We start from the raw sequence: 72,089 nt of genomic DNA on the forward strand, positions 1-72,089 counted from the left end.
ATCCGGAGAGTCGGTTACTCATAGTACTTTTGTCTTTATAATAAAGAGTCACCTCAGAATCATGTGTACGTCCTAGCAGATATTTCAGAAGATTTCCAACTTGTTGCATTGTGGAGCTCAAGTCCATATGGATGTTACTAATGCTTGATATCTCGAGGACGGTAGTGAACAACATAACATGCAATGTATTAATGCGGGACTATCATTTTCAGCAGGAAGTCGCAGCAGGTTCTCTTATCTTGATTCCTCGTTATAGGACTCTAGTTATGGAAAAACAAATAGGGTCCTCTTAAACCAGAAATGCCATATGCGTTTCGGACTGCAATTTACTTAGAATAGGTAAATTCTCTCTGTTTAAACTCGAATATGCCAATTAACTGCAACAATTTAATACAACAAGAATGTCTCAATAAGGAAAAGAACGTATCTCCAACTGCAAAACCAAACCGAAAGATTCAACGGAAGAGAAAAGGACAAAAAACTGAAGGCAGGAAAGGAAGCTTTTACTTCACACTTGTGAAATGCTAAAATGCTTCTTTTACAATAGTATGAGACCTGACCATCTAGGCAAAATTACACTAACTTGAATTTCTTTTGATCAGTACTCTGACTCGAATTCTACAGTGTGTATCTTTAAATAAAGTGAATGGAAGGGCAATTCTACATAGATTCCAGTAAGCTTCCAATAAACACGAACTTATATCTCAGCCTTAAAAATCTTTGAGTGACACTTCAGCATAATGCATGTGCTCTGCAATAGTAAAAGAATTTTCTTTGCATGTAACTCAGGGTAGCCCCAGTACAAAATGATACATTCAGTCATTACGCCTCCGCCTCCGGAAATGCCTGAGAATAAAGCTGTCAGCGTAGAGTGGATAGTTTTTTCTAATTAATCCCTTTATGCATTTCCAGTATGAAAAGTCCACTGATTCACCATCCTTGCGAACAATAAATAAGCATCTGGAGTTTTCAAAATCTGGATGGTACCCTACCTGTCAAACAAAACCAAGTGATATACAATGTTAAGAAATTTGCAAAAGAGAATCGTTCCACGCACCCCCACATGCATATGTAAAGTCGTAGAAACCTAAAAGTACAACACTTGCTGCATATAGCACATAAAACAATCCAAAACTATTTTCTCAAGTAACACGAGTCTATTAGCTACTTATCCTAAGACAGAGATCACAAGTTACTGAAATATGCAGAAATAGGAAACTCCCACTTACTGGATGATAGAAAAACCCTTTGGGAGGAAGTGCGGTGGGCATCCTAGGTAAATGAATAACCACAGGATATCAAAAAAACAAATGAGTTGTTCACATCTTTTTTCTTTTTATGACCAAGAAATCCATCTTGGCCAACTCTTAGGACCAACCACAGCCTTTGAAACTCGGGGATAATGGGTTCACCTCTTTACTAATCTCCACTTAAATAACAGGCTTAGTCATATTCACTTATTTAGATTCCTTTATTCACTTATTTTTTAGAAAGTGTTCACTTGTGTATGCAAAACCTTGAAGATGTACTCCAACTTAAAAAATTTCATCGCACTACCAACTGTTTAATAGATCCCTTATGTACATTGTAAAGCCCTAAAGCTAAAATCTTGTTTTCCATAACTGAAAAACGATCTATTGTCCTGAACCTATGTTTCAATCGTCTCAATTCCCTCGCTGTATTGTACTTGGTCTTTTTCAAGTATGACTTGCTCTTTTGGCCACTTCCCTCTGCCCAATTTTCCTCAACATGCATTTATAATGACTTTGCCCTCTCTTATTGTGTCACCAAGATATTCCCAAGAATTTCCTAAATTCCCTCGTTTATTACACTCTAAATCTGATTCATGAGTTTTCAGCTTCAATTATAGACTTAAATATCTCGTCATTCATCGGCGGAATAATTCACGAACCATTTGTCCAAATAAAATCCCATCAATATCCATTACCCCATATCGTGCTCATTTGACACGTACATTGTAGTTGCTTCACATGTTTCTATCTTCCATGGACTCTACTGAGTTGTGCAATCTCCCTATCTCATTGAACACCCTTCACCATGATCCTATGTTGCTCGGACTCTCTTGAAATGCTATCGCACCTGTGTCGGATCCTTCAAAAATGCACTATTTTTGGAGGATCGGACATGTACCCCTCGACATTTTTGAAGAATCCGAGCAACATAGCCATGATCAATTACATTGGATTTCTCTGGATTATTACACCATTCAGACTCAGCAATTTCCCATTCTGTTTACTTACCTCAGTTTTACTGTCTGTTGTTCCATTTTCCCTCAGAGGCATCTTCCCTTTATGCACCATCAAAGCTTTTCACAAGCACCCCTTCCCATAAGTGGTTGGGGCAACTCGACTATGGATTGGATTTGATTCTGTTTCAACCCCAAAAATTGGATAGATATCCACTCCTAACGGTGGATTTAATTTTCCTGCTATTTTTGCTACCTTCTGATACCCTTGGCAGCATATTCTGCATGATATCTATAGCAACGTGTTTCTCTCCTGGTCCCACTGAACTTCAAAATCATAAAATAGAGTAAGGTAATAGTCTTAAAAGGCATTTTAGTAGAGCTCAATCATCTTTTGATAAAAAAAATCGCAGCGTTGACCTTCCATGAACCTAAAACAAGCTACAATATCCAACAAACGAGAAAGAGCTCAAGAAATAAATGAAGCTCCCGGCTTACAGATTAACAAGTTTCAGTTGGTAATTGTGTTGTGTGTTATACATCACACAGTAGGTGCTGCCCAGAGGGCAAGATATAATGTTTACAATATAACCTGAAATAGTTGGTATTACCTATATTACTCTTCAGAAAGAATACATGTCATACAGCATACTTGAATTTCAACATGAGCCATGTATTGGAGAGTATACGTACACCAAAGATCTTTAGCCGTACTGACATTAGAAAGTAAACCAAAAAAAAGATCCTAAAAGTGAACAAAGAAAGATACGACGTGACATAACAATGCAGACAGATCTGTAAATGAAACAACGAGGAGGGATGGCATACAGTAATGTAATCAACTCCAGGGCCAATCTTCTTTTCGGATTCCGGATGATATGGAAGCAACCTTTGTAGAATAGTTCTCTGATGTTCAGGACTTAACCTATCGCCAACTGCATATCTGCAAATTGTAGATTGAACAAATGAAATGATATCAATGTTTTTCTCCTTTTTTTGAGGGGGGAGGGGGAGGGGGGGAGGGGGGGGAGGGGGAGGATTGTAGGAATAAATAAACATTTATCAAGCAAGCATAGTAAACATATAGAATCTGGGGGTTCAAAATTATGGATACCTTTCAGAGAGAGGTTGATAACTATCTTAGCCTGCCAACAACTCCATTGAAAGAAAAGGATGATGGGATGAAAACAGATTGACGACCAACTTAACCTTAGAAAGGTTAACCATAACCCAATAACCAAAGACTTTTTTAGTTTCTGCAAACAATGTGGTGACTCGATTGAGCAGTTAAAATGCTCACTTCATCCATGACACTAGTCATCAACCAGATGTTAAGGACTACCAAATGCTTTCGCGCTGTGAGGAATTGGAGTTTATAACTCATAAGGGAATAAACTGCCTAAGCTCCTAGTCTCTAGATAAGGTATTCTGCTCCGATTTGCCCACATCTTTTGCTATGAGAAAGTAGTGGCTTTCCACGGAGAACCACATAAATTTCTATAGTTACCAAACAAAGTGGATACCAAATTAACAGCTTGACCTGCAGATATTGTAAACTGATTGAACATAGTTCATTCCATGTATAAGTTTACCTTCAAACCTATAAGAAAAGATTCGACGGACTCGAGAATTGCTGAAGCAGAAGATATATAACGTTGTCAAACTTTAGTCTACGAGGGGTCTAATGCTCCATTTCCTCGGAGCATATGGTTTTAACAACAACAATATACCCAGTATAATCCCACAGGTAGGTTTTGGGGATGTATGCAGACCTAACCCCTACCTTTATGGTACTAGTTATGAGCATCAAAAATTCAAGACAAACTTTTTCTATTATCCTTTCATTTCCCTTTGCTATTGAATAAACAACAACTACGTCAGGCAGGGAGGAGGCACCTATGAACAAAGATTGAGCAGTCAAAGAAGAGGGGGAAAAAAAAAGGGGGGGGTGGGGGTGGGGGTGGGGCATGAAGCGGCAAAAGAAAGTGTCAATCTAATATACATTGAAAATTCACATATATCCAATTTTCGCGATAAATGCAGAGATACAAAGCATATACTTTACAACAACAACAACAACCCAGTATGATCCCACAAGTGGATAGAGTGAACGCAGACGGACCTTACCCCTACAGCAGTAAGCAGTAGCAACAAGCATAAACAACATCAAGATAACAAACTAGGCTAAAGAAACAACAACAAGTAGTAATAGAAATGAATAAAGTAGAGGGAACATACTTTCCAGAATGAAGAATCATTCTAACAAAGCCAACAAGGGGGACAGTATCCTCTAATATCTGATCTTCCCAATCAACCCAACCCTCTCCACTCTTCTTCGCCACCTCATCATCATCCTCCTCCTCACCAACTGATGACGTCACTGGCTTACGCAACAACTCGGCGTTATCGCTGTGAATCCCACCGCTCTCTGAACCGGTCTTCAAAGCCGCGCAATGGCACAGCCGGGAAAAGGATAGAGAAGAAGGGGACACTAATAGCTGATGAGATATACGGTGAGGGTTAGGGTTCGTTCTGTGTAGGAACTGAAAATTTGAAGTGCAAATTGAAGCCATTTTTTTTGCTGTGAACTTTTGGAAATTGGAGTTTATTGTTTTACTTGCGCTTATTCAACATTTTAGATGAGGGATAGAGTACTCGATAATCATCAGGAAAATTGGTCTCGTGGCAAATTAATGTGCAGTGCTTCAAACCTCACTGCTGCTTTACCATTTGGCGGAAGAAGAAGATAAGTGTTAAACCAAGAATAGCTGACCGCTTTATTGGGCGGGTTTGGATTTGGGATATTCGGATACCGGGTCCTGGACAGTGTTTCAAAAGCCGGGGCGTTTTATATACGCCTCGACGAGACGTAAGCCCCATGGGTATTTAATTTTTAGTATTTCTTAAAATAATATAATTACAATAAATATTTTTAAATAGGTAAAATTATATATAAAAAATAAAAGAAAACTGTAAATAAATGAAATATATATATATATATGCTATATATATGTATGTATGTATATGTGTGTGTGTGAGCGCACGCGCGCGCTTGATCCTCACAAAAAAATGATCAAAGTCCATTATACACCGCTTATAACTTATAATTATATATAACATAATTTTACAAGTATAAACAATACAATGAAATAAAAGTTATTATGAAATGCAAAACAATTCTAACATTTTAACTTTCAAACACGAAAAAAAACACAGTTTCTTAAAACACTATTACTATCATACTATTCATTTTATCTCCCTATAAGTAAATAATCAATAAAATTTATCAATATTACAATTAAAACATAACTTCTTCATGAACAAAAAATAAAATTATATGATAATTCTGATACATAGGACTTATGACCAATGACAAGTGAAAATGTACAATTCCGCTATGTGTTTTTTTTTTTTAAAATAAGTGATATTCACCCTCACGACGTTCTCAAATAGTAAATATTCAATACTACGACTTGTTATATGAGTTACACCCAATCTTCTATTTCTATAGATGAAAAACTATTAAGTATCATTATTTTGTTAAACAATTATGAGGGTGAATGATTTTAATTAAGGAATTTAAAATATAATTTGTGTAAGAACTGTTAGGCGAGCCCTGGGCGTTAGGCGTGTTTAAGGCGTACGGTTGGGCGCTTAGGGCGTAAGCCTCATAGGAACTAAGCCCCGCACGTTAGCCCCAGGGCGTTTTGCCACTGCCCTGCCTCGGGACGAGTCCTGACACTGCCTTTTAAAACAATGGTCCTGGATTCGGCTGGGTCTTGTTATATTTACTTTGTTTTAAAAAAAAAAATTGTCTTCTTAGTTATCAATCAAGTACATCAGAAATAAAAACAGTCGCCTTGACAAAGCTTAAGCAGCTTGATTCACTTATATTTTAACTAGACTAATTGAAATTCTTCAGTCTTACAATCATAAACAAGAGACTCAAAATAAGAATTATTTGAAATGTTATCCTTTGAGAACTTGATAAACTAGGTGATTATCGGTCTCAATCATCATAGGACTATTAGCAAAGCCATTCTTCAACCAACTGATAGCTTTCTGAACTCTCATAATCTCTGCAACTAATGAGTTAAGTACTTTATTTAAAACTCTTGCTTGCCCACCAATGAAATCTCGTCTAGCAGTGTGTATCAAGATACCTACTCCCGCCAGATAGCTAGCATACATGTTACATTTAATTCATTCTCATTCGATATTTGCCATTTAATAACCTGATTTTTAGTGGATGAAACACTCATGATAACGTCTTTGCCATTGGAAATTCTTTACAAAGTGTTGTGGATTCAAAGGAATTACATTCGACGTAGCTGTTTATTATTCTAATGTAAAATGTTTCGTGCTTTCAAAAGTGGGTCTTGTTATATTAGTATTACATCCAAATGACTGGTTATTATTAATCAAATTAAGACAAGGCATGATTGAAACCTATCTAAATTTTGTTTGGACTAAAATGGGACATGCCAAAATGAGTTTATGACTTATGAGTGGCTCATAATTTGACTCGTCTACTCAAAGCTACTTTTCAATTTGTTTACTTTTCTTTTTCTTCTAAATTTTAGGTTATACAGTTGAATTAAAGAATATTTATCATACTATAAGGTAAATTTTTTGGAAAAAGATACAACAAGGTAAAATTAGACCTTGTTTTCAAAGTAACTGTACTTTTCTTTTTCCTTTTTGGCAAAAGTCGGTTATTAGTTGATTTGGATTCGTAATATAGCCCAAGTTGACCAAATTAAACAAATGTGTTAATGCATATTAAACCCAAACTAACCTACAAATAAATATATCGATCAGCTAACCATCAAAGTTTGAAGAATTTAATAGATATTTATCAGGATACTCATTAAAAAAAAAAAACTCATTTATTCGGAGAGTCTGAATTAATTTGCAAAATAGTTTTCTTTTCTGTTCCTTTTATTCTTTAGGAATTTTTAAAAGAATGCTTCTGTTTGGGATATTTTGTAAATTGTGTAAGTTGAAACATCCAACAGACTGACAGAGTAGTGCTTCTCATAAAAATAAAAAACGAGTAAGAAAAAACAGTAAGTTTTTTGAGAAATCCTAAAAGGCTTTTGGCCACAAATCATAAGCACGAAAATGGATTCACTGTAACCTGTTACAAGCTAAGACGAAGTTAGTTACTTGAGATATCAAAATGAAGTACTTGAAAGTGGAGACTAAGTAATTGCCAAACATTGTATAGTACTTTATTTCCAAGCCCAATGAGGCCAAAAAATAATAATAATCTAGCAAATGAGTTTAGAAGCCATTTGGCTCACAGGATGAGTTATTGACGAGATGTAGTACTGTTATTTACGTGTAGATTCATGGACCCTTCCCAGAATATGGGTACTGCATGAGATTGAATTTTAATCTTGACTAGAAGTTTTCTTCTTCTAGACTATATGTACCAATCCATAAAAAGATGACTCAAAAATATCGGACACACTCAATAAATTAAACCAATGATGAGGATTATGATTTTATTATTCAACCTAAAACAAGCTACATTATCCAACAAATGAGAAAGAGCTCAAGAAAAAAATGAAGCTCCCGGCTTACAGATTAACAAGTTTCAGTTGGTAATTGTGTTGTGTGTTATACATCACACAGTAGGTGCTGCCCAGAGGGCAAGATATAATGTTTGCAATATAACCTGAAATAGTTGGTATTACCTATATTACTCTTCAGGAAGAATGCATATCAAACAGCATACTTGAATTTCAACACGAGCCAAGTATTGGACAGTATACTGACATTAGAAAGTAAACCAAAAAAAGAGATCCTAAAAGTGAACAGAGAAAGATGCGACGTGACATAACAATGCAGGCAGATCTGTAAATGAAGCAACGAGGAGGGATGGCATACAGTAATGTAATCAACTCCAGGGCCAATCTTCTTTTCGCATTCCGGATGATATGGAAGCAACCTTTGTAGAATAGTTCTCTGATGTTCCATGAACCTAAAACAAGCTACATTATCCAACAAATGAGAAAGAGCTCAAGAAAAATTATGAAGCTCCCGGCTTACAGATTAACAAGTTTCAATTGGTAACTGAGTTGTGTGTTATACATCACACAGTAGGTGTCCTGGATTCGGGTGGGTCTTATTATATTTACTTTTTTTTTTGAAAAAAAAAATTGTCTTCTTAATTACAATCAAATCAAATGCGAGTACATTAGAAATAAAAAGATAGTGGGACACACCCCCATTTCATCGAACCAGACATAGAAACAGCCATCCTAGCTAAAACTTAAGCAGTTTGATTCACTGATTTTCTAACTAGACTAATTGAAATTCTTCATTAGTGTCTTACAATCATAAACAAGAGACTCAAAATAAGAATTATTTGAAATGTTTCCTTTGAGTGCTTGATAAACTAGTTGATTATCTGTCTCAATCACCATAGGACTATTAACAAAGCCATTCTTCAACCAACATAACTAAGGGGTCGTTTGGTACGCAAAATAAATGATCCTGGGATTATAATTCCGGAACTAATTTATCCCATCTGGGAGATGGGATAAAATAATCCCAAGGTTAATGGGATAAGGTGGGATATTCCATCCTTAAGATTGTGGTTCATTTTATACTCTGTTTGGTAGAAGGTATAAATTTATACCTTCTACCAAACATGGTAACAAAACTAATACTAAAATTAGTGTTCGGATATCCCAGCTTATACCGTGTACCAAACGACCCCTAAGAGCTTCCTGAACGCTCACAATCTCTGTAACTAATGGGTTAAGTACTTTATTTAAAACCCTTGCTTGCCCTCCAATGAAATCTCGTCTAGCATTGCCTATCAGCATACCCACTCATTCGAATATTAAAGCTAGCATCTGTGTTATATTTAATTTCATTCTCATTCGATATTTGCCATCTAATAACCTGATTTTGAATGAAACATTTTGTCATCATAACATCTTTGCCATTCGAAATTCTTTACAAAGTGTTGTGAACTCAAAGGAATTAAGTTTAACGTTATCTGTTTATTATTCTAATTTAAAATGCTTCGTGCCTTCAAAAGTGGGTCTTGTTATATTACATTCAAATGACTGGTTATTATTAATCAAATTAAGACAAGGCATGATTGAAACCTATCTAAATTTTGTTTGGACTAAAATGGGACATGCCAAAATGAGTTTATGACTTATGAGTGGCTCATAATTTGACTCGTCTACTCCAAGCTACTTTCAATTTGTTCACTTTTCTTTTTCTTCTAAATTTTAGGTTATACAGTTGAATTAAAGAATATTTATCATAATATAAGGTAAAATTTCTTGGAAAAAGATACAATAAGGTAAAATTAGACCTTGTTTTCAAAGTAACTGTACTTTTCTTTTCTTTGTTTTGACAAAAGTCGCTTATTAGTTGATCTGGACTCGTAATATAGCTCAAGTTGACCAAATTAAACGAATGTGTTAATGCATATTAAACCCAAACTAACCTACAAATAAATATATCGATCGGCTACCCGCTCAAGTTTGAAAATTTTAAACAAGCTAGATATTTATCAGGATACTCATATATTTGGGGAGTTTGAATTAATTTGCAAAATAATTTTCTTCCCTGTCCTATTTATTCTTTGGGAAAATTCTAAGAGAAATGCTTCGGATTAGGATATTATGTAAATTGTGTAAGTTGAAACATCAAACAGAGTACTGCTTCTCATTAAAAAGAAAAACGAGTAAGAAGAAATTGTAAAAGGCTTTTGGCCACAAAATCATAAGCACGAAAATGGATTCACTGTAATTTGTTAGTACAAGCTTAAGATGATAGCACTACGACTATTGTAATCTTTTTTCAAACTCTTGTCATTCTCGCTATACCTTAGACGTTAGAGACCTAAGTTATCAAAATAAAGTACTTGAATGTTGATACTAAGTAATTGCCAAATATTATACTTTATTTCCAGTCCCAGTGAGGCCAAAAAATAATACTAGTAATAATTTAGTAAATGAGTTTTGAAGCCATTTGGGTCATAGGATGAGTTATTGAGTAGAGGTCGTACTGCTATTTACGCGTAGATTCATGGACCCTTCCCAGAATATGGGTACTGAGATTGAATTTTAATCTTGACTAGAAGTTTTCTTCTTCTAGATGATAATACTATAAGTACCAATCAATAAAAAGATGACTCAAAAATATTGAAACACTCAATAAATTAAACCAATGATGAGGATCATGATTTTAATATTCAAGAGCTCACATATGATGATAATTTGAGAGTCGACAAATATTTCTGATAATTAGAACGATAGAGAAGTAGCATATAACATGCACAAATCGATAAATTATTTAAAATGATTCGCCGGTACTGAAGTGTAAGGAAGAGGGGGTACCATTGAAGGGGAGTTAAAGATCCCATAGCAGCGCCCGAAAGCCAGGAGATCTTTCTAAAAGTTAGATGTCAATTATACTAACACATTAATTAACTATGGATTTGTTGAGTTCAACTTGCAATATTGCTACCGACCGTACTGTGTCCAATTTTTCTTTAATCAGTGGTTTGAACTTTGAACAAGTCAAAAAAGTCAATTCTAATTTCCCTTAAAAGTCTTCGTCCTTGTGCAATTGGGCTAGGGACCAATGAAATATGTGAAATTTATAGAAAATCAAATTTCAAATTTCAACAGAGACAAAAATAAAGAACGTTAAGTGATTCTTCTCATTTGTGTAAACCTTAATTAGCGATAGAGTTATCCGATACCCAGTGGCGGAGCCACACTATGCCGAGGGTGTTCATTCGAACCCCCTCGGTGGAAAAAAACACTGTTTTTATAAGGTTAAAATTATTTTTTATGTATATATAGTAGATGTTGACCCCCCTTAGGCTTCTTCGTATGCTTACTTTTTTATATTTTGAACCCCTCGGCAGAAATCCTGGCTCCGCCACTGCCAATACCTATGTTCAGAGGACATATGATATAGCTGATAGAATAGCCTAGAGGTGTAATTTAAAAGAAGAAAAAAAGGTCTTGGTCCTTCACTTAGTCCCTTCATATATGACACTACAACTGCCAATTACTAGAAGTCTAACCATTGCAAAATGAGGACTGCTAGTACTACTACTGTCTTCTCTTTGCTGGTCTATTTCTTAGTGGTTCATCAAATAGCATCATTGGGTAATAACATGAATGGTGTCAATGGTTCAATACATGATGATTGTAACATACTTATCTGGAGAATAGGAGCAATCGTTGATCCAACAGCAAGAGTGGGTAAAGAGCAAAAGATAGCTATGGAAATGGCTGTTGATGACTTTAATGGCCAAAATTCCAAATGTTCACAGTTAATTTTCAACTTTGCTTATTTTCATGAGAGCTCAGGTCCTGCAGCTTCGCTCGGTAAAGCCTTACTCTCTCTCTCTCTCTATATATATATATGTATATATCATCATCTCTTTATTTTCTCTCTCTCTTAATCAGGAGCTAACGTTCTATGAGTTTGGCAGAACATATTAGCTTTGACTCAAACCTTACATCTGTCTCAACAAATTATAAATTTAGAACTCAATAACTTCAAATGGCTAGAATTCATAACTCATAAATTTCAAATTCTGAATCTTGCCTCTGCTCCTACCTATTTTGATGTATAGGCAATGAGGAAGCAATGAGAACACCCTCAAGTCCTCGCAAGCTCATACGGAATCCTTTTGGTTTCACACTTTCACTTATATATGAAAATAATCTTTGTATAAAATTTGCATTATTAAACAAGTATTTTGTTATCAAAATTTACGTATAAATAACATTTGCATAATATATGAAAAGTTTATAAATGAGTATTTTGTTATCATAATTTTACATATAATTATAAATAATATGAAAAGCTTATACGCGAGCATTTTTTTATTATAATTTCATGTAAAATTATACACCTATGTAATTAAACAATTCATTCGTGATTTTTTTTTCCCTAATAACTCGAAAGACCAACGACAAATTTTTACGAAGAGAAGATAAAGTGAATAAAGAAACTCTAAATACTCAGAAGTCATAGTACTTGTTTATACTAATTACTAATTAGCCATCCTTTCACATCAAAGAAAATAAAATTAATGTGTTTGGACTACCTACCATCAGCACTGATTATTAGACCCTTTAACTACTTCTATGATATAGTGTTGTTTATCCCCTAGATCTTCTCGGTCAAATAATTGGCCTTTGGATATAGCTGAACTCACAGCTTTAGCTTTTGTGCCATACCACGTAAATTTGCCAAAGAGATTAATATACACAAACATATATCACTCTCACAATTGCAATTATTCTAAATTCAATAACTCTAAATTCTGAACTTGCTTGTGAACAGAGGTACAACAAATTCGACGTTAAAATGTGTGACCATAACATCAAAAAGTTTAAGCTGCTAGAGAACACGTTATTATTTATTTAATTGTGTTTTCAGAATTCAGAATTGCCTCCTCACGCGAGAAATTCTTTCCAATATTGGGAGCCGGTGAGACTTAAACACAAGACCTTGCCTGTTCGGATATCATAAGTGTGTGACCATTTCTCATAAAAGTTTAAGCTCTTGGGGAGAACGCTTTTATTTATTTAATTATGTCTTCAATAGGCAACGTGAACTGACCTTAAAATTTTGCAGCAACTTATCTTGTCAACAAGAAGCAAGTGCATGCCATACTTGGACCATTGACACACCAAGAAGCTGCTCTATTTTCTGACTTTGATGATGAAGCCAATAAAGGCATCCCCATTATTTCTCTAAGTCTAGCCGCGACATATTCGACACTATTACTGACGGAACCATCTTCACTTATCCAAATGAGTAACAATGTTAAGTCCCAAATGCAATGTTTTGCTGCCTTAATTGGCCATTTCAAATGGAGAAAAGTGATAGCTTTATATGAAATTAGTAACAGCTTCTCCAATATGGATTATGGACTAATCACTCACCTTTCAGACTCACTTAAATTTGTTGACTCTACTGTTGAATATCATTTGGCTTTTCCTCCTCTCTTCTCTGTTTCAAATTCAAGATTATTCTTTCAAGAAAAGCTGGAGAAGTTAAGAACCAAGAATGTAAAAGTTTTTGTGGTGGCACAGTGTTCTTTAGAGTTTGGTTTGGTTCTTTTTGAGATGGCAACAGAAATGGGAATGATGGGGAAAGATTATGTATGGATTATTTCAGATAATATGGCAAGTCTTCTTGACTCTGTTGAAACTTCTGTTTTACTAAATATGCAAGGTGTAATTGGATTTAAAGCAAATGTTAATGAAAAAACGGAGTCTTTTAGAGATTTCAGTGTTAAGTTCAGGAGAAAGTACAGATCAGAATATCCTGAAGAAGAAGGATATCCAAGTCCTAGTTCATATGCTCTTAAGGCTTATGATGCAACTTTGGCAACTGCTAAGGCAATGCAAAAGTTATCAAAAACAAAAAACAGTTCAAGTGAACTAGTGAAAAGCATACTGTTGAGTGATTTTGAAGGTTTAAGTGGTAAAGTTAGCTTCAAGAATGGCATGTTATTTCAAAAGCCAACCTTTAGGATCATTAATGTCATTGGCAAAAGCTATAGAGAAGTGTCATTTTGGTCACCAAAGGTTGGTTTTTCTGAGGACTTTGTTGAATATAATGGGGTGAAATTGAGAATTGGCAATGGTTTAGGAGGGGCTTTAGAGTCAATTTTGTGGCCAGGTGGTAAGCAAACTGTTCCAAAGGGGTGGACTATAGGAGGACTAGAAAAACCACTCAAGATTGGAGTACCTGCAAGGGGTGCATTTAATCAGTTTGTGACAGTTAATTTTAACCAAGAAAGGAATGAGACTCTGATTGGTGGATTTTCAGTTCATGTTTTTGAAGCTGCTGTGAGGCAACTTCCTTATTATCTGCCCTATGTGCTTGTTCCCTTCTATGGCACTTATGATGAAATGGTGGTAGGAGTTTCAAACAAGGTATGTACATGTATGACTCTAACTTAACCGTTGCATCTACTTTTGGTGCTTAGCATTTCTGAGTGAATTCTGGTCCAATCTTTAATCCAAATTTACCCCATACTAAAAGAAATATCTTAATTTTACCCGTCGTTATATTTGGTATCATTCATACCATTGTTATTAGCAAATTGTCTTGTACAAAATTTGAAGGAGCTCCAGGGTGAATTGGGTGGAATCATGGTCTCAAGATATATACTTGGGGAAAGAGTACAAAATTTACCATTTACTTTTGACTATGATTTTAAATTACCCTCCGTGTTACCTCGGTTGGAGCTTCGTTAAGGTCAAGGTTAAGTACAAGATTATTAGCTAAACGGCAAGAGTATGAATGCCTCAAAGTACAACGGGTAAAATTAATATATTTACTATAGCAGAGGGGTATTTTAACCCATTTTCTTTAAAAAAAATTAGCATCATCAATCAGTAGAGTTTGTTGCTTAGAGATCATTGTTGCTAGCGATTTTTTTTTAATAATTGTGGTGTCCGGGCGATCTTGCATGCACTTCAACTAGTTTCATGTACTACATCCCATCAGCACAATTACTGGATAACTCGGTCTACCGAGGCTTGGACAGATGGAGAGAAAGCACCTAATATTTCTTACTTAGAGTTCCTTCTTGCTAGTGATTTTGTGTTTAACATCTGCAAATACTTACCAGTTTATGAATAGAGTCTGGATGCAGCCGTAGGTGATACAGAAATAATGCCTGATCGCTATGAGCATGCAGAATTTTCACAGCCCTACATTGACTCTGGACTAGTCATGGTAGTGACGGAAAGACCAATACTCAAAAAGACCCATTTTATTGTTATAAAGGCCTTCAAGTTGAAGTTGTGGATTCTGCTGGCAGTGATGAGCATGTCCACAGGAGTTGTCATCTGGTTAAATGAATACGTAAATGACAACTCAGATTTCAGTGGTTCATTCCCTCAGCTTATTGGATCCATGCTTTGGTTCTCTGTCACTGTTCTCTCTTTTTCACAAAGTAAGTTTCAAACTTAGAAATATATTATACTACCCTTTCCACTCTGTTTGACATTACTTCCTTATTAGTCTATTCCGAAAAGAATGTCATATTTCAATGTTTCCTTGATGAGAAGCTTTTATAGCCTCACAAATATTATGACATGTTTAAGATCAGAAGTCTTAAAAGTCTACATTTCTTTCTTAAACTTCATGTCGAGACAAATTATGTCAGACAAAGTGGAACGGAGGAAGTATAGAATAGAGAAAAGGGTAAAAAATACTCCTTTATTATATGAAATATCTTAAGCTTACTCTTTATTATATTTTGGGATCATTTATACTTTTATAGTTAGAAAATCGCCTAGAATTTGTCCTTAACCTTAACAGAACTCCAACCTGAAGTATAACAGATGGTAATGTTAGACTGTAGTCAACAGATGTAGGTAAAGTCGAAACTTTTTCCTGAAATATTTTGACACGAAGCCTTCCTTATCCACATGGAGCTCCCTTAAAGTCAAGGACAAATCCAAAACGATTTACTAACCATAAAGATATACATGATCCAAAGTATAATGGGAGGTAACATTAAGATCATGTAGTAGAAGGAAAATTTGGATTTTTCCAGTTAGAATTAAGTTACACAGAACTATTGTTAACATTTTGGCCTATTTCTAGCGCTTATAACTTCAATTTTGGGAATTATTACAGGAGAGTCGATCAAAAGCAATCTTTCTCGACTTGTGCTGACAACATGGTTATGTGTAGTTGTAGTTGTTACAGCTTGCTTTACTGCAGTTCTTTCCTCTATTATGACAGTTCCTAGGCTGGAACCTTCTGTATTAAACGTTGATTATCTTATAAGGACCAATGCTGCAGTTGGTTGCAATAACAATTCATTTATAGTCAGATATCTTGTGAATTTGCAATTCAAGCCAGAGAACATCAAGCAAATCAGCTCAATCAGTGACTACCCCAAAGCTTTTGAGAAGGCAGAAATTTCTGCTGCTTTCTTTGTAGCTCCACATGCCAAAGTTTTCCTTGCAAAGTACTGCAGAGGTTACACCAAATCTGGACCTGTCTTTAAACTTGGTGGATTTGGTTTTGTAAGATCAAGATTTCACCTTTTTTAGCTTTTCAATATGCTTATCTCCATGTTTAGTTGATTAATTTCGCGACTGAACTTTTCCCACTATAACAGTAAAGTCACAGTTCTCATTACATCAAAGTCAGACCTTTACCCACTATAACAGTAAAGTCACTAAACTATTTTTTATCACATTAGAGGAACCAAAATGTCACTAAACTTTACTACTACAACAATAAAGTCCCTTGATGGGTAGGTTTTGTCACTGTAGTGGTTAAAGGTTACTGATTATACTGTTATAGTGAGAAAAGTTCAATTATTTTAATGTGGTACAGATAATTTAGTGTTTTTACTGTTATAGTAGGTAAAATTCACTGACTTTACTGTTTTAGTTACTTTGATATGATGAAACAAATTTAGTTGCTTTGTTATAATGGATAAAGTTCGGTGATAATACGCGAAATTAACCTTTGTTAGTCTATTACAGTCTTAAACTAGTTTCTATATGACTTATTGATATTTTAATCTATCAGGTCTTTCCAAAGGGTTCTCCCTTAGCAGTTGATATCTCAGAAGCTATTCTTAAAGTCTCACAGAGTGGAGAGATAAATCAACTAGAAGAACAAATGCTTATTTCTTCAAATTGCTCTTCTTCATCAGCTAGGGAACAGGATCCTGGATTAGGACCAGAGTTGTTCTCAGGCCCATTACTGATTTCAGGTGTTATATGTGGAATTGTACTTCTGATCTCAATTGCTCGTTTAGTCAGAAAACACTGGCTATATTTAAGTTCTGTAATTGCAAATAATGCAAATATAGTTCTTAGATGGGCTTCTCTTGTTCTGACTCAGTGTTATACAATATTAGGACTAAGGTCCTCTAAAGATAGCAACATTGTGATGGAGCAAAGACCAAGTAATCAACAGAATGGCGAAATTACAGGGGTATTCTGATGGGCCAAAAGCTGGCAAATCAAGAACAGCAATTGACAACTGCTAGTTGTCTCTTGTCTAAGATTGTAAATATATGATTTTGTTCCTTTTTCAAGATCAGCAGTTGTAAATGAGCCAGAGAACGGAGTAAATTCTCTGTGCAAGTTGATTTGGTGATACCTTATAGAGGCTCTACTTTTCTATTTCATTATTGTGCGTCTATGTAAATTGGTATATATGGGACTATGACACTAATGCAACAAAAAAACAAGATACAATCAAACCTCTTTATAACAACGTCATCTGTCTGAGTGTTTTTTGGCTGTTATTGCGAGATATTATTATAAAAAACATATAATATAACATAATATATGAAAGTCGGTTCCCAAGAAACATTAATTGTTATAGAGAAAGTCTGACTGTACACGATATTTTGTAAAAGGTAATTTATTGTTAAATCTGTGCAATGCTAGCAGCTTGGGAGTGGAGAGAAATGTGCTTGTTAGGTTGTCGAGTAGCAGAATGACCCTATGGTTTAATGCAATCACATTCTTTAATGTAGTTGGCGCCCATAACCATCAAATCCACTGTTTATTTAAAATTTTGAACCTATTACATATTTTTTTTTTGTTTCAGTTTTTTATCAAATGTCTCAAAAGGACATTCATACATTCTTCCTGCAATTGCCACGCTCTTCTTACACACTTTAACTTGGCGTCCCATGACATACTCCAATACGTAAAAGGTAGTAGTTCTGTAGATCGAACGCAGGCTGGTTATTGAAAGTCCATTCTTTTTAAATATTGGAATTTGGAACAATTTAAAAAAAATATACATATATTGGACATATAGAAATGTAAGGATGTCATTAGGGAGGCCGTCCGGGCCATCAGATTGGATATGAAAATTTTGGTTTGGATTTTCAGTTGTCGGATTGAAGAAATTACAATTCAAATTCAATCCAAATAAACTCGGATCAGATTGGATTTTTTAAGTTCGGTTTCGAATTTATCGATTTGGATATTTCGGTTTTGTCTTTTGTGCCTTTAAGGTAGAATTATTAGGAACGAAATTCATGTGCTTCAATTACAAAGTTAAAAATCTTAGCATAATGTGAAACCAAATGTGTGGATTCAACAGAGAGTTGTTAGCACTAAACCAAAAGGTAACCTCACATAGTTCAATTCTACATTATTCTCTCTGTTTCATTGGAAGCTGCCTGATTCTTAAGGCAGTGAAGTAAACCCTAGCTTTAAAAGCTATGTTATATTCAATTTGGTAGATTTTATATTAGACTTAATATTATAATTGGTAGTGACGTAGGGTACTAATCTATTGGACCTTTGGACTAATTAGTATTGGCCACATATAAAATGGATAGGGCTAAATATAAGGTATAAAAAATTTAAATTTTGAATTTTCGAAAATCCAAAACACTACCAATATCCAGTCATAGAGCCGTCAAAATAGGTTTAGTCAGCCCAACCCAACCCTTTATTTAAGTAGGGTTGGGCTAACATTTCTCTACCCCATTTAGAAGTAAGGCAACAGCCCAGCCTCAAGGGTTGGGCTGAGGCCAGCCCTTAAGGCCATAAAAGAATAATAAATTACTTTAAAAAATTATAAATAAATTAAATAAAAAGATAAAAAGTAATGAAAAAAAATAATGTACTTACTACTTATAAGTAGTAAATAAAAAATCGGAGTCATACTTTTTAGTCTTTGAAATTATAGTATGTTTAATTTCTTTTGTGTCATGATCCAAATCGGAAGGCCATGACGGGCACCTGGGCCCTACTTGCCGAGCACTGCTAAACATACTTTCATATCATAATCACAAACAAGAGTGGCCCTCGAGGTCATCAGATGGAAATCTGCTAGATCATAAGAGAAATTTGCTGAAAAATGGATAAGCTCAAAAAGACATACTATATAACTATGCTGGACAAAACTGTGCAAGCCGACAAGGCCATCATGAAATACTATGCAGCAAAAATATAGGCCGAGGGGGCCATACAACGGCTAACTATACCATAACTGTTTACAAGCCTCTACTGGAGTATATGACATAATAAGGTTGGGACAGGGCCCCACCATACCCGTATGTACACAAAAGTATAAAGGACCAAAAACACAATAGTAACTCTGGAACAAGAGGAGTGCTCCTATATCAGCTGAACAACAACCTACAGGGGCGGATCGTCAACCTGTCTACCTGAACCTGCGGGCATGAAACGCAGCACCCCCAGAAAAGGGACGTGAGTATGGACAAAGTACTGAGTATGTAAGGCATGAAAGTAATATGAAAGAAACATAAAAGTACATAGGATGAAATGAATGCAACATGTATGTCTGAATTGCCTCTGAGGGCCAATGATATGCATAAATATTGTGTGTATGCATGTATGCATATATAACGCCTGTGTGGTCATACATATATATGCGTATATAATGCCTGTTGAGCCTCTGTGGGCATCCCACGTATCATATCGGCCTCCGTGGACGTGACCTGCTGATCAGGTGGTAGTGCGTATATAACGCCGTCACCTTCCCCATACCCCATACCCCATATATATAATACATAATATACGCGTATATAACGCCTGAAGGGTCATAGGTCCACACACACACACACATATATATGCAATGCATGGATATGATAAGAGTACATCCTGAATATGTTGGAGTGACGTAAGGTCGTTAAACCTCCGAACATCGTTATGAGATAGCATTTTCATTAACAAGTGACTTTATGATTCATACTGAATCTGAAGAAGGACTCACTGAACAACATTACTAAAACATGAATCAACATGAAACATCCCTAGCTACTAACAATATATTCATTTATGGAGTAGTGTTATGTTTACGTTTCGTTCACAAGGATCGTGCCAAAAGAAGGAAAGTTAGCTTTAACATACCTCAAGTCGTCAACAAAAAAACCCACAATGAGACTGTCGGGCTAGTATTCCAATCTCCTTAGTCACTACAGTACACCTAGCAGCCAACAACACAACAACAACAACCTCATATGTCTCTTTAATTCTACATGACTACTCACCCTAAGATTTACATAAAAACAACCCAATATACTCTTTGTGTACAATACTATACACTTTCTTCTTCCAATTATACCAAGTATAACATCCTCAATACAATCTCAACACTAACTACTATCCTTATAACAAGGTTTTAGCTTAAAAACATATTTACAATATGACTCAAGTTAGATTATATCTCAACACAAACTCAAATTTATGTTTGAACCTTCCCTCCTATCACGACCCGACTAGGGGGCCGCGACGAGCACCCGGTGCTAGCCCACCCGGGCACCCCTTTAACTTACACTTATGCTTATACTTATGAGCCACGCAATTAGACATACATTTCCATTCATTCGTCAAACTAGTCCCATTGGACGACATTACCATTATATTATAATTGGCATTTATGCCACGTCAATGTACATGGGCCAACGTGGCCGACAAAATGATATACAAACATAGGCCGACAAGGCCAGACATATCTAAACATATATACACGTGACTACGAGCCTCTAAGAGAGTATGACATAACACATGAGCGGGACAGGACCCCGCTATGCCCATAATTATATACACAAAAGAATAAGTACCCAAAAGCTATGGCTCCGAAGGAAATGGAGCTCTGCTATATAATCTCTGGATAAGCAGCTGTGGATCAAGTCTGTCTCCCTGTGCATCTGCGGGCATGACGCAGCGTCCACAAACAAAAGGACGTCAGTACGAAGAATGTACTGAATATGTAAAGCATGATCAACATCAATATATAAGCATAATGAACAACATATGAAATAGCATAGGAGGGGAGACAATAATATCGTCATCATAGCGCTTACTTGCCTTTCATAGGGACTTTCCATTTCTCATACGTATTTGTACACATATGTCATCATCCGTATTCCATAATAGTACTCGTACCATACTTGTGCTCGTATTCATATACATGTCCTTATTCGTATTCATATACATAGTCTTATCACATTCACATTCATATTCATATTATATACATAGTGTTTACATAGCATACCCGACCACATAGGATCGGTGTTTCATACATACTTGGCCAACCAAGGCTCAAGGTTGCTCATACCTGGCCCTACTAAGGCTTCAGGGTTATCCGTACCATCTGCAGAGGTGTGCGCGCGTTTCGTGATCGTATACATACTCTGTACATATTCATATACATATATTCTACCCGGCGTTATAAGCTCGGGGTTTCATTATAGCCCTTCATAGGTACACATAAGTATAATAGCCCATAGGCACCTTTAACATCATTATTATTATCATCATCGTTACTATCATCATCATTATCACTACGTCTATATCATAGGCTTACTCATCATATGAGGTGCGTAGTACAATCGTAGTGCATATCAAGGATCGTGAGCTTATGAGCTCGGAATATCAATCATTTGGAGATAACATACTCGTAGAGGGAATTTAGGAATTTGGCCAAAGAACCATGCCTTATGAAAGAAGGGTTAGTCTTACATACCTTTCCGTCGGACTATTCTACACTTGCACGCTCCTTCCAATGTTAGCGTTTCTACCTTCATTAATATCATAACAATGGCCATTAGTCATTCACATTATCCACATTATCTAGATTTCTCAACTTGCTTCTAATTCACTCATATTCATGGTCACAACACCCACTTCGTCCATTCGTCTAAAGTGTCTAGTTCATGATCTTAACACCATTTATAACACATTCATATCTCAACACAACAATATTCATAATTCAATTCAAACTATTTCTCAAAATGTCACTATTCATCATTCATAACCTACTTGACCATATTTTACTACAATCCATGCATATCAACTCTCCAATATCTTAAACATCATATAAATATCATGAATCTTACCTTAGATGTTGTAGGAACAAGCCTTAGTTGATAATAATCCACTTTGAGCAAAACCCTAGTTTATCTCCATTTGGATTTCTTGACTTTGGATGATCTTTGATGGTTTCCTTACTCTTGATTCCCTTGTTTTTATGTTGTTGATCCTAAAATATCCTTGAAAACTTGTATAATAAAAGTAGAGAGAGGTTTTAGAGAGAAGTGTGAAATGTTGAAATGAAATAAAACAAGTCTTGGTCCCTTTATTTAATGACTTGTAAAATCTGTGTTGAAGTGAACAGTGAGTTTACGACCCGTATTCCACCTTACGGACCGTCCATCGCGGTCGTCTTTAACTTTTTCAAAAACCAGAAATTTGGACTGCTTGCATGGTGATTTACGACCATGGTTTACGGGCCGTAAATCACTTTACGGCCCGTAAACCAGGTCGTATTTTACCATTTCTCGACTGGCAGAAAGTCAAAGTTTTGCATGGCAGTTTACGGACCGTATACCAATTTACGGTCCGCATTTGCACTTTACGACCACTGGGCAGATGCAAACCTGCAACTTTTCACATTTCTTAGACTTCTCATTCTAATCACCCACATCCATGCACATGCATTGCTCACCCCACCTTGCCTTATCTTAGCCAACTTTCTCGTCTTACGTCGGGTTCTTTTGAAACCTCGCCTAAGGTCATCAAACGTCATTTCTTGCTCATGGACATCATACATTCATACTCATCACTAGTTCATTCACTCGCGTACCAACGGAAAATTTTCCGAGGTGTAACACCTCCAAACCTAGCATAATCATCATATAAACTCATAGACATGGAATCTTACCTCAAGAACTCAAGAACACTTAAACTCTAAGATCACTTCACCTTGAAGCACCCTCCAACGCTTCTACAAGAGAGAAAAACAAGCTTCAACCATACTCTAGAAACCTTTAATACTTGATCTCCTCTTTTGATCCTTGATTTTTACTTAGGGGTTTGATAGATATGTTGGAGATAACTTTCTAGAGAGTTAGAGATCAGGGGAAGTGGAGAAAATGAAATAAATGAGGAATACACAAAATATATAAAAATTATAAATTGCAGCCGACATAAAAATATAGCCAAAAGTATGAACCGTATTTTTAAATATGGTCCGTATTTCTTGGCCGTAATTCTCAACATGAAAATCATCTACTCCGTCTAAGGAAGTACAGACCGTATTTCCCATATACTGTCCGTATTTTGCTTGCCAAAATCAACTTGCGACGAAACTTATTCTCGTCGATTCGTTCATCCTCTAATCCTTCCAACACTTTCCAAACATGAACTTAAGCCCTCGTATACTCAAGATGAACACGTTTAATCTCACATATCCTCGAAAATAACTCCGCTTTCCGAATCTATAGCAACCAACTCATGAACAAACTTAACGAAAGTACGGGGTGTAACATTTTGGACGTGACTTGAATCAATGAATCAATATACTAATACTTCGTATTTATTATATTAAATTTATTTTGTTTCTGTAATATGAGTTCATGAAAAAATTGGGATTGTAGAGGATTCTATTTCAGATTGCAAAAAATTTCATGTTCAAATTATACCAAAAAATCACTAAAAAATACTATTTCTGAAGGAAAAAAAAAACTTAAAGAGCTGACCTGTCATGCCCCACGGCCCGCTTAGGGCTGGGTTGAGCTGCCATTTTAGAGGCCCTTCAGTAAAAAGGGCTAGCCCGGCCTAGCCCATTTAATTCTTTCACCCTTTAGGGCTGGATTGGGTTGGGCTATGCCAGCCCGTTTCAACACCTTTGCACATAGGGGTATCAAATATGACTCAAAAGTTATTGGTCCGCTCAATATTTTATGGGTTGGGCTAAGATAGTTTTGTGTTTGGCTGATTTTAGCCCAACACAACATAACTCATCTTAAAGTAATTTCGAATGTAGCCCAATTCTAGCCAATTTTTAAGATTTACTTTAATTTAGGTTTATTGTTTAAGATTAACTTTATAAAAAAAAATCTCGAAAATATTTTATGGGGAAAATGGTTTCCTCAAAACTATTTTTTCACGAAAAATGTTTTCCTAGGAAATAGATTCTTTTAAAAAAAGGGGTTAAATTGGGCGGGTTATGAACCCAGCCTATTTTAGCCCAATTAACGCTTTGGCCAATCTCAGCTTAATTCATTTATTAATTCAATTCATTTAAACTTGTTTAATCTCAACTCATGCCGAACATTTGACACCCGTACATACACTCATATACCCAACTGGAAAACATTAATGACTAGCACATACACCGCACCTGCCTATGCTACTATGACAAGATTAATAGCTCATGAAATTGAGCACATTAACATCAAGAGACTCCCGTGTCTTTATTATTCCAATGGCCCAACCAGCTAGGGGGCTCAGTTCTCATGATTTCTGCAGAGTTCACACGTGGACATGCTGGCCACCGTCATAACACTAATCACACGGGAGATTGTAGTGGCCACTCAATGCTTCAACAAATCTCAATTAGTAACCTGCTTTGGTTCTAACTTCTAACAAACATTTACTAACTATTAAGATATGCTCCTCTACCCCAAATATATGCCAACTAGAAGACGCAATAACAGGTTTTCAATGCATATCTTTCTCACTTTAACAAATGCGAGATACACTGTATTTAAAAATTATGAATAATTGGTGTAGAAACTCAAAAAACAAAAAAATTGACATTGCCCACTATATATATATATACATATATTCTGCTGGTAAGCAAAACGATAAACATATATAACAAGAAGATAAGCTAAATGTTGATGTTTACACAACGTATGACAAAACTTATTAACTCGTTTTTAGTTTTATCTTTCTAAGCAATCTATTATTTCGTAAGTTTATCATTCATAGTAAGTGTGACACGCATCATCACATTTTTCTCTATTTATAGTAAGGGATTGCAATTTGCAGCTCATATTTTTGTGTCCCATTTCTCTGTGCCGTGCAAGGGACATATACTGAACTTTTAGTTTAAAATGAAACGTCCAAATGCAATAGAGAGAATTTTTCTAAAAATAGTGGATTCCATGGATAATTAAAAAAATCTCAATTGAGAAAGGACCGTATATATAAGTGCTTCATGACGTATCTCTTTTTTCTTGTCGTAGTTGCTTAACCAATTCATGTGACCATAAAATTAACACTTGAAATTTAGAATTTTCGTGACAATTTTTATGTCCACGTGAAGTGCATATTGCCAAATATACATATCAAAATTCTTTATACTCCAAATCTTTAAGCCTTAGATGGTCCCAGGTAAAAATAATTACCAACATTATTGACATTCTTTTTTCAGCAATTACCTTTTCCAAAGTCAACTACTAATAATTAATATTTTCCTTTACCTTTAATATCCCACTAATTATACTGATCCCGTGATAAAGAAAAACGAAATTGGTAAAAAGGTGACACCTCGTTTTATTGAATTGCACATATCACATTCCCAAGTTAGATATTTTTTTTGGTAGATGGTGACATTCGAAAAAAAAGAAAAAGGAAGTATCCTAGACCCTTCACTTGATCGGTGCAATAAAATGAAATGTCTTTATTTATTAGCGACTCAAAATATTTATTAAAATTTTGATTTTCATCTAGTTTTTCTTCCCTCGCTTTTTTAATCATCTCGTATATTCCCTTATTAAAAAGCATAATTAACTTTACTTAATATAGGTAGTTGATATACTCAGGTGCTCATTAGGTGTAAACTTTGCTTGTTCTGTGGTAATATTTCACATTTATTAGCAAAAAACTTTTCTTAGTACAATTGTAATTCTAGAAGTATATTCATTTCTTGTTGATATTTCTCATCTTTATTTATGTCTAGAAACTTCAGGCAACCAATTATTTTATTTAACTTGTGATCTCTTTAAGACATGCTTGTTAATAAGAAAATAAATAAAGCATCAACTACTTGTAGTGACAAGTTTGGTAAGATAAGGTAGGTACGTATACAATTGAAATACAAATTGATTGTATGGACAAGGGGGAAAAAATACGATACATCACAACCAAGACTTTTAGCTTTATTCCTACTTCATGATCAATTCACGTTCAAAAGAAAAAAAAAAAAAAAGATCATCATTTTACAATTTAAATTGAATTAATGTGTCACCCCTACGTAAGATTTTCGCCGACAATAAGAAGTCATTATCCTTAAACCTACCCAAAAACCTCACTGCTAAACCAGTAACTTTAGGTATAGGAATATAGAACTTTTTTCTTTTGGAAAGGAATATAGAGCCTAGACCTTATTTTAACTCTCAAAATTAATTCATAAGTATTCTTCAAGATCATCATAGATATAATTGTTCGTTCTATCAATTAGACATTATAAAACTTCTCACATAATTGTGGTTGTGGATATCTAAATCATGAATAATATTTCCTCCGTATTAAAATAAGTGTCATCTTAGCAAAAATTATGTCCATTAAAAAAATCAATAAATACAATATGTAGTTTACTAAACTACCCATATTTATACTTTTACTTAATTTTAACTCTAAAAATTAATTAATTTTTTTTTAGATCATCACAGATACAATGGTTTGTTCTATCAACTAGACATTGTAAAACTTCTCAAATACTTGTGGACATCTAAATAATGAATAATACTCTCTCTATTCTAAAATAAGTGTCATCTTCGCAAAAATTACAATCATTAAGAAATTAATAAATATAATGTGGAGTTTACTAAATTACTTTTTGAGAATTGAGCAATATTAAAGAGGATTACTTTTTTAATGCTAAGGATCTAGTTGGAAATACTTATCAATTTTTATTTTGAATTTTTAGAAGGACACTTATTTTAGAAATATATATATATATTTTTTTTTACTAAAGTAAAACTTATTTTAAGACCGAGGGAGTATAATATAAGGGACTCAATATTGAAAAACACAATAACATGGATAAGTTAATAGACCCTTAGCCCTCATTTAACTTCAAAAAGTATTACCATTACATAGAACCAACCCAAAAAAAAATATAAAAAAAATCTGAATCTCTGAAATGGTCAAAGCACAGTAATGTGTCCGTGTAGTTCCCGCTATTCTTTTCTAGAAATAAATTCGTCATTCTAGAGGGGATCGAGTCAAAACTTTGATTGAGTCAACCAAATTATTGACTCTTGAAAGTGAATTAAAATTGATATCTCACACATTGCTATTTCATTTGTTATAATTTATGTAACTTACATTTTTTTTTTAATTTGTTAGTTTGTTAATATCACTTTTTATATTTAGTCCTCTCTAGATCCCTTCATCTCACTGGACTTATTTAAAATCATAAGATTAAAATAGTATTTTGATACATTAAATATATCTGTAATTTAAGATTGTAGAATTTGAAAGTCTCATTTATTTTCTCAAAGTCCGTGTTCAAACAAACTAAGACACATAAATTAAAACGAATAGAGTGTTTCTCCCTTTGGTTCTTATTATGTACTCTCTCTCTATTCCATAATAAGTGATGTTTTTAGCTTATGCACACCCTTTAAAGAAACTGCTTACTCTTAGAAAATTATGAGTGTTTTTACTAACATACTCCTGATTAATGTCAAAAAAAAAAACTACTTAATGATTCTTGATTATAAATAAGGGTAAGTTTGGAAGAACAAGATCAATTTCTTCTTGAAATCCTAAGCAACACTTATTTTGAAATAAAATGAAAAACCTAAAACACCGCTTATTATGGAATGAAGGGAGTAGTGTTTTAGCTTTTCATTTTGACATAAAATAAGTGGTGTTTCACATAATCAAGAAGTTATTAATTGTTTTCTTCCAAATATACTCTTATTTAGACAAGTGAATTTTTATTTTACCAAAAAATATATTAAATATTAGTAGGTGCTATTTAATTAAGAGTAAATTAGTAAAATACTTTTCTTTTTAGAAGTGACTAAATTTCTCAAGGGACACATATGAACCGAATAGAGTATATAACAAAGTGAATTTCGTCCCAAAACTCTTGATGAGCCTAAGGGAATGAAAATTATCAACCAAGACAGATCATTTAATTTTATAATCCTTTATAAATGTATTTTAATTTTATATTTTTTATAAAAGAGTTTTATTTTTATACCAAGATATCTAAAACAACATATATAAAAATTTTACAAAATTATTTTCTTCTATTTAAGTTATAATAAATTCAATCATTTTTCCAACCGGACAATCTCATTGCTTGAATTAATGTGACTCAAATGTTGTAGCGGAAGCACCAACCAAAAGATGTGGTTCAGTAGATGAGGCTGCTCCTCCTTTACTCAGAGATTTCACATTCGAGCTCTGGGTATGAGAAAATCTTCAGTAGGCTGCTCTTCCCCAAAAATAGATCCTACGCGGCGTGAATCCGAATATAATCAGACTAAAATGCAGACACCGAATACCCAGAGGAAAATATTTATAAAAAAAAAAAAAAAAAAAAGTGTAGCGGAATATGATGCATCCGAGGTTGTACTCCTATTATACTTTTCTGAATGCCGTCGCTTTCAATCTTCCATTCCCAACAAGTCTCATCCAACTCAATTTCCCCAATCACTTTTACAGGCTACAGCTAAGCCTCTGCTCATAACCCCCTCTTTTATTTCTTCCTTCCAACAATTCTCTCTTATATTTACACAAACATAGCCAGTTCACAGTCCACCAATCAATCCTCTCTAAATACAACTACTCATTTCTCTCATTGGGATTTCCCCCTTACATATACCTGCTGACACTGACAGCCTTTCCATTACCATCTCTTCCCCTTTTCTTTCTTTATTTCCCACCTTGTATAACTGTCACCATTCTTCTACTACTACATACATACTACTACTTCCAATGAATCCAATATATACCCACCAATCAATTTTGTTTCTTTTTTCTTGGGTCTAGTCTTTTCTTCTTTTTCCATTCTATTTTGGATTTAGTGAAATCTTGATTTTTTTTTTTTTTGATCAATGTTGCTGCTGTAAAATTAGGAGCTTTACCCCATTCTTGAACTACATACTACTACTGATGAAAACAATACATACCCATCAATCAATTTTGTTTCTTTTGTCTTGGGTATAGTTCTTTTTTCCATTCTATTTTGGATCTAGGGAAATCTTGATTTTCTTTTTTTGATCAATGGATATGGAAGGTGCTACTGATGGAACTGTAAAATTAGGAGCTTTACCGATGAAGCCTGATCGGGTGTTCAATAATTTGGAACCTGAATTTACTGTTTCTTCACCAGTTACACGTCAGAAAGCTGCTGCTGCTAAACAGTTTATTGAGAATCATTACAAGAATTACCTTCAAGGATTGCAAGATCGTAAAGAAAGGTCCTTTTTTGGGTTGATATTTGTTCAATGTGTGTTTTTGGGTTGATGTTTGTTGGACCCTTTTGTTTATTTTGTTTGTTTTTGTTATTTTTAGGAGATGGGCGTTGCAGAGGAGGGCTCAAGAAGCACAAGTACCTAGTGAGGAGCAAGAAAAGATGCTTAGGAATTTGGAGAAAAGGGAGACTGAATATATGAGATTGCAGAGGCATAAAGTTGGGATTGATGACTTTGAACAATTGACTGTTATTGGTAAAGGCGCCTTTGGTGAGGTAAATTTTCCATTTACAACTCTTTAATTCTCAGATTTTCTTTGTATTTATTATTTAGAAGTTCCTCGAATTATAGTCTTGTTTGATTAGATGTATTTGTTACTTTAGAAGTGGCTCAATTTCTAGTCTTGTTTGATTAGCATAACTTGGAGTATGCATTGGTTTTCCTATAAATGATTAGGAAGACTAAAGTTTGTGCCTTTGTAAGTTTTCTCATCAAATTACCTTTGAAGAGCAAAGTGATTAGTAGTTTTAGGTTTTTGGAGGTGTGATTTGATAAGATGCTTCAATTTGTTGCACATCCTGATACTGAATATCCGTCTATCTTAGGTCGTGTCATGATTGAATTCAATGATAAAGCCATACAAAAATGCTTTTGCCTGTTTTTAATTGATCAGAATAGATCATTTTACTGGTAAAAATGAAAATCATGGAGTTATCTTCTGAAAAATCTGCATCCAACATTTCTCGATATGTTTCTCAAGGCTTACACTTGTCAATGTAGCAGAGAAGTGTCTGTCCTGCTCATAATGCCTATCTTGCAATGTTTCTTGATGCTCTTAGGGAAGATATACTACGATAACTTAATTCTTTTTAATCTAATATTTATACTGCGTCAACGAATTGGTTTTTAGCACCTGAATGTCGCTTTTCAGCAATGGTCTCTGGTTTCTTATAAACTTTATATGTTTCTCCCTTACAATGTAAAGTTTGTGAAGGAGTGGAAGTCGGTCTTTTACTATAAGCATGTCATACAAAGGAGAACTATGCTTGTGTCTGATGTGCACTTAAGATCTTTCAAAAGTTCCATTTTCAATTAGAGCGCTCTTGCCTTGCGATCGCCACATAAATGAAGCTATCAGTGCTCGTATTGGACATTGATGAAGCAGATTTCATTAGAGTTTTTTCTTAAATTATCTGGTTTGTTAATGCAGGTTAGGTTGTGTAGATTCAAAAGTACTGGAGAAATCTTTGCCATGAAGAAATTGAAGAAATCAGACATGCTTAGCCGTGGACAGGTGACAAATGGAATATAGCTACACAATTTTCTTCTGAAATGATTATGCATTAATATCAGGGCCTTGCAGAAGTTGCTTCAATAATTTCATAATCTGTTGTTAAAACTTCCGAAGATATTTGAGAAAAGAAAGATATAATCTTATAAGATATACGTTCTAAAAGCTATCATGTTTTGCTAATTATCATAGTGGAGAAACAACCGTCCTTATGAATAGTTTGCGTGGTGTGTGCTTTCTGGTAATTAAAAGAAGAATTTCAATACTGCTCTGGATAAATCCATGCTAGAAAAGAATATGAATAACAACCTTTTACTTGACTAAAGGTATAAAAAACATTTAAAGGTTACCCAATTTCCCACATTTCTCCCTCTTACTTCTTAAGAAAAATGAACCAAGCATGAGGTAGAAATTTTAGAATTTTGAGATAGAGACCATTTTTTTCTCTTTTGGGTTTAGCAATATCTTGTGCACATTGGCTATTGTCAGTTGCCACTTAATTGGACCAAAAGGCAATTTGTGAGTTCCTTGGTTAAATTCAATGTGGAAATTACTATATTCACTTTTTAATAGATGAAAGTTATACTGCTCTTTTAGGTTGAGCACGTCAGATCTGAGAGGAATTTGCTTGTGGAAGTTGATAGTCGGTGCATAGTGAAGCTCTTCTATTCTTTCCAAGACTCGGATTTCTTGTACCTTATAATGGAATATTTGCCTGGTGGTGACATTATGACCTTACTGATGAGAGAAGATGTTCTTTCTGAAGATGTCGCACGGTTCTACATTGCTGAGAGTATTTTGGCTATTCAGTCTATTCATCAGCACAATTATGTACATAGGTACTTGAACAATGCATTAAATAGCTTTCCTTTTTGTTCAGTCGTGCAATATTACGTGATTGTTTTGCTATACCCTATAGGATTGCCAGTAATACATATGTTTTGTAGCTCAAATTAATGATAATGTGTTTACTACTATTGTCAGAAAAGCTCCATGCTACTATTGATGTAAAATTTCTCTTCTGCCAAATATCATCAAGTGAAGATGTCTAAAAAAGTTTCTAATCTTCAAAGTATTTCTCATACTACGGAACTTATGTTAAACTGTACGTGCATATGGTACAAAGCTCACTTTGCAATCATCCTCCAACATGCAGCTGATTCAGAAATTATTCTGCTTTCAGGGACATAAAACCAGATAACCTTATACTGGATAGAAATGGCCACTTAAAGCTTTCAGATTTTGGCTTATGTAAACCCCTGGAAAATAAATACTCATCAATATTATTGGAAGATGAAGACCTTACTAATGCGGAGTCCATTAACGGGTCTGAAGGGCAATCTGGTGGTGATAGAGCTTCATGGCCAATGCCAAAAGAACAAATACAGCAGTGGAAACGCAACCGACGTGCCTTGGTATTCTCATAATCACATTCTAATGCTGCACTTTTCCTGATTTTCAAGATTTAACATTCTTTGATCTTGTTCCTTTTTAATTGATTAATCCATGGTCATTCTTTAATTCAATTGACCGATCGTGAAATATCTTCTACAGGCATATTCTACTGTTGGAACTCTTGATTACATGGCACCAGAAATTCTGTTGAAAAAAGGATATGGAATTGAATGTGATTGGTGGTCATTGGGGGCAATCCTGTATGAGATGCTTGTTGGGTATCCTCCCTTCTGTTCAGAGCATCCAAGAATGACTGCACGCAAGGTATGTTAACTCTTCTGTTTGTTGTTAGGTTTTACAAAATGTACTCATTTTTTGTTATATTATATTTGTTTTTGTTGTATCAGATAATTAGTTGGAGAACATGCTTGAAATTCCCAGATGAACCAAAAGTATCAGATGAGGCTAAGGATCTGATCTGTCGTTTATTGTGTGATGTTGAATCAAGATTAGGGACCGGAGGAGTGGATGAAATAAAGGTAAATATCTACTAATGAAGTAATGCCTGTGCAGAAACTATTTGCTGAAATATACCCCTTAATTCTAGAATCTTCGTTTCACTTAACGGAATGCATATAGTTGTTTGTGTATTCTTAATAAAACTTGTGACTGGGCTTTCAGGCTCATCCTTGGTTCAAAGGAATCAACTGGGACATGCTTTATGAAATGGAGGCTGCCTATAAACCTGTCGTTACCGGAGAGTTAGATACTCAAAATTTTGAGAAGTTTCCTGAGGTGATTACTTTTACAGACTACTAGGTGTATTAATTCGACTTTTACAGGAAACATCTGGAGTATTTGTTATTAAAATCACTCCGACTCTCATGACATTGTGGATTGCTAGAAACCAACTGTTTACCCTTACGATCCACAAAGCCATATATAAGCTGGATATTTTCTTCCTATCCATATCTTTCACATTCGGACCGTCTCTGTTTTCTCTACCTTTACCACAAATCATGGATAAGCACTCCACCTTTCTTTCATTTAGTAACTTCAGTATGACAATTTGACATCATTTATGAACTAGGTCCTTAGAATATTGGGCATTTCCGAGTACCATTTAATATCCATAGTCTGCTTGCGGCTTCTTATAAAAGCATGCATTTTCATTCCAATTCAGTTCATCATTTGTTCTTGCCATTCATCTACAGTAAATTTCCAATATTCCGCATCTCAGTTTTTCCATGTTTTGCTTTAGACGATACTTCATTTTAATTTTCTTGAATGTGCTAACTTTTCACTTTATATTATAGGTAGAAGATCCTTCATCAACAACACCAAGAGTTGGACCCTGGAGAAAGGTAATGATTACTTGTTGACTGTGCATACTTCATCCCCCCCACCCCCACCCTCACCCAACCCATCCACCCTACCAATCTCAGAAAAACAGAAAATCCGCCATTCAGGCTAGAATATAAAACAAGTACTGTAAACATGATTGAAGTAGTGATGCACTTAAATATTTGGAAAGTTTCTTTTGTGAGAGTATAGCTGATGAATTATGCACATCCAAGTTCCTACACAGTAGTGATTCCTATAGGTGGGGATTAAATAACTTCTGGGGATTCTCCTGTTTGCAATTTTAGCAAGTATTTTCTTAATTATTTCCTCTTCCAGGACATCCTCCTTATATTGTTCTTTACGTAAATAAGAAATAATTTGGTTAATTTTGATTCATTCCATCATGTAGATGCTGACATCAAAAGATTCCAATTTTATTGGATTTACTTTCAAGAAATCAGATATCCTCAAATCAGCTGAAACTTCAGGTGTGCTGCTGCTGCTTTAATTCTTCTATTTTTTGGCTGCATCTCGTTACTTCAACACGATGAAGAAATATACTTTGCACACACTTTTTTTGCCTGGCTCACACTGTATCTAAGAAGATTTAAGTATATAGAAGCACATGTTGGTTCAGTATTCTTCTCCACCCTTCGAATTCTTCCCAGTTTTGGCAAAAAGATATGAGTATTTATTTGCTAGGAGGTGAGGCAATTATTGTGGATCAGTTAGATAAGTGTACTCTGAAGAGGAAGGTGAATGAGACCATAGGAAAATGAACATCCCTTCATACGAAAGGAAAAGTATTCCATGATATGTTATTTGCAATATCAGTAATTGGTGCATATCAAAACCTAGAATGAGCAAAAAATAAATTGGCCATTTGTCGCCCGATTGGCTATCCCTGCAAATCTGAATTATGTCTATTAGTATTGGCATCAGACTTAAACATGTCATTGTAAAGCTTAAATAATGGACAATTTATGCAAGAAGATAATCAAACTTATCATGCCTGGTCTTCCTTGTCTAAATTGATCTCATCATTTTATCTAAACGCTTCTCGTCATAAATGCAAATTTTTGTGGAACTCTGTTTTATGTTATCTATCTGCCTATAATTTCAAACACACATCTTAATTGTGCAGGTATAGATATGAGTTCCAATGGACATTCAAGGCCTCCCTCATTAGTATCCTTATTTGGTACAGTAACCTTTCTTTCATACTAGTACATGTTTCCTGATTTTCACAATGTTGGATGAGATTGAACCACGAAAACATGATGTTAAGGACTGGTTTGACGAAATCTCCGAGTAACACATAGAAGGGCATATCAAACGAGCTTCTTTTTAATCATTATAGTGGATCTTACACAAAATAGACTTCATTATAGTGGATCAGGCTCGGAAACATTAACTTTTTTTTTTTAATTTCTATTTTTTTTTGTATGTGTAATCGGCCTAAGCAAATGCAGGATGATGATGATTTTTTGCCTGGCTTGTTGCAGGTCGGATAGACTTGCAAGATACAATAGAAGAGGACCAGAAAGGGGAACAACAGATTTTATGAGTCCAACTGCTTGTCCATTCTAACAAGAAGCGGCAAATTTCTTTTGTACAAAAAGAGAATAAACTATAAGCTTTGTGTTCTGCATGGTTTTGAGTTTTTGCCTTCTCCACTTTTAGTCTTTACTAATTCTTATTGTAAATACACTATGACATACATTCCTTGATTTCTATCCGATTGAATTAATAGGGAATTGCCAGTTTTGCTAACTACTTCAATTATGGCAAGTCGATGGTATAATAGTGTTGTTACAAGACTAATTGAGTTCATTGCTTACTGAATTACTGGAATAGGTGAACACAGTCACCTTTTTTTTATAGGAATTTTTACTTGTTGTAGCTTCTTCTAAGAGGTAATTATTGATAATAACTACCTTTTAATTTATTTATATTTAGTAGCTACAGTGATTTTGTAAATTACCATTCGTAGCTACACCAAAATACATAAAGTTAGAGTGGCTGAAGTGGTTATTGGGCGAGGCTCTCACCCTGCCCGCCTAGGTTCAAACCCGGCCGACAACATTTCTTTTCTTTCATATTTTCCTTAGCTTCTTCTCTTTGTATTTGAGTGTATTTCGTCATATGTATTTGGCTCATATTTGTATCTATATGTATTTGGCCTGGTATCTATATGTATTTGGCCTGAGTGTCTTGTATCTGAATGTATTTGGCATACAAGACATATGAGCCAAACACATATGACATATAGGGCTGGGCATAAATACCGAAAACCGAATTACCGAATCGAACCGGCTATTTCGGTATTTCGGTAATTCGGTATTCGGTACTAAAATATAAAATTTAATATTTCGATTTCGGTATTCGGTATTTACAATTATACCGTTCGGTAATTTGGTAAATATCGAATACCGAAATTAATACCAATACGTGTACAGCCTAAAGGAGTAAAGGGCTAAAACATTTCAGGTCCAGTAGTCCAGCCCAAACATTTCAAGTCCAGCAGCCCAAACATTTCAAGTCCATTCGTTTCACAATCTTTTCATATTCTGTGAATTCTTTGCCCAAACATTTCAAGTCCAGCAGCCCAAACATTTCAAGTCCATTCGTTTCACAATCTTTTCATATTCTGTGAATTCTTTATAAACTGCATAATATATTGTCATTTCATTTCACTTCTACAATACCTTCTATGTGTCAAATATTTATCATTGATCATATTGTTTCAGCCTTAAATCAATTTGATGTCCAATCTTGCGGAAAGAAAGCTAGAAATAATGTTGAAGCTATTGTTGGTTTATGGACTGTTGAAGCCTTAAATCAATTTGATGTCCAATCTTCACTTCGCAGTCTTATTTAAGCGGATCTTATTTGGTTGCCAATGCGCTTTGCTGCAAAAAAATGGTATTACCGAATACCGTACCGAATAGAAATTTGATTTACCGATTCCCGAATTATTGAACCGAAGTTTGAAAGTTCGGTATTTGGTATATACTTTCAATTATCGAATATTGAATTACCGAACCCGAACTTTAAAAATACCGAACCGAATACCGAACGCCCAGCCCTAATGACATACATTCAAACAAAGTTCAAATAACATCAAATACATATGAGATACAAATACATATGGGATACAAGACATATGAGCCAAATACATATGATTAGGGGTGTTCACGGGTTGGTTAAAAACCGATCCAAACCGAAAACCAAACCGATATTTACTTGGGTTAGGTTTGGTTTGGTTTTGAATTTTTAAAAACCGATAATATTTGATTTGGTTTGGTTTTGATTTTTTACTAAAAGCAAACAAAAGAAAAAACCGAACCGATAAATTTCATACATAATTATATATATAAAATATATTATTTTAAAAAATACTTTTAAATAATTTGTATACTTTTTAAGAAATTTTTTATTTATCTTTAATAGGCTATTGAACTTTATACCTTTAATTGATTTTAAAAAAGAAATCCATGAATTCAAACTCATGTATTCAAAGAAGCAACTATATGAGATTTACCTAGATTTATTTTTGTATTTCTTATAAACTTTATTCACTTAATTAAAATCATAAATCCTAAGACATTTTCTCCATAATGCAAGAAACTATGGCTACCACAATAAAAGGGTAATAACAGATTATAAGTTGGAAAAGGATAGAAAATTCTCTCCTAATTGTAGGAAAAAGAGAAATACCCTTAATTTTCTTAAAAACTGAAAAACCGACCCAAACCGACTACAACCAAACCGATGGATATGTATTATTTGGTTGGGTTTTAATAATTTTAAAAACCGACTAGATTGGTTTGGTTTTGGTTTTAATCCAAAACCGACTCAAACCGACCCATGAAACCCCTACATATGACATACATTCAAATAATAAAAGTCCAAATTCATGCGACATCAAATACATATGAGATACAATATAAGCCAAATACATATGACGAAAATACACTCAAAATACAATGAGAAGAAGCTAGAAAAATATGTAAGAAAAGTAATATTGTTGGCTGGATTCGAACCTGGACGGGCAAGGAGAGAGTCTCGCCCAAATACACGCGAAATACACAACTTTTGCTTAAAAGTAAGCTACGAATTGTAGTTTGGAAAATGGTAGCTACTAATGGTAAGATCCTTATGGAAGGTAGTTATATCTGTAAATATGCCTTTTTTATCTCAGAAAATTTTGTTGGAGTAAGCCTAATTCAGTCAAAGTCCAAGTAATGATAGGCCCAATTGTAAATAAGTATAATTGGCTGATGGCCCAATTGTAATTAGTGAATGTATTTTTTGCTATTTGGTCCTTACGCTCTTTCATTCTGCATGATGTATATATAGCTAGAGAACATTCTAGAGAAAGGGACTGTTGACACCCAATTTTGTCCCGCCTCTCCTCCGAAATACCTATTTACGCTTCTAATATTTTAAAAAAATTAAAAAATATATATATTTACTAGCCTTTTATCAATACCCACGTTTTATTATTCTATTACAGTTATTATTATTATTATTATTATTATTATTATTATTATTATTATTATTATTATTATTATTATTATTATTATTATTATTATTATTATTATCATCATTTTCGCTACATCTCTATCTTATGCTTACTCGTCAAATTATCATTTCGGCATTTTTGCCAGCTTACGCACACGCATCGCATTTATCTTTGCATGATTAGATAATAGTGTTTATTTACTGTGGATTTTCGACATATTATTGCATGGCCATTACAACGCCATTTTTTATCTGAGCACTAATAATTACATATTTTATATTAAGTAATATTTTAACACAAGTTATTTAAATAGGTCTTTTATTTAAATGTAGTAGCCCAATCAATCATACTATTTTCGGACCAATTCAGAACCAGTCCACATTTTATTTTTACCAGTCCATTTTAATGCCCAATCCATATTTTAATTGCCCAGCCCATTATTTTAACCCAATATTCAGCCCACTACCCGAATTTACCCGACCCGACCCGGGTTTCCATTTAACAAAGGAAACCCGTTTAGGGTTTCCCTCATGTTTTCCCCATCCCTTCCGTCGCGCCTCCCTTTCCCCCTTTCCTCTTTCTTTCCCTTCGCCCCTCATCGCCACCCCACTGCTTCTCTCTCCCACGCCTCCACCATGCCCTGTCCCCCATGCTTCTGCCACCCCCATGCTCACTGTCTTTCCACTGCATTCTGTCCCCCTACGCTCATCTCTCTCTTCTAGTAAAAACGAAAACCCTAACAATCGCCCTATAAATAATCGTTTTCGAAGTCATAAAATGAGGATTTTTTTGGATTGTTGAAACCCCCCAAGAACCTGGAGGATTTTCTGGTTCAAGAACCGATTTTTTTTTTAGTCAGGAAATTCCCCAAAACCCGAGAGGTTTTCGATTCAAAAATCCCTCAAGGAAGCTGAGTTTCTTTTCATTTCGCTGCACAAAATCCCCAAAATATTGAGCTTGTAGTAGTTGTGATAATCCAAAATATCGAGTCAAAATATTAGAATATTTGTTTTCCCGTTTTCGTCTGTCTTGTTTGTGGCTGGGAATTCAAGCATCGCAACCTCTGATTTAGTAGTCTTCGAGGTAGATATCGAAACCTTCGCCGCACTTCGCTGCACCCCAAAAAGGTCTGTAATTCCCCTTTCTTCTCACTTTTGCATTTTTGTTCTGTCTCTTTGGTTATTTGTGGTCGATTATGTATTAAGTTAGCATGTTTTATGTGTGGTTTAGTTTAGTTACTGCATGGCATGATTTAGATGTTATTAGTCTTAAATTTTATTAAGTACATGATTGGTTCTATTTCTGCCTATCGCTTTCTCAGGCATTTGCTATATTCCTATTACGATCCTGTTAGCATATTGGTTTACTTGTGTAAGTGATTAATTTGATCATATTGTGCTAGCTTGAATATCTTGTTTAGTCAGAATCGTTGAAAATGCTTATGTAGTATGTTTGATGGTTTACCTAATCCCTTTGTAACTTGTCAGTAGCTGTTTGGTATTTGGAAGCATAAAATAATCTTTAAGCATGCATATGTCTGGTTGCTAGTCAATATAGAGCTGTTATTTCAAATGATGTTTGGCTTTAGGAAGTTTAAAATTTGTTGTATGTTAAACCCTGATGATAAGTTGTGTACCAATTTGTATAAGGTTGCTTGGATCTAAAACTACGTTCATAGAGACTAAAAGACATGTAACTTGAGTTATTGAACTGACCAAGACCTTTGTAAACTCCTTTCCTTTGGTTTTAAGTTCCAGCATTCTGTATGTTTGTGTGTGTATAATATACTGTGTGTTTATAGGTGTATCAGTCTAGTCTTATTTAGTTGAGGTTTTAGGCTAATATGCTGATCAAACTATATATGATCTACTTAGTCCTCAGTATGGATTTCTGTTCAGTCTTGCTTATGTTTAGTTTATCACATCTGTTTATGCTTCGCTTAGTTAATGGTTTGATCAGGTGATTCACCTGTAGGATAGCTCAAACCCATTTTTATCTCTCTTCCTGTACTTGCATGTGTCTGTTTTCTCTGAAAGTGTCTGTCTCAAACACATTGTATGAAACTGGGAATATGTCATCCTCTCATAAAGCTATCTGAATCTTATTAAACAGGGCATTTAGTTAGTTCCCCTGTTTGTATGCACTTAACTGATTGCACTAAATACTTATGATCTTAACGTCAAGCGCTTGTCACAATGACACCCCCTTTGCCTCAACTTGTTTGCTGCTAGTGACTGCAACCATGTAATGAATAGGAAGCATCATCACTGATTAATTGAAACTTGGAAGATCCATTTGATTGAACCTATTAAAATTTACTTACCAAGTAAACTGTATGCGTGATAAGTACATTAGAGCATAGGCAGTAAGGTCTGTGTGACATATTGAAGATGTTTGAGGCCCTTCTTAAAATCATATGGTTCAGATATACACTTAATTACTGTCTTGGGTTACTTGTCTTAGTACCCTAATTCTGGGTTTCTCTCTTGAAGTGAATATATACTGATATACATAGAATATATGATTCATGAAGGCACTCGCATTCTATAAACCTCTGTTCGTGTTGTTGTTGTGCATAATATTTTCCTTAGTGCATTGTGCTTGCTTGACTGCTTTGCTGTTCCATCTCCTCATGCCTACTGTATTTTGAGATTGAATCTGGTATATTCTAAAGGACTGGTGGCTGCTGTTGTGTGGATAAACAATCGATGGCTACTTTGTCCTTGAGAAAAAAAGGGATACTAGGATTGTTGTAGTTATGAGTCAATTTACTACAGTATTCTTGGACTGCCACTTTTTTGTTATACCTGCCATAGCGGCCACTGCTTATGGCTGCTTAACAGTGTTCTTAGTTACTTCATTTTGCTGCTATCTAGCAGTTGCTTCGGGATTAAATTCACTACGTTCTTTCAAACTGAATATATCTTTCATAATGTGATCCTTGTTTGTTGTTCTTTTCCTGTCATTTGGTTTAAGAGATTTCGAAATATAAGCATGAACCGGCTTAATTTATTTCACAGCTTTGCTTTTCAATTCTGTCCAAGTTTAGCATAAAAGTCTTAGTTCTGTTTGTTTTTGAATTGGATACTTGGTCCTTTTCGTATTTGAAACATGATTTAGATGAGAATTGCTGGTTCTATTTCCCCTTCACTAGAATTAGGTTGAACTATTTTATTTCGATAATTAAGAGTCGACTCGTCATTTTTACCTATTTGCGGGTTTTGAAACAAGTTATTACATTTTCAAAGAATAGAACATCTGGTCTGACTCTTCCTTTATTAAGATTCTTTGAATTATATACTAATTCTTTTCTTTTGTTTCATGCATGAACATCGTATACGAGTCCGAGGGACTCGTTCCTCTGTCGCGTTCGATGTCGGGTTAAAACCCAACGAGATAATCTTCTCGAGTCATCCCTCATTCAATCCATCCGCAGCAAATAAGAATTCTGGGCCGAGGCCTATATAGCAAAAACAGAGCTGCAGTCCATTTGAGGCTGTATTAAAAGTTTCTGGGCCAAAGCCCAGAGGCAGAAAAGATTGCAGTAGTGGCCCAGATGGGCCAGACCCATTTGACAGCAGCCCTTTTTAAAAAAAACAGGCTGAGCCCATTTCAAATTATCTCCTCCTTTATATATTTTTTGTGCATTTAATTTGTATTGTGCGATTAACTCTTTGTTTATTTTTATTTTATTAGTTATATAAATCCTAATGATTAGTGGGTTTAGTTTTAGTAATGGGTAGTTAGTTTAAATAAAACCAATAATTAATGCCATAAGTTTCATTTTCTTCTTTCCACATTAAAATTATCTATAGAATCTATAATATTTGCTTCTAGAATAATTGATGGCATAAATTCATATTTTTGAGTTAAAGGAATCATATTTTATTATCTTAATTTCCAAAACACCACTAATACGCAAATATAAATTCAAGCATATTTTATAAATAACCCTTCAAGTTCGGAGCCAATCATGTATATTTTCAGGTATGCCTAATTAATAAGAAATGATAAAAGGATAAAGAAACTCATCATCTTTGCATTCTATTTGTAAGACAAGTCTAGATTTCCTACACTACTATACTGATATAATGTCATTTTATTTCAAGATAAGTTGGCTAGGTTTTCTCTTAAAAACTTCTATTTATATACAAATCATTATATTTTACAAGTCTCATTTTTACAATAAAATTGTTATTTTAAGCTTAACAACATTATATTTAATCTGAATTAATTAACCTAAGTTTGGTCGGATAACCGTAGTTAGCGGATTCTAAAGGATGCCTAACCCCTTCCCTTTAGGATAATATAGAGCCCTTACCTAGAATCACACTGGTTAAGCAGATTATTAACGGAGGTTTAGTTTTAACTTTACCTTAGTTAACATTTAGGTGTCCTAATTCACCGTTAAAATTAATTAGGTGGCGACTCCTTAAAACAAAACAAATAGGAATCACCAATACGTTGTACTCCTAAATTAACCCGGTTAAAATGGGGTATAACAGGGACAATAACAATTCTCATTTTCGATCTCTGCGTTTTAACATGGTATCAGAGCGGATGTTTATGATCCTCTCGTTTTGCTCTATCGATTGAGCATAACCGTGAAGATTTTTTTTCCTTTTTTTGATGTTCTGAAGTCGCGATTTGAGTTTTTTGTTGTGGTTTTCGAAGATTTTGAGCTTGTGAGCACATTGCGAAGTTCGATTTCATAGTATTCAAGACCTTGCTTCTTTGGGTTGCGAAGAAGGGCGATAATTGTTCACTATCTCAAATTTATCATTTCTAGGGTTTATTTTCGTTGATCTAGGTTTTTTTTATGAAATATTGCTAGAATCCTCGATTTTTGTTGATTTCTGTGGTAGATTTGCGAAGAAATTGTTGTATTTTTGTTGCTGAATAGTTGTGTAGAAATAATGGGGTCGAATACTCGTAATACTTCTACTGGTAATACGTCTACGTCCACTGAGGGTTTTGAAGAGTTTACTTTCTCGATTAGTCATCCTTTCTATGTACAAATAGTTGAGGAGTTCATCTAGTTTCACCTAAGTTTGATGGTACTGGTTTTGCGATTTGGCGTAGACACATGTTAACTGATCTTTCCGCTAAGAACAAATTAGGCAATGTAACTGGGAAAGTTGACACACCAGGACCTGAATCCCTTTATTTTTCCTTTTGGGAGAGATGCAATGATATGATCATTGCCTGGATTACCAACTCACTCTCCACAGACATTGCTATTAGTGTTATGGGTTTTGACACTGCCAAGGACATATGGAGTGACATAAATGAGAGATTTGGGTCTTCTAATGGGTCAAAATATATACAATTTCAAAGGGAGATTAGTAGTACTTCTCAGGGATCTTCCAATGTTGCCTCATATTTTACTAAACTTCGAAATCTTTGGGATGAGCTCAGCACAGCCCATGTAGGGCCTGTTTGTACATGTGGAGCTCTTCCCAAATTCATAGAAGAACATAAACTATTCCAGTTCCTCAGTGGTCTTAATGTGTCATATTCTACATGCAAGAGTAACATTCTCATGATGCCCCAACTTCCAAGTTTAAGCAAAACTTACTCTATGATATAGCATGATGAGAAGCAAAAGGAAAATTTTGTTCCTGTATACAGCTTCTCAAATGAATCAGCCTCATTCAATACAAGTCTTTCTTGCAACTTCATTGGTGCTTAGAACATGAATACTTCTCATGGTCCAACTACAAATAGAAACTTTTCTCAGAAAGTCCAATTTGATCCAAAAAGTTCTTACAACAACAATAGTAGGGTTAATTTTGATCCGAAGAGTTCTTATAACAACAGTAGTAGGGTTCAATTTGATCCAAAGAGAGGTTCCACCTATACTTCTTCTTTAATGTGCAAATATTGCAAGAGATACGTGCACACTATTGAGAAGTGTCGTAGGCTCCATGGCTTCCTATCAGACTTTAAATTCACGAAGAACTAGAATTCTACCTCTTGTGTTCAATCTGATGGTGATTTCCTTCCAGAATCCTCTTCTTTCAGCCCAAAACCTGGTAATGCTGGCCATGGTTTCACCCAAGATGAATACCACCACTATCTGTATCTCCAACAACTTCATTAAAATCATATAAGTGCACCTCAGGCTACAGTTGACACTGAGAACTTGGGATTTGCAAACTTTGCAGGTGTGTTCAATCATCCTGAGGTTAACTCTGTTGCTTTTCATGCTTGTGCAGTTTCTACCTTAGGTTCTAATCCTTGGATCATTGATTCTGGTGAAACTAATCACATGACACCACACAAATATTTCCTTCATAATATTATTCTTCTTGTTACCTCTTTCCTAATCACCTTACCTAATGGCTACAAAGTTAAAGTCATTTCCACTGGTTCCTTGCATCTTAGACCATACATGAGTTTACATAATGCACTTTTAGTACCTTCTTTCCATTTCAATCTAATCTCTGTCCACAAGTTGCTTCTACAATTTAACTGTAACGCAATTTTCTCAATTTCTAATTGCATCTTACAGGGCCGAAGCAATTGGAAATTGGTAAAGCTGCAAATAGATTATACTTTCTCAATTCTGATGGCATGACTTCTTCAGTTACTTCTACAATTCCTTTTAATATTTTTCTCCTAATGTTCCCATTTCTAATTCGGTCACTTGTAATAGTTATGCATCTGTTATTCCTTCTATTTCACATTGTCCTCCTTGTAATTGATCAGTTGTTAGCATCAAAGACTAGGACAGATGCCTTTTATTAGGATGAAATCTATTAGTTACTTGTCTGATAAAATTTCTTCAAAACAAACAATTTTTATGTGATATTTGCCCCAAAGCTAGGTAACAAACACTACCCTTTCATGATAGCAGCATTCATACTTCTGTCCCTTTCCAGTTAGTCCACATTGATATTTGGGGACCTTACAATACTCAAACTTATAATGATTTTAGGTATTTCCTAACTTTAGTTGATGATTTCTCCAGGATCACATGGACTCACTTCTTATCCTCTAAAAGTAATTATTTTTCTATTATTAAAGCCTTCATCCTCATGGTCAAAGTACATTTCAACACCAATGTCCATACTTTTAGGTCTGACAATGCTTATGAATTGGGGAGTAGTTCTAAAATCCAACAATACTTCTGTGATAATGGAATCCTTTATCAGACTACCATTCCTTATACCCTTTAACAAATGGGGTGGTAGAAAGGAAACATAAACATTTATTGGAAGTATCTAGGGCTCTTCTATTCTAGTCTAAACTTCATTTAAAATACTGGGGTAAGTGTGTTCTTACAACAACTTATCTCATTAATAGATTCCCTTCTGTTGTCCTATACAATCTTACACCTTTTGAAGTCCTCCATGGCCATCCCCTTGTTTATGAACACTTAAGATCTTTTGGTTGCTTTTGCTATGTTGCTACACCCAAACCTAGTAGGGATAAATTCCAACCTAGATCAATTTCTTGTGTATTCCTTGGGTATCCTTATGGTAAGAAGGGTTACAAGTTACTCAATCTCACTACATATTCTATCATTTTTTCAAGGGATATGGTCTTTTATAAGCATATTTTCCCTTATCAAACATCATCTTCCTCTCCCTTTCCTGCACTTGATCATCCTTTTGTTGACAGTGCACTAACTAATCATGCTCATCCTGTCCCTGTCCCTCAATCTATATCTATTCCACATGTCCCTAATGTTCCAACTACTCCACCTGATCCTCCTATTCCACCTGTTCCTACTGTTAAACCTCTACCTCCTAGAAGAAGTTCTAGATCTTCCCATTTTCCTTCTCATATTCTTTCTGATTACATCTGTAATTCTGCTTCTCCTCCATCTTCCTCTATCACTGTAGACTCCAAGGTTTCCACTTCTCACCTGCACTTGCATGAACCTCAGTTTTACTAACAGGTTGTTTCCCATCCTACTTGGCAAGAGGAAACGCTAAAGGAATTTCAAGCTCTTGAGGCAAACCATAACTGGGACGACATTGTTCTCATTCCTTCTCACGAGAAAGCCATCTGTTATGTCCCGTGTTTTCGTATAATCGGAAATCGAGAAATAATTTCGACTTGTGTGTTTTAAGGACATAACTTGATTCTAGTAAATATGACTAGGTTGGTTATGGAATCATTAATGTCAAGACCTCGGGGAAGGCCGAGGGTAAATTTGGAATTTCAGAAATTAGTTTCGGGAATTACAAAACGGGACTTTTAATGAATCGGGCCAAGAAAATTGAATACAAAAATTGAGGCCCAAAGAGTGAAGTGGCCGGCCAAGGGAGCAAGTCCAAGCCCATTTCATTAAGGTCATGTGCTATGCACATGACCTATAAGTGGATATATATCATGTTGGTCCTTAGAATTATCAAGAACTTAATCAAAAATTCAAGAACAAAAGAGAAAGGGGGTTCGGCCGAATAGAGAAAAGGAGAAAGAAATAATTTTCCAAGCTTTGTTGTTAATCCAAAATTCTTAATTTCTACATAGTTGTGAAGTACTCAAGACGCTCTCCGACGTGATACAAGTAGTTTGGAGAAAGAGCGACGTTTGCGACAAGTCGTAAATTCAAAAAAAGGTATGAATTTTGTCCTCTTAATAAAATGGATATGTATGTGTTAGTGATTGGATTATCATGAAGATTATGGGATGGGGTCGTGTTTGTGCATGGCGTGTGTGTGTGAAAAGGGTGTGTTTGGCCGTGTGCCTTAGATGGGAAAAACAAGTGTGAATTGATTTCGTTTAAGGTTGTTAGTTGTGTCGTCATGGCCTTTATAACGTAAATGAATGTTTGGAGAATTGATTTGGTGTTAGAAAATGATTTCGGACGTTATCGGAAAGTGTATACCTTTGGTATATTTGTGTATATCATAGTATATTTATGATACTAAGGACTTTAAATATGACTTGTAGTCGATATTAATGAATTCGGAATGAAACGACGCAAGTTAGAATGTTCGTCGTAACTTTTGGTGTTTTGAATGAAATATGGAAAGTAATGAACTTTGGGGAAGTTTGTATGTGGTTTGGAAATTGTTGGTGGTGTGTTTGAATAATTGTGAATGAATAGACTAGTGTGGAAATAGATTTGGAATTTTGAAGTTTGAATATAGAACTACCAACTTATGTAATAAGGTGCAATTTTGAAGTTAGTGTGGTTGATTGTGGTTTGTATTGTGTAATGATGTTTGGGATTGTTGTTGTTGTTGTATTTTGAGCCGAGCCAAGTCTCGGGGATGTTAGATTTATAGGGGAAATGCTGCCAAAATTTCGGTAGCCAAGCATAGCCCCAAAGATGAAAATGCTAACTCTCATGAATAGTAACTGGTAAAAGTGACCATTTGCAGTTTTCGGATGAAACGGGAATCACGATTTGACGAGCGTAAGGCGCCAACCAGGTATGTAAAGCCTACCTATCCTTCTTTTGGCATGTCCTAGTCATACTAGGTTAATATCGGAATCTCGGGGGTAACTCTGCTCTTGGAAATTTAGGTTCAAGTTTGGGTACTATTCATCCAGCGCAATTGAACCCTTTTTGTTGCATTTGGTCCAAAGAATGTTCGAATCGTCATAACTTTTGTTGTTGTGTCCGAAACCCTCCGAAACTTTCGTAGATGGCTCTAGGGAGCCTAAGGTCTGCGATTTGCGTCCGCCGCCTCAATTTGACTCGAGGTGGGCCCACGAGCCCCGAGGCTCCCCTTATTCGGTTTGTTTGGTTCGTTTGCGTCCGCTATGACCAGTGATCGTTTGTTTATGACTCAATGGTGCGTTTGAAACTTCCTATGCCGTTAGTGAACGTTTTGTACTTTGAATAATGTGAGATTTTCGGAAAATGACCTATAAACAGTTTTTCTCCAAAGATTTGGCAGTTTGGAACTTCGTGACTTTTATACACAAATTTTGTTCAATCTGATTCTTACTCCGAGCCTTCTGGCGTCGGTATATACCTATATGTAAACTATATGTTGAGTCCGGTAAATCATTTTTGATATGCATATGGTTTCTGCACTACTCTGTTCGTGCTGTCTGCTATGATTTCGTTCGTCGGTACCCGGGCCGACTTTGTGATCGTGCGCGCTATAACATATTCAGGAGTCATGATGTGTTACGGTTTCCGAGGCCTCGCCATAGGGCCGGTTACCGTTTATGGAGTTATGATGTGATATGGCATTTGATATGTTCTGATGATGTGATGTGTGTGTGATATGATGTGTCTGGAGACTGTACGGAGATTTGAAAACTTCTGGAGTTATGATGTGTTGTGGCACCAGCGTCGGGGGGTGACCACGTTCCTAAACCCTATACATGATTTGATTGCATTTGTACGTTCGCCTCCCGCGCAGGTTTGCTTTGTTTACGTTGACGGTGTGTTTGTTCTTTCTGACTCCAGCTGTGTTTGTGATTTCTGTACCTTCTGCTTTGCATACTCAGTACTTCTCCCGTACTGACCCCCGTTTCTTCGGGGGCTGTGTTTCATGCCCGCAGGTACAGAAGCTCGTTTGGGTGGTCCTCCAGTTTAGGCTACTCATTCTGCTGTGTTGGAGAGCTCCCCTTGATCCGGAGCCTACTTTCGGTACATATCTTCTGTTGTATGTGTGTGTTCGGTACATTTGTAGATGTGTGGGTACGGCGGGGCCCTGTCCCGTCATACGTTCATATGTTCTGTTTTGTTTAGAGGCCTGTAGTCAGATTTGTGGGTCGTGGGTCCGGTGTGTTTGTATGTGAGTCTGTTTTGTGATCTTAAGCGGCCCGTACGCTACTATGGCCAAGTCGGCCTCTGAGTTTATATATGTGTGTGTGTGCATTTGGGCGATGTACATTCCGCCCCCTTTCTGATGTGTGTGTGTGCATTTGGGCGACGTATATTCCGCCACCTTTCTGACTTTGATTTGACTAATCTGAACGGGCGACCGCTTAAGATAAGTGTTCGATAAATGTTTGTGTCTGGCGTCTGTTGTTCATTTTCAGTTCAGATAACGAAATGCTGAGTTTGATTGAGTTTGAATACGATGATCGGGTTGTGAGTTTGTTTGGGGTGCCTAAGTAGGGCACCAGTCGCGGCCCACGGGGTTGGGTCGTGACACCATCCCTTGCAAGTGGGCATATAAGATCAAGCAAAGGTCTGATGGCACTGTTGAGAGGTATAAAGCTATACTTGTTATCAGAGGTGACACCCAAAAAGAAGGCATAGATTACACTGAAACATTCTCTCCAGTTGTAAAGTTGACTACTGTTAAGTGTCTCTTGTCTTCGGCAGTTAAGAGAAACTAGACTGTTTTTCAACTTGATATTAACAATGCCTTCCTCCATAGTGATCTCCATGAAGATGTTTACATGAGAATACCTCCTGGTCTTCAGGTTTCTTCTTCCTCTTCATCCACTCCTTTGGTTTACAAACTCAAGAAGTCACTATATAGCCTCAAACAGGCTTTTAGACAGTGGTTTTCCAAACTGTCTGAAGCTTTGCTATCCAGAGGCTACATACCTATCAAAAATGATTATTTCCTCTTCACCAAGTCTGCAGGGGATTCTTTAGTTGTGCTTGTGGTCTATGTTGATGATATATTACTGGCTGGATCTGATATTGCTGAAATGACCAGTGTCAAAGCATTCTTAGATGCTTAGTTTAAGATCAAAGATCTAGGTCTTGTCCATTATTTTTTGGGTTTGGAAATTGTTCCTCATTCAGGTGGTTATCTTATGAATCAACACAAGTTTACATATGATCTATTGGAAGAGTTTTATTGTTCTCATTTCACTCTTGTTTCATCTCCTTTGGACTCGTCTCTGAAGTTGGCTTCAGATGTTGGTGACCCAATTCCTGATCCTAGTTCTTATAGGAGACTCATTGGCAAGCTTAATTTGTTACAACATACTAGGCCTGATATCTCTTTCTCTGTACAACACCTTAGTCAATTTTTGCATTGTCCAAAAGTACCACACATGCTTGGTGCTCTTCATGTTCTGAGGTATCTCATGTCTGCTCCTGATTTGGGTATTGTATTAAACTCCTCTTTTGATTGTTCTCTTGTGGCATTTTCTGATTCTGATTGGGCTTCTTGCCCCACTTCAAGAAGATTTGTTACTGGGTTTTATAAAACTTTTGGTGGTTGTCTTATGTCTTGGAAGTGCAAGAAACAACCCACCATTGTACCGTTATCGGTTGAGGCTGAGTATTGGGCTTTGCGCAAGGTGGTATATGAGATTGTTTGGTTGACTAGGCTGCTTGGTGATCTTGGTCTCTCCATTACAGAACCTGTTCCTATTCATTGTGATAGCCAAGCTGCCCTTCAGATTGTTAAGAATCTAGTATTCCATAAGCAAACAGAGCACATCGAGATTGACTGCCACTATGTTCGTGATTGTTTGAACTCGTCTCTTATCTCTCTTCATTATGTTGGCAGTTCTGATCAGCCGGCTGATATTATGACAAAGGCTTTGCCAGGACCTCTACACCACCATTTGTTGGGCAAGCTGGCAGTGTGCACACCCTCCAGTTTGAAGGGGGTGTTGGAATAAGCCCAATTCAGTCAAAGTCCAAGTAATGATAGGCCCAATTGTAAATAAGTATAGTTGGCTGATGACCCAATTGTAATTAGTGAATGTATTTTTGGCTATTTGGTCCTTACATTCTTTCATTATGTATGATGTTTATATAGCTAGAGAAAGGGATAATAACACAAATTCTCATTTTCAGATAAAATATATCTCTTCTCTGTTTCGTCTCTCTCATGTGAAACCTAGGGTTTCCATACAATTTCACATACATTTTCGATCTCTGTGTTTTAACAAAGTTACCTATCATAAAGTCATTTTAGTCGGAAAGTGATATATCCAGCCACTTATTAACGGTGTGTCACCTATTTCTTAAGCTAAAAAATAGAAATATTAAACTTAAAAATGATATATCCAGCCACTTATTAACGGTGTGTCACCAATCTTTAAGCTAAAAAATAAAAAATATTAAACTTAACTCATCTTAACTGAAAACTTTCTATCCAACCCAATATCCAATCTGTAAAATCCCTTTATATGCTAACAAATTTATTGTTGGTAAATGGTTTCTCCAATTCTGATCGATGAAGGAGTCTTTTTATATTTGGGTGAAACTAATCTTATACGGATATTTTGATCAAAACTAAAAATGAATCAAATTCTTTTCTCTATTGCTGAGTTCAAGTCCTACCAATCACTAAATGCTTGTCTTCTTTCTTCCCTCGGGCAATTCTGCGAATTGCCCTTCTTTTGGGTGGTCTTTAAATTTTACCCCTCATATTTGTGATCTTTAAATTTTGCCCCTCATATTTGTGGTCTTTAGGTTTTGCCCTTAGCTTGGATATCTGATGTTTTGGGTTCGAACCCCCGCTCAGGCATAAAATAAAAAAATAATTTCGCAAGGCAGGGCTGGAGGGAGTGTATGCCGGATCCGACATAAAGTTCTTAAGGAAAAACTAAAGTTATGCCGGAGGGGGGCATAACTTTTCCTCAAGGCATAGTTTAGTTGTGCCTTATGGGGCAAAACTTTTCCTTAAGGAACTATGTCTTATGTGGCAGACTTTTAATTAAGGCATAACCAAAAGTATGCCTCATAAGGCAGAACTTTTCCTTAAGGCAAACTTTTAGTTATGCCTTAAGGAAAAGTTCCGCCTTACGGGGCATACTTTTAGTTATATTTTATGCGACACACTTTTAGTTAAGACATAACTAAAAGTATGTCCAATAAGGCGGAACTTTTCCTTAAGGCATAATTAAAAGTTTGCCTTGAAAAGTAAAATATATATATATATATATATATCAAGGCAAAGTCTGCCCCCTCCGGCATAACTTTAATTTTTCCTTAAGGATTGTATGTCGGATCCGGCATAAAGTCCTTAAGGAAAAACTAAAGTTATACCGGAGGGGGCATAACTTTTCCTCAAGGCATAGTTTAGTTATGCCTTATGGGGCAAAACTTTTCCTTAAGGAACTATGTCTTATGGGGCAAACTTTTAATTAAGGCATAACCAAAAGTATGCCTCATAAGGCAGAACTTTTCCTTAAGGCAAACTTTTAGTTATGCCTTAAGGAAACCGCCTTATGAGGCATACTTTTAGTTATATTTTATGGGGCACATTTTTAGTTAAGGCATAACTAAAAGTATGCCCCATAAGGCGGAACTTTTCCTTAAGGCATAATTAAAAGTTTGTCTTAAAAAGTAAAAATAAAATAAAATATATGTCTTAAGGCAAAGTCTGCCCCCTCCGGCATAACTTTAATTTTTCCTTAAGGATTGTATGCCGGATCCGGCATACACTCCCCAGTCCTGCCTTGCGAAATTATTTTTTTATTTTATGCATGAGCGGAAGTTCGAACTCAAAACCTCAGGTATCCAAGCGAAGGGCAAAACTTAAAGAACACAAATATGAGAGGCAAAATTTAAAGACCACCCCAAAAGAAGGACAATCCGTGCAAAAAAATGTCTTGCCTCTTCATTTATTCAACGACTTATATCTGAAGAAGTAAAAAAGGTGGAGAAAATATCCAACTCAAAAAGGAGGAAAAAATATCTATCTTCTAAAATCAACGATATTTATGAAGAGGTCATATTCTTAAGACAGACATCTGCTATCCTTCCTTTCACATGGCACATCGTACCTGACATTGACTCGTTAATCACTATCATACGTTTTTCTAACTTCTCTTAAAACTTAATCAAATGTTTATGACGGATACCAGTAGTTTTCATTGCCCAAAAAGAGAGTTTCCTGCCCCTTGCCCCTGCCCCTCCCCGCAACCACACCCCCACGAAAAAAAAAGGTCTATAATAGTTGAAATGTGAAAGAAGCAAAACAACCACAAGTAGTTGTTATAAGAATGCTTGATAACTGAGTTGCTATCCTAAGTTAAAATTTGCTGATAGTATTTAAAATAATTTAACATATTTATTAGGACCGCCATATCTTTTAACATAGTCATCCTTTGAAATATTAATATTTTACTATAGTGGTCAAGTTTTTCTTCAAATTGATTTTTCATATTATATTATTATATGTTGTCTATAATAATATTTCATTATAGCAGCCACGGACAAATGGCGCCACTGTAGAGGGTTTGGTCGTATAAGTTTTTAGTGCATTCATTTGGTTTTGTGTAGTCACCATTTCTTATTAGAATCGCAGAGTTGCTGAATTAATACAAATTGAATATCAACCTACATCTTAAAAAGTATTAAACGTTCAGTGCAGTTTAGTCGATTGTAGCAGACTGTCTATGCCCTCTTTTAGGTTAGTAAATGTACTTATTATAGGTTCTCTTATAAAATATTGGAGGTAGGGTAGGTCCGAGAGGAAAAAAGAAGAAGGTGGAAAAGTAGTAAATTTACAACTATACTTAACTGTGAATTCAAATTTAATCGTAAAAAAAATACATTGTTCTTAAGTGACAAAAAGTGGATCTCAATTTTGCTATCTCGTCGATTTGTTTTTCCTTTTTCTTTTGGTTTCATTCTTATTTGTCTAGTCTAGATACAAGTAATAATGAAAGGGCTATGAGACAAGGGAAAAAGATTGTCATCAACCAGAGCCTATAGTTAAAGGATAAAGAAGATGCGTTGTCGATATACATATGGTGCATATGACTTTATTTTATAAAAAAATAAGAGAGAAGGAAATCACATGGTCAAAAAAGATAAGAAGTAATAGAAACTACGTCGTTTTATAGAAGATATTGTCTCATACACGATACAGTCCTATCCTATGGGCCGTTTAGAATAAATTAAGAATTTAATGAAGACAAAAGATATTTTATAGTGGACCGATATTTTGTAGTGGACCCGGGACTGATATTTTATAGTTGTACTAAATGCCTTTCGAAAAATATCTGGACCGCCTTTGTAAACTTTGAGTTGACGTGTGCACTTGACACATAAAAAGCGGTGACAGCTGAGCCTCTCTTTTTTATACCAAAAAAAGGTTCCTTTTCTCTCATTATCATTCACAATATAAACATATACCAGCACCAAATTATTTCTGTAATAAATTTTCTAGTAAAGCTTAAGATATATAGGTTGTTGATATTGCTCCTCTCTTTTTTCATTCTTGAAGCTAAAAATACAAGATAATGGAAACTAGATTGGAATCAAAAGGAAAAATTTCAAGAAAGAATATGGGTCATAAGATTGCAACAAAGTTTGATGAACATGAAGAGATTTTGACTATGGAGGTATATTTTCTGTTTGATCTTGGCTTAAATTAAAGAACTTTTATTTGGGTTTTTGTTTATCTGATTATTTTAATTCTACCTTTTATGAACTGCATGAATATTGTGTTAATCTGGTGAGTTGATATTATTCACTTTTCTTGCTCCAAGAGTTTATGTAGTTTTTTTGGATCATCTTTTTAGAACCAGAACGGTAAAAATGAAATTGACTTATATCTCATTCTAGCCCATTTTGGGGGGTAAATCTGTGTTTTGATCTTTTTATTCTGGTTTTTTTTCTTTCTTCCAGTTATCTAAATGAATTAAGATATTTGCACTAAGACTTGATTAAGCATGATTTTGCTCAAGTTCAACTGTTAGAATTAATTTATACGCTAAACATGGTAAATACTTACGGATGTTTACACCTAACTAAAAAACAATTAACCTTAACAATTAACAAATCAAAGTGAAACTGCATATCACTTAACCATGTTAAGCGTTAAGATGTGTATATACAAGATATATGTCTTATACGAGCATATTAAATTGAGGAATGAGGATTAAGTACCAAAAAAATCTGGCCTTGCCTCCCTCCACCTTCTCTAAAAAATCCACCAAAGCCAAATATCTTTTTTTGAATTACCTGTACCTGCATATCTTATGTGGTTGCCTTTTTTTTTTTTTTTTTTTTTTCTTTCTCTTTTTTCCCGTTGATGTTGATATTATTATGTTCTAATTGTGCACTGAGAGTATGTGAATGAGTTGAAATAATGCGAAGCTTACTTTTCCAGTCCCCCTAATTATTATGTTATATGTGCCTTTTGTGATCATTGCATGGTTACTTCATGTGCTCATTTTTTATTTTATTTTTAAATTGTTTTCATTACATAGGGGTAGGGGAAGGGGAAATGGGTAAGAGGATTACAATGTGGGGATTCGAACCCTCACCAACAAGGCATTCAAAATAAGGAACATTCAGAAGGCAATGTTACTAAATTAACAGGCAAAATAGGGCTGGAAAACGTGAGTCATTTAAAAATTCAGTTTCTGATTAAGAAAATCCCATCTCAGGAATCTCAGTATGCTGAACCAAAGATCATGGAATGGACCAACGAGAAGCATAGTATGTATCTCAAGTCTATGGAAGCATCTTTTGTCAACCACTTATATGGTTCCTTAGATTTAGTTGGCTTGTCAAGGCCTAATAAATCCTCAAGGCAAAAGCACGCCAACCCTTCAGGCCAGGTCTGATTTGATTCGACTTGTATGCTACTATGTTATTTAATTAGCTTTTTCGTCCATACTTTCTTCTGCTAGTCTCAGAATCTGATTTTGCCTCTTTGGTTTATATCAGTATAAGGTGTTTCAAGATGGTTGTTGGACCAAAATCGATTTCAAGAAAGACGAGCCTCAGCTAAATAAAACAAGTGAATCCAGTACTGTATTAGCCAGCCCCTGGATTAAACATTACAAATCTCAAGGCAGACACCAAATGAGAGTAAATTCAGATCTCCAGGGAAACACTAAACAGAATCAATCTCCTGCATCTGACTTCAGTTTGTGCCAAAAAGATTATGTTACAGGTAGCTGAAATTTTCAACCAGCACGTCTTATTAATTCTCTCTGATCTCTATATCAAGTCATTAATATTTTTGTACCATTTTCAGAGGTGATGGATCAAAATTTTATCGATGAAGATCTTGAAGAAGGAGAGTCTAGCAGGGAGCACAGCACAAAACGGATGAAAATTTCATTAAGTGATGGCACGAGCAGTGATCAAGTAATGAGTTGGACCAGCTAATTAAATTACTCAGCGGCATTACACCTCATTAGATTGTCGACTAATCATAGTTTAAATGGATCATCCAGGTATTCCCATTCCGCACGTCTGATGACTGGTGACCTTAGTGAGGATCTTCTGGAGTCAACGGAGTAAGTCTTTGGCTTTCAGAGACTATGATGACAACTGACCTTTCTAACCAAGAATGAGGAATAGAAGAGGAGCATTTTCTTCTTCTTTTTTCCTTTCGGATTTTAGGCATTCAATAGTACTGTTAAATAGATTCTGGATAAGCATTTCGAGGCGCGGGGTTGAATTTGAAGATGTGTAATTCTGTCAAAGATGCATCAAGCTTGTCTGACATTGGCAGTGTAGCAAGGTACCATGTCTGAAACTATTGCTGTAGTTTGATCAAGATTTTTGCTACAGTTTCGGAGCTAGTTATGGTTTTTATTGTTTATTTATCTGTATGTTGGAAATTCGAGTAGCCATTAGACCTCTGTAGTCCTTGTACAGATTTTGGGAAAATGTTGTAAAAGCATTTGTTACTTCTCAATTTCTTGTTCTCAACGTTTTTTATTTTTTTTAATAACTTTCTGAAAGCAAGCAATCATCACAGCCCTCTTCTCAACATTGATTGACATAGTATTGCAAGGTATTAAAGCAGAGTTTAAAGGGAGAGCCTTGTTGCTTGCTTGCTATGTGCTGATCTGATGTTCTTGCATGCGTTGCCTGGTTCTTCAAAGCTATTTGCCAGCTTTTCTAAGAATTCTTCCCGTATAAGGGCTATTTAAGGGGAAAACGTTTTTTACCAGGAATTTTTTCATTTCCTGAGAATTCGAGACCTTTGTTAGGGCGGTAATTCTCATTCAACCGTGCAATTAACTAATCAACTATCACCACACACCACCTGCAATTAACATGCTCAGCCACAACCACCACTGCTGCAACCACCATTAACCACCCACAAGTAACATCTTCGGCCACAACCACCACAGCCGTCACCACCATTAGTTACCATTTGCATGATTACCATCAACCACCATTATCACAGCAGCCACCAACACCGCCCACAATTACACCATCAGCCATTATTATATATCGTCAACACCGCCCACAATTACACCATCAGCCATTATTATATATCGTCAACTACTATCACAATTTCATTACCATTTAGTTATTATCATCCACCATAACTGTTATATAGTTTGTAATATTGGAGTAATAATATTTTAAATTACTTGGGTACTACCGTTGAAATAACTACTTTGGATACCACCTTTGAAATGGGTACCATTAGTGAAATATTCCAACAGGTACCATTAGTGAAATGTTCCAACACGTACCATTTGTTCTGCATAAGGACACAACCTTTCCGAACAAAGTGTCTATTCAACTACTTATCTTCTTCATAAATAGAGAAGCAATTACTCCATATCAGTCACTTTAGTTCAACTGATAATAGGCTTGTTGTATCCGAAGGAGCGTTATCTGCAAACCCCATAGACATCTAATTTCTAACAATTCAAAAGAGTGATTTCTCACTGTTCTGGAAATCAATCAAAGTTCTGGAATCTCTTTGATGAATACGGATTTCATCAAACTTGATAGATTTGACGGAACCAACTTCACTCGCCGGAAGGATAAGACAGTGTTTCTTCTCACTGCTTTGAAAATTTATTATGTTTTGGATCCTGAAATCATTGCAATTCCATAACCAACTGACGGAGAATCTGAAACTGTGAAAGCATTAAGGAAGAAAAGTGAAGAGGATGAACTAGTTTGTCGTGGGCATATTCTCAATACGCTCATTGATCAATCATATGACCTCTTTTCAAATTTGCAGACTCCAAAAGAAATATGGGATGAGCTAGAGGAAACATGTCAAAACGAAAAAAGGGCACAAGTAAGTTTCTTTCTTGGCAATATTTTGAGTTTCAAATTAAAGAGAACTTATCAATAATTGATCAAATTTATAAACTGCAAGTGTTAGTTTCTAAACTACAAGATCTTGATGTGAAAATTCCTGATGCTCTGCAAATTTGTGCAATTCTGTCCAGACTGCCTAATTCATGGAAGAATTATAGAGAGAAAATTTTGCATTCTCGTGAAACTCTGACTTTTGAGCAATTCAAAACCCATCTGCAAATTGAAAGTGAAACTCGTGCACGCGACTCAGAGATTCAACCTGTTTCAAAGATTAATAATCCGAGTCACTATGTTGAAAGCAAGTCAAAGTATGAAAAAGGTTCTAGTTCTAGTTTTAAAGCCAATAAAAAGGGGTTTTAAGAAAAAGGCTATAAAACTAGTTACTTGCTTTAAATGTGGCAAGAAAGGTCATTTTGCTCGTGACCGCAGGTTTAAAAGAAGGGAAAGAATTTTGGAATCTCAGAAAATTCCGAAAAGGCAAACATGTTTGAGGAAGTTGTTACAGATTTGGTTGCTATGGTAACAAATTTAAAAATTGGAATGGTAACAGAATTAAACATGGTTGATCCCTCAAGGTCAGAAGAATGGTGGTTAGATACTGGCGCTACCATTCATGTTTGCAACAGCAAAAACTTATACAAGACATATGAAGAATGCAAAACGTCTGAAGGTGTTTTTATGGGCAATGATGCTCAAGCCAAAGTTGAAGGCAAAGGCAGCATGGAATTAAAGTTCACATCTGGACAAAAACTAACTTTGTTGAATGTTTATCATGTGCCTGAAATTAGGAAGAATTTAGTTTCTGCAAGTTTGTTGTCAAAGAAAGGATTTAAGATTGTCATAGAATCTGATAGTGTTATCATTTATTAGAATTCTATGTTTGTTGGGAAAGGATATTATTGTAATGGTTTGTTCAAGATGAGTATTAATAAGAGAAAATTACCTCATAAGTCAAGCTTTTAGAGTTAGGAATATAAATAGCACAACTATAACGACCCGCTAGGTTGTTATAGGGGGTAACTTAGAAAACTAGACCTCCGTTGGAAATTCCGAGGCCGCGGGTGAGTCCGTAGCGGGTTTATATGTATATGTGTATGTTTTGTTTGGGTTTGTAGGGCCTCGAATTGGTGTTGTGATTTTTGGGTGAAAAACTGGTGGAAAAACCCGAGCTGCTGGTCAAAATGGACCGCTGCAGCGGTTGTGGGACCGTTGTAGCGAGTTCTTCGTAGCGGGTCTAGGCTCGCTGCCACGAGGAGCTGAGGATTAAATAAGGTCTGCCATAGCGGAAGGTTTCCCGCTATAGTGAGACCGCTGCATCGAGACATTGATCGCTGCAGCGGTCGACGGGAGGCAGAATCAGCGTTTTGTATTCTTTATTTCGAACCCATTCCCAACACAACTCCAAAACAGTTTCCAAGAACTCCTGTGGCGAAATTCTAAGGCTAGGGCTAAAGTACTCTTGAAAGGTAAGTCTCAACCCTTCACTTTGTGCATTCCATCATATTGTTAGGTTCCCTGATTAGTTAAAGGTTCTCTAATGGTGAATGAAAGGATAGAACCTAGAAGTTGGGAACCCTTGAATAAATGAATGGGTTATTGATTTTATTGTTGTTTAATCATCTAGGAGTATAGATTATCACTTCCTAGGATGAGAATTTGATTATTAAATGATGGGAATGATGTACTGAGACTTAGGGTTTCACAAAGATGGTAACTTTAGCCTAAAAACTGATTGAAAGGGGTGGAATTAAGTGGAAAACCCATCAATGGATAGAATATGATTATTGGGATTAATATTAGTATTAATTCACACTTAGTGATAGTTCACCCATTCGAAAAAAGGTAGAAGTAGTTGGGTTATCTTCCCCAATTGTTGTTTGTTGAGTAAATGATACATTACTTACTTAGCGTTATGATTGCTAGACTTTGAATGTTCTGAAGCTTTGCGAAAGGGGAAAGCTATTACGGAGTGTTTGCATTGTCCCAGTTCTTCTTTGAGGTAGGTTACGGTCTACTTGAGTTAGACTTTGATTAGTTGATTGTATATGTTATAAAATTGATAGGAGAAGCATGATAAGAGCTTCGGATATAAAGTGTGGTTGGAAATTCCTTAATTTGATATTGGCTGATTGATTATGTGATTAACTATTATGATATGATAAAGAAGGAGTTAATGAATACTCTTCTTGTTGACCCGAATCCCTTATTCATGCTATTGATGAATTGATTGTTGAGCCTTGATATGACTTGTGACATGGTGATTTATGTTCCCTAATATTGATTTATTGATTGTTCACATTCCTTAATTGATTGTGGAACGGAATTACATTGTGATGAGAAAGATAATATAAATATGAAAAGGCACATTTGATGGGGGTGAGGATATGGCCTAGTTATGGGCTCGTGATCCGTAGTTAGTTCCGGAGAGAATGGTACATAGACACTATGGGTCTCCTACAGGTCATGGCTATTTGGGAAAACATTACCATTTAGCATGTGTGTACAGATATGTGACAGAGTTGAGATAATTCGTGAATTACAGTTGTGTTAACCGTGATATGGGTTAAGTTATATTGTATTGATTGTTGTTTTGTAGGCTTACATTATTCGGTGATGAAATGATTCTCGTTGATAAGTTCTTGTGGTTATGTGTTGTTGTGCCTATCTGTCTATTTTATTGATTTTATGATTTTATGCATGATACTAATCTTAGTCGGCCTATGATATCTACCGATATTATCACGACCCGACTAGGGGTCGCGACGGGTACCCGGGGCTAACCACCGAGCACTGCTCGTTCTATTACTCATTATACTCATTCAACGTTCCTTTATCAATTTCATACTCAAATTATGAGAAAAATCATCTTTCATTTCAAAACATAATACTTTATATACATAAGCCTTTAGGCTATCAAAATAATATATATATATATATATATATATATATATATATATATATACACACACATAATGGCAACCTCGTGAGACCACATAACCCACACTGCGTATCTACGAGCCTCTACTGGAGTGATAGACATAAGGACGGGACAAGACCTCGTCATGCCCAAAATACATATACATGAATATACACAAAAGAATCGTCATAAGCACCTCCGGAACAAAGGAGTGCTTTCAGTCAGCTAACAGCTCTTACGAGTCTGGATCAAGCTCACCTCCCTGTCTACCTGTGGGGATGAACACAACGTCCAAAGAAAGCGGACGTCAGTACGAATATTGTACTGAGTATGTAAGACAAGAATGAAATAAATATAATAGAGGGATCGTGAGCCATAAGAGAAAGATATAACCTGCATGAGTGTCATAGGCAAATACATTTCTTACATATATCATATTTTACGTAATCATGGTACATACGTTATCACATCACATATATCATCACATCGTAATCCTCATCGTTAACCCGCGTCCGGGTAACCATCATATGCCGCCCACTAGTGGTGATCATGCCTGGCCCTCGAGGCTCAGTGTAAACATAACAGCCCGCCTTAGCGGTGACATGCCCGGCCATCTAAGCTCGGTGGAATCATATGCAGCCCGCCTTAGCGGTGACATGCCCGGCCATCTAGGCTCGGTGGAATCATATCGTCATATAGTCAATCATAACCCATCATTATTACACATCTCATGAACGTATCACAATCTTATCATAGCTCGGCATTTTCATACATAACATAGGCATATTATAAGCTAGCATTATTGATCATCTTATAGACATATCATGACTTAGCATCATTTCACATTTATCATTAGGAGCATACATTAGGCTTTGAAGGCAACTATGGCTATGTCGGGGTGACGTAAGGTCGTGAACCCCCGATTATAGTATGAGCATTCATGAGTGTTCTGCCTCACCTTGAAGGAAATAGTATATAAGGTGAGTGTTAACAATAATGATATCATTAACATAATAGGAGCATCATATCATGAACTCTAGGATCTCTGTGCTATAATTCATCGTCATCATTATCGTGCTCGTATGTAGTTTAGTATATTTAAGGACTCATAAGCTTCATCATATAGGAGGATTATAGAAAACTTGAAGGATTCATGCCTTTGAAAGAAGGTATTAGCCTTACATACCTTTGTTGTTTAACTAGTCTATCGCTTGCTTGTTCTCCTTTAATGCCTACGTTCTACCTTTAAGAGAATTCGTATCGACATTAGCTAACAATTATAAGAACGGACTCACTAACACTAGAGGAAATTGGGCAGCATTTCCTTCGTTTATACTACTTTTTCCCATGTTCTATATCAGCTCCCAAATGTTCACAATATTGCAAACAACAATCATCATTTGTATACATTTACCACAATCCACCAATTTTCTTCAATTTCTTCACAATTATGGTTATGACCCCCTATCGCGTTTTCTCACATATAATACCTATTCCATGGTCTAAATGTCATTTATAACATATTCACAATCACAACATACCAACATTCATGATTCATCCCAACCACTATTCAACAATGACACTATTCACTCATTTATGACCCATTTTCTATGTCTTTCTACAATTCAAGTGTCTTAGCCTTGCAATACCCTAAACAACATGATATGGTCATGAAACTTACCTTAGATGATGGAGGAACAAGCCTTGAATGGAAATACTCTTCTAGCACCACAACCCTACTTCACTTCTCTTGGGTTTTCTTGAGGTGGATGAGCTCTTACTAGGTTTCATGCACTTGATTCCATAGTTTTGATGTAGCTGATCATTGATTCCTTTTGATTTCTTGTAGATGAATATTGGAGAGAGTTCTAGAGTTTTCTTGAAGTGTAGAGAGTGGAAGTGAATTGAAATGAAATGAAAAAGGGTCCCTTATATTAAATTAAAAGCTGGCCCGACCAACTTATACGGACCAACATACGGTCCGTATATTGGACCGTATGTTTGGTCCAGTGAGCTATGCTGTTCTGGACTGAATCTACGGCCTGGACATACGGTCCGTGAATTTTATACGGCCAGTATGTCTGGCCGTATAATGTCCAGTTATCAGGAACTTGTTCTCGTCGACTCGTTTGATCTCCGATCCTTATGGAACCTTATTAGCACTTGTTTAAAACTTCAATACCAATCTAAGGGACGTTGTTACTTGTCTCTAAGACATCATTAGGCCCTCATTAACTCGTCGTCCATAATTCCTACCCGATACATAACATATCCTTTACTTTCTTCATCAAACTTCTTTCTTTACGACTAATGTCTTCGAATCTCGATTAAGATCATCAATGCATTCTCTTACTTATCCAAATCATCGTATACCTTGTGTCCTTCACTAGCTTATTCACTGTACACTAACGGGGAATTTTCCAAGGTGTAACAGATACATAGTGTTTGTACTGATACTACCTTGCTGCATTCTTTTGAGTGCAGATTGTGATCCAGAGACGTCTACCTGACCTCATAATTAGCGTGAGGCCAGTTTCCGACAGATTTGAGGGTGGCCTCTTATCCATGCCAGGCCGCCTGAAGATCTTTATCATTTTGGATGTCTATTTCATTTCAGACATTTATGTTTAGTTCAGACAGTTGTTCATTCTTTGGACAGTTATGTTTTAGAGTCCTTGTACGATGACTTTCGGATTTTGGTGTTGTAATAGTTAGGATGTCCGCACCTTTATTTATTTATGGTATGACTAGATCAGTTGGAGATATTTATTATCATTATATCCTTGAAAATTGGGACTACCTTATTGTGTTTGGGCCTATTTCACTGTTTCTTTGTATTTCTGACTATTTTTTTGGGCCTGCCCCATCCTTGTGACTGCTATCATTTTAATTGGGCTTGCATCTATTTTATTGGGTTGTTTTGTTTGGTATTTGGGCCTCACTGCCCATTTATCTGTTTTATATGCTGTTAGCTTCGGCTGCTAGCTCTCATTTCGGGTTTGAACATTTTCTTCAAGTGTTCTTTTATTGTGTTGTGTGCTAATACTTAGTTTCTTATTTAGGCCTTAGTTTTTTATTTATATACTAATCCTTTTCCTTTCATTTTTTTGCATGACATTCGCATACGAGTCCGAGGGACTCGTCTTCCGCATTCGGTGTTGGGCCAAGGCCCAACGAAAATATTATTCCTCCTCTGTCCAGTTCTGTCCGCAGCCAAGGGAATAGAAAATGAAGTTCTGGGTCAAAGCCCAATAAAAAAAAACAGCAACAACCGTCCTTAAAAATGGGCTGAGCCCATTTATCTTATTAGCCCTTCTATTTTATTTTTGTGCATTTAATTTGTATTGCATGACTAACTCTTTATTTTGTTTTATTTTCTTAATTTAGATGAACCTTAGATGAATTAGTTGGTTTAGTTTTAGTGATGGGTAGTTAGGAAGACTAACAATTAATTCTCCAAGTTTCATTCTCTTTTATTCTACGTTAAAATTATTTATAATACCTATAATATTTATCTTTCTTAGAATAATTGTTTTACAAAATAGCATAATTATATATTTAAGCTAAAGGGAATCATGATTTATACTTACTACCTTAAAATTTCAAAACGCCCTAATATGCAAATATTAATCCCAGTGCATTTCATGAACGTTTTAGATTAATCCAATGATATACATATTTAGCCAAACATAGTTAAATAAAGTTGATAAGAAAGAGAAAGAAAAATCTATCACCTTTTGCATTCTATTTATAAAATAGTGTAGATTAAGTAAGCATATCTAATCAATTGAATTTTAAAGCTTCATTTACATTATTTTAAATCTTTTTGCATTCTATTTATAACAAGTCTAGATTTCCTACACCACTATACTCATATAATATCATTTTATCCCAAGTTTAAATTGGCTAGGTTTTCTCTTAAAAAAGTTTTTACTTATATGCAAATCATTATATTTTACAAATTTTATTTTTTCTAAAAATAGCATTATTATTTAAAGCCTTAGTTATATTTATAAGTTTGTTTTAAAGTAGCCTTTAAAGTTCTTCTTTTATACAAATTATTGTATTTTTTTGTAAATCTTATTTTAACAAACATTATTTTCCTTTAAAACATTAGCAATAATTGTAAGCCATTTTCTAAAATATAAACACTACATTTAGCCTTAATTAATTAACCTAAATTTGGCCGGTAAACCGTAGTTAACGGATCCTAGAGGATGCCTAACCCCTTCCCTTTAGGATAATTAGAACCCTTACCTAGAATCACACTGATTAAGCAGACTATTAACGGAGGTTAGTTATCTTTACCTTAGTTAATAATTAGGTGCCCTAATTCACCTTAAAATCAATTAGGTGGCGACTCCTAAAAATAAAACAAATAGGAATCACTAAAATGTTGTACTCCTATTTTAACCCGTTTAAATAGGGTATAACAATACCTTCCCTCTAGGTTAGTTGAACCCGTACCTAGAATCTTTTTGGTTTCGTAGACTTTAAAATAAAATCAACTTTAGGTAATTACTTTAATTAACCTTAGGTGCCCTAATTCACCGTAAATAATTAGGTGGCGACTCCTAACTTTAATTAACCCCAGAATTATCGGGATGTTATAAACTATTTTGACTCCGGTTAAAATAGGGTATAACACTAGCCTTACATACCTTTTCGTTTAGCTATTCTATCGCTTGATCGTTCTCCTTCAATGCTCACGTTTCTACCTTCAAGAGAGTTCATATTGACGTTAGCTAATCGATCACATGAACATGCTCCACTAAAAGCTAGAAAAAATTGGGCAGCATTTCCTTTGTTTATACAACTTTCCTCATATCATATATCAACTCCCAAACGTCTATAATAACGTTCACAACATCATAACCAACAATCTTCATTCATCCACATTTCACACTTTCACTTCAATTCATCCATAATCATGGTTATAATATTCTATTACATTTACTCACAATATAATGCTTATCCCATGTCCTTAATATCATTTATAATATAATCATGATCACAACATATCAAGAATCATGACTCATCCCAAGCTACTACTCAAAATCACATTATTCTCATCTTTGTAACCCATTTTCTATCTCCTTTCATAATCTAAGTCTTTCAACCTCTCAATATCTTAAACAACATGGAATGATCATAAAACTTACCTTAGATAACGTAGGAATGAGCTTTGAGTGGAAATACTTCACTTGAGCCAAAACCCTAATTCACTTCTGATGTGCCGTGAATTTTAGCACATTTTATGCCTTTGTAACTAGACATGTTGCTTGATTTTAAGTGTTTTTACATTGTTTCTTATGTTATTTTTGTGTTTTATAGGGTTGATTAACTAAGGATCGGAAATGAGAAGTAATGCTGAAAAAACGGACAAATTGGAGCTAAGCGACGCTCCGTAACTCATGTTACGGACCGTAACTCATTTTACGGACCGTAACAGGGTCCGTAACTCATGTTACGGTCCGTACCTTTGAACCGTAACAGGGCCTGAATTTCCAGAAAGTTTTCATTGAAACCATCAATGTTACGGTGGAGTGTTACGGTCTGTAACATGTCACCGTAACATGAGCTAAATTTCCAGAGAGTTTCAATAAAACCTTCAGTGTTACGGTTTAGTGTTACGGTCCGTAACTCATGTTACGGTCCGTAACCCTTCACCGTAACATCATCCAAAATTCCAGAGAGTTGCCAAGTAATTGTCACCACTTACGCTTCATAAGGACGGACCGTAACACAGGGTACGGTCCGTCGCATGGTGGCCGTAACGTCAAAGTGGTCAAATGACGAAATGAAGGACGGACCGTAACCTGAGTTACGGTCCGTAACAATGCGGCGTAAGGGCATTTTTGTCCAGAAACTTGGCGCGATTTTTGGCTCTATAAATACATAATGTAGGGTTTTAATTCATTATTCAGATTTTATTTTAGAGGCATAAACCCTAGGTTTTTAATCTTGAAGTGGTTGGAGCATTTAAGGCAACAACTTCACTCTCATTCCATCTTGTATTAGTATTGTAAGTGTATTATGTTAATCTTTAAGCTTTTTCTATCAAGAAACATTATGAGTAGCTAATTTCAATTCTAAGGTTGTGAATCCCATGATGGGTATTATGTGAATGGGTTTCTATTATTGATATATGCATAATGGTTGTTGTTATTTATTCTATCTTTGAGTTGTAACATTGGGTAATGATTGCAAGCATTAGCCGAAGCCATTATATTGACTTTTCTTGGGAAAGAGAGTCAATATTGGTAAGATTGAATAACAATGACTCGAGGCGTTAACCCTCGTTTAATAGACTAACTTAGGAATAAGAATAAGTCTAAATTGGCATCATTGGTCGCTCTTCGATTGTAACTCTTTTATATTCGGAAGAATCATAAAGAGGAAATACTGCTTAACTGTTGGGAAACATTAAGAAGTCTTTAAGAGACCAAGTGCATATTCATAGAACAACCGTTAGAAGTATATCACTTTGAAACCTGAAGCATAATATCTAATCAAATTGGGGAACACAACCTTAGTCTCTCTCTCTCACATTAATTACATTTTAAGTCAAAGTATTAAATTACATTATTCAACAATCAATTCAAACTATCCGGAATAGGATTAAAGCATTTAAAGACCGGTATCGCATACGATTAGTACTCTTTTCTCTCCATATTCCCTGTGAAATTCGACCCCAACCTCGTTGGGTTACTATATTTGACAACGTCCGCTTTACGCCATTAATAGGTGTAATTTGAGCGTATCAAATTTTGGCGCCGTTGCCGGGGAATACGGTTCAGAAATTACTAATTGTTGTGTACTATTCTTTAAAACTTTTTCTATTCCATCACACCTCGTTTGCTGTTTTAGTGAACCAGGTGAACATGGCAGGAAGACCCCATCGCAATCAAGGGAACCAAGGGGGGATCCAAGTGAACCATCCTGCACCAGAAGAAGAGGAGGATGAGAATGTATTTGCAGAATTCATCGATAAAGCTGATTATGCTTCTGCTGTAGTTCCCCCGAGAACAGGAAATGCTAATTTCAAAATTGATAGTTCTATCTATCAGCTATTGAAACTTGAAGGCTATTTTCGAAATTCTTCGGAGGACTGTCCACTTCGACACCTAAAGAATTTCGTGCATGTATGTTCCCAACAATCTCAAGGTGCTGTTCCTGCTGATGCACTGCGACTGCGGGTTTTCAAATATTCCTTAGCTGGCCAAGCTAGGGAATGGTATGAAAAGCTCCCGAGCAATACTATTCATACCTGGAATGAGTTGGCCAATATCTTTCTAAAAAAATGGTTCCCACCCAGCAAAAAGGCTGAGCTTCGGGATAAGATTTTTGGGTTTAAACAACTTCCAGGGGAACAACTATATGCTGCATGGGAGAGGTTCAAATATTATCTAGCTCAATCTCCGACTCATGGATTTCCAGATGCAATTCTCACAGAGAAGTTCTACAAGGGGCTAGATACAATGAATCAAATAGCTGTCAACACTGCAGCTGGGGGATGCTTCATGGACAAATCCTTTGTCAACATCACCCGGTTGCTCGACAAGCTTACTACCCATAATCAAGCCTGGCATTCGAGTGATAACGAAATCCTATCATATGGTAGTCCCTCTGTGGCCGCGGTGGCCAAAGAAAATCATGAGCGAGATCATGCGTTCACTCAATTGCAAACCACCGTGGATTTATTATCCAAAAGGCTTATGGAGAAAGAGGCCAAATGTGTAAATGTTGTCGATGAGATGCCACCTCATGCTCCCAGAATGTATCAAGTTTCTGACGAAACTTATCTTGAGGGGCAGCCACAATATGAGGATGCGAATTATGTCAATAACTCGCAAGGGGGTTATCAACGGCAAAACTACCAAGGTCCCGGTAATCACCCATGGCAAAGGCCTCAACAAAATTACCAAGGAAATAATTATGGAAGAACTGATCAGGGTAATCCCAATCAAGGGAATTACAATAACTATAATTATGGTAACAAGAGCTCTAACCCCTACATTCCACCTAGGGGGCAAGCATCCAATTCCCAGCCATGGAGAGATAATTCAACTACTAACTCTGCTGGCAACACGTCTAATGATTCTGCAGAACTGAAGAGTATGATGCAGAAAATGCTGATGAATCAAGACAGAAAAGAGAGCACAATCAAGGGAATGTCCCAGGTCCAACTATCGCATTCAGCTTCCATTCAGAAGCTTGAAGCGCAATTCAGAGACCTTTCCCGAGAAGTACATACTCCTCAACGGGGATAATTACCGAGTGATACAGTTCCTAATCCAAAAGGTAGTGGAGTGAACTCCGTGGAGAATGTACTTGCCATTAGCACCAGAAGTGGAAAAATACTTCAGGGTGACAATAAAAAGCCAATTGATCAGGAACCAATTGTTGAAAAAGAAGCGCAGCCTAATGTATTGGATGATATTGTCGAGGAAGAAGCAGGGGAGGAAGTCCCCATTGTAGTTGAAGAAGAGCTGAATCTTAATAAACCAAAGGAACCGGTGGAAAACCAGGAAAAGGGGAAGGCAAAACTTTTCGGTGCTCTTCGCCCTTTGAGCCAATTGTTCAAATCTTCACCACCTTTTCCTCAAAGGCTGGTGAGAAAAACAGAAGATGAGAAGTGCTTGCGATTTTATGATCAACTCAAGCAGTTAACGATGAATTTTCCGTTCATGGATGCTGTCCAAGAAATGCCTGGCTTTGCTAAGTATTTGAAGGACCTTTTAACAAAGAAGAAAAAACCATTGAAACATGACACTGTGGGCATCACTCACCGCGTTAGTGCCATTCTTTCCAAGACCACAGTGCAAAAGAGGGAAGATCCTGGAGCATTCACAATTCCATGCACCATAGGGCAGCAAAATTTTGCTAGGGCTTTATGTGATAACGGGGCTAGCATAAATCTTATGCCCCTGGAAATTTATATGAGATCAGGGTTAGCGATGCCGAGGCCAACTACCATGAGATTGCAGATGGCTGACAGATCGATAAAAAGGCCAGTGGGGGTAGTTGATGATGTGCTGGTTCAAATCGGAAAATTTCTACTGCCGGCAGATTTCGTGATTCTTGATTGTGCTATTGATCAAGAAATTCCTATTATTCTGGGAAGACCTTTCCTTGCCACAGGGAGAGCTCTTATGGATTCCGAGAAGCACGAAATAAAGTTCCGGGTGAACGATGAGGAGGTGACTTTCCACGCAAGCAGAGGTATGAAATTACCTAGTTCTTATCAAAGTATTTCAGTCATCAATTATGTTGATGAGGTGGATGATGCTGTGGAATTCAAAATGGAGGAAGAATGTTTGAGTGAAGCACTATCGGCCATCTTGGTAAATTTTGATGCTGAACAAATGGAGGGATATACTGAGACAATAAATGCACTCATCGGTCTGGGGTCTTACTCTTATGAGCCCAAGAAACTATCTCTTGATCTAGAGAAACGAACAACTCCTCCAGCAAAACCATCAATTATTGAGCCACCGAAGTTGGATCTCAAGCAACTTCCAGCTCATCTTAAATATGTGTTTCTTGAAACGAATGCCACCCTCCCAGTTATTGTGTCATCACTTCTGAATGAGGGCCAAATCCAAAGACTCATCGAAGTATTGAGAAAGCATTTAAGAGCTTTGGGATGGACTATTGCAGACATCCGGGGGATTCCTTCCGGAATTTGTGAGCACCGAATACAGTTGGAGGAGGAAAGTTCACCAAGTGTTGAACATCAGCGAAGATTAAACCCACCGATGCAAGAGGTGGTGAAGAAGGAAATTATTAAGTGGCTAGATGCTGGGGTGGTTTACCCTATTGCCAACAGTCAATGGGTAAGCCCAGTCCAGTGTGTGCCAAAGAAAGGAGGCATCACTGTTGTCTCGAACTCTAGAAATGAGTTGATTCCAACAAAGACTGTCACTTGTTGGAGAGTGTGTATGGACTACCGAAAATTGAATACCGCCTCCTGCAAGGATCACTTCCCTATGCCTTTTATTGATCAAATGCTTGATCGGCTAGCTGGAAGATCTTATTACTGTTTCTTGGATGGGTACTCAGGGTACAACCAGATAAATATCGCATTGGAAGACCAAGAAAAGACTACTTTCACGTGTCCCTATGGGACATTCGCTTTCAGCCGAATGCCATTTGGTCTTTGCAATGCCCCAGCTACATTCCAACGATGCATGATGTCCATATTCTCTTATATGGTTGAAAACTTTCTTGAAGTCTTCATGGATGATTTCTCTGTGGTGGGAGATTCATTCGATGAATGTTTGGTTCATCTTGATCGGGTGTTGCAACGGTGTGAGGAGACCAACCTTGTGCTCAACTGGGAAAAGTGTCATTTTATGGTCAACGAGGGCATTGTCCTTGGCCATAAGATATCAGAAAAAGGGATTGAGGTTGATCAAGCCAAAATAGATGTGATTTCACAACTCCCGCCGCCCGTTTCTATCAAAGGAGTTCGGAGTTTTTTGGGACACGCCGGATTCTATAGAAGGTTTATCAAAGACTTCTCAAAAATTGCAAATCCAATGTGCAAACTCTTGGAAAAAGATTCCAAATTCAATTTTGATGAGAAGTGCATCAAGGCGTTTGACGAGTTGAAGCTGAAATTAACCTCCGCACCGATTGTGGTGTCCCCAAATTGGTCACTTCCCTTTGAATTAATGTGTGACGCCAGTGGTCTTGCAATTGGAGCTGTGCTTGGTCAGCGGCTAAACAAAATCCTGCACCCAATTTATTATGCCAGCAAAACATTGAATGGAGCTCAGCTGAACTATACAGTAACGGAGCAAGAATTACTTGCCATTGTTTATGCTTTTGAAAAGTTTCGGGCTTATTTGTTGGGTGCCAAGGTGGTGGTTCACACTGACCATGCTGCATTGCGCTATTTGATGGCGAAGAAGGATGCTAAGCCTCGGTTGATAAGATGGGTTTTGTTGCTACAGGAATTTGACTTTGAAGTCAAAGACCGGAAAGGGTCAGAAAATCAAGTAGCTGACCATCTTTCCAGACTTGAAGCACCAGGGAGAACGAGTGATGTGCTAGATATTGATGACACTTTCCCGGATGAAAGAGTTTTGGTCATTTCCAATGATGTGGCACCATGGTATGCCGATATTGCCAATTATTTGGTAACTGGCATCGTTCCTGAAGAGTTGAAGACATATCAAAAGAAGAAGTTCTTGAGAGACTGCCGACAGTATTGTTGGGATGAGCCTTACTTATTCAGAACGTGTGCTGACAATATGATCCGGAGATGTGTGGCGGAATCTGAGGTGATGGACATTTTGAAAGCG

At 35.9% G+C, this 72,089-nt stretch overlaps 4 protein-coding genes and 1 non-coding gene across 6 annotated transcripts; 3 read left to right on the forward strand and 2 right to left on the reverse strand.

Annotated features, from left to right (window-relative positions):
* Positions 1–367: 367 nt before the first annotated feature.
* Positions 368–5,004, reverse strand: LOC132627855 (protein DCL, chloroplastic). Its single transcript, XM_060343451.1, has 3 exons — positions 4,445–5,004; positions 3,035–3,149; positions 368–992 (listed from the first exon to the last, which is right to left on the reverse strand). Exons 1-3 carry the CDS (start codon positions 4,777–4,779, stop codon positions 816–818), a joined length of 627 nt encoding a protein of 208 aa, XP_060199434.1. The 5' UTR covers positions 4,780–5,004; the 3' UTR covers positions 368–815.
* Positions 5,005–11,210: 6,206 nt separating this feature from the next.
* LOC132627856 (glutamate receptor 2.9-like) lies at positions 11,211–17,391 on the forward strand. The gene is made up of 5 exons (XM_060343453.1): positions 11,211–11,583; positions 12,845–14,154; positions 14,867–15,182; positions 15,872–16,266; positions 16,781–17,391. The coding sequence occupies exons 1-5, from the start codon at positions 11,286–11,288 to the stop codon at positions 17,198–17,200; spliced, it is 2,739 nt and encodes a 912-aa protein (XP_060199436.1). The 5' UTR covers positions 11,211–11,285; the 3' UTR covers positions 17,201–17,391.
* Positions 17,392–28,671: 11,280 nt separating this feature from the next.
* LOC132627857 (uncharacterized) lies at positions 28,672–35,220 on the forward strand. Of its 2 annotated transcripts, XM_060343454.1 has the most exons (12): positions 28,675–29,423; positions 29,518–29,692; positions 30,628–30,711; positions 31,306–31,547; positions 31,892–32,123; positions 32,263–32,427; positions 32,511–32,642; positions 32,785–32,898; positions 33,420–33,467; positions 33,857–33,935; positions 34,592–34,648; positions 34,953–35,220. In XM_060343454.1, the coding sequence occupies exons 1-12, from the start codon at positions 29,227–29,229 to the stop codon at positions 35,012–35,014; spliced, it is 1,587 nt and encodes a 528-aa protein (XP_060199437.1). In that variant the 5' UTR covers positions 28,675–29,226; the 3' UTR covers positions 35,015–35,220. The 2 variants fall into 2 exon arrangements, with proteins under 2 accessions (XP_060199438.1, XP_060199437.1); XM_060343455.1 differs by lacking the exon at positions 32,785–32,898 and having other exon boundaries at positions 28,672–29,423.
* An 18,686-nt stretch (positions 35,221–53,906) lies between these two features.
* Positions 53,907–56,484, forward strand: LOC132627858 (cold-regulated protein 27). Its single transcript, XM_060343456.1, has 5 exons — positions 53,907–54,169; positions 55,220–55,393; positions 55,503–55,731; positions 55,816–55,928; positions 56,018–56,484. The coding sequence occupies exons 1-5, from the start codon at positions 54,068–54,070 to the stop codon at positions 56,048–56,050; spliced, it is 651 nt and encodes a 216-aa protein (XP_060199439.1). The 5' UTR covers positions 53,907–54,067; the 3' UTR covers positions 56,051–56,484.
* An 11,621-nt stretch (positions 56,485–68,105) lies between these two features.
* LOC132629577 (small nucleolar RNA R71) lies at positions 68,106–68,212 on the reverse strand. Its single transcript, XR_009578345.1, has one exon. It is a non-coding gene; the product is annotated as a small nucleolar RNA R71 (small nucleolar RNA).
* Between the last annotated feature and the right edge of the window lie 3,877 nt (positions 68,213–72,089).

This window comes from Lycium barbarum, chromosome 2, assembly GCF_019175385.1.
Source record: "Lycium barbarum isolate Lr01 chromosome 2, ASM1917538v2, whole genome shotgun sequence".
Taxonomy (NCBI): domain Eukaryota; kingdom Viridiplantae; phylum Streptophyta; class Magnoliopsida; order Solanales; family Solanaceae; genus Lycium; species Lycium barbarum.

Coding starts and splice junctions, on each gene's coding strand:
- LOC132627856 (XM_060343453.1), top strand. CDS start 11,286: ATGAGGACTGCTAGTACTACTACTGTCTTCTCTTTGCTGGTCTATTTC. Junction 11,584..12,844: donor AGGTCCTGCAGCTTCGCTCG/GTAAAGCCTTAC, acceptor AAAATTTTGCAG/CAACTTATCTTGTCAACAAG. Junction 16,267..16,780: donor AACTTGGTGGATTTGGTTTT/GTAAGATCAAGA, acceptor TTAATCTATCAG/GTCTTTCCAAAGGGTTCTCC.
- LOC132627855 (XM_060343451.1), bottom strand. CDS start 4,779: ATGGCTTCAATTTGCACTTCAAATTTTCAGTTCCTACACAGAACGAAC. Junction 3,150..4,444: donor ATGATTCTTCATTCTGGAAA/GTATGTTCCCTC, acceptor TACAATTTGCAG/ATATGCAGTTGGCGATAGGT. Junction 993..3,034: donor CTGGAGTTGATTACATTACT/GTATGCCATCCC, acceptor TTTGTTTGACAG/GTAGGGTACCATCCAGATTT.
- LOC132627857 (XM_060343454.1), top strand. CDS start 29,227: ATGGATATGGAAGGTGCTACTGATGGAACTGTAAAATTAGGAGCTTTA. Junction 29,424..29,517: donor TTGCAAGATCGTAAAGAAAG/GTCCTTTTTTGG, acceptor TGTTATTTTTAG/GAGATGGGCGTTGCAGAGGA. Junction 29,693..30,627: donor GTAAAGGCGCCTTTGGTGAG/GTAAATTTTCCA, acceptor TTGTTAATGCAG/GTTAGGTTGTGTAGATTCAA.
- LOC132627858 (XM_060343456.1), top strand. CDS start 54,068: ATGGAAACTAGATTGGAATCAAAAGGAAAAATTTCAAGAAAGAATATG. Junction 55,394..55,502: donor ACGCCAACCCTTCAGGCCAG/GTCTGATTTGAT, acceptor GGTTTATATCAG/TATAAGGTGTTTCAAGATGG. Junction 55,929..56,017: donor ATGGCACGAGCAGTGATCAA/GTAATGAGTTGG, acceptor TGGATCATCCAG/GTATTCCCATTCCGCACGTC.